The sequence below is a fragment of the Scyliorhinus torazame genome, chromosome 24, assembly GCF_047496885.1.
Source record: "Scyliorhinus torazame isolate Kashiwa2021f chromosome 24, sScyTor2.1, whole genome shotgun sequence".
Taxonomy (NCBI): Eukaryota; Metazoa; Chordata; class Chondrichthyes; order Carcharhiniformes; family Scyliorhinidae; genus Scyliorhinus; species Scyliorhinus torazame.
In genome coordinates this window covers 26,690,929-26,762,287 of record NC_092730.1, presented here as the reverse complement: position 1 = coordinate 26,762,287, position 71,359 = coordinate 26,690,929, and the positions used below count along the sequence as shown (strand labels likewise).

Genomic DNA, 71,359 nt, shown 5'->3' with positions numbered 1-71,359 from the left:
GCAGAGCAACCCCGCTTGATCGGCACCCGCCCACCACCTTAACCATTCTCTCCCTCCACCGCCAGCACAGCGTGGCAGCCATGCGTGCAACCGACAACATGCCAACTGCAGCGCCCCGCCAGAGCCTCCACATCCCAACGCCTGGGAGAGCAAACGCGGTATGCGAATGGGAAGAGCTCCATCTCCAAGGCCCTATCCCTGTACCTTCAGGCCTGGGCCGTTCCTTCGACATCACTGGGTCAGAATACTGCAGCTCCAACGAGTTGTATTGCACAGCACCTTTAACAGGGTGGATCATTGAAAGGCACATCACCAGAGTTGTTATCAATCAATATTTCATACCAAGTCATCTCAGGAGAGAATAAGGAAGATTCTGTCCTGTTGCAGGAAACTGGGGCGAAATTCTCCGTAGTCGGCGTAAATGGCGCAAATCGGTCCGGCATCGCGCCGCCCCAAAGGTGCGGAATCCTCCGCATCTTGGGGGGCCGATCCCTCACCTTGAGGGGCTAGGCCCGCGCCGCACTGATTTCCGCCCCACCAGCTGGCGGGAAAAGCCTTTGGTGCCCCGCCAGCTGGCGCGGAAATGACATTGCCGGGCGGCGCATGCGCGGGAGCGTCAGCGGCCGCTCACGGCATCCCCACGCATGCGCAGTGAAGGGGGTCTCTTCCGCCTCCGCCATGGTGGAGGCCGTGGCGAAGGCGGAAGGAAAAGAGTGCCCCCACGGGCACAGGCCCGCCCGCGGATCGGTGGGCCCCGATCGCGGGCCAGGCCACCATGGGGGGCACCCCCCGGGGCCAGATCGCCCCGCGCCCCCCCCCCCCCCCCCCCAGGACCCCGGAGCCCGCCCGCACCGCCGGTAAGAGAGGTGGTTTAATCCACTCCGGCGGGACGGGCATTCCAGCAGCGGGACTTCGGCCCATCCAGCCCGGAGAATCGCTGGGGGGAGCGCCCGCCAACCGGCGCGGAGCGATTCCCGCCCCCGTTTAAGGAGCGTCTTGACAAATACATGAATAGGATGGGAATAGGGGGATACGCACCCCGGAAGCGCAGACGATTTTAAGGTTAGACGGGCAGCATGATTGGCACAGGCTTGGAGGACTGAAGGGCCTGTTCCTGTGCAGTACCTTTCTTTGTTCTTCAGACCAAATGGTTGGTCAACAGCAGGCATCGCATCAAGAACGGTCTCGAAAGGCGGGGAGAGGCTTAGCGGGGGAATTCCAGAGATCAGGCCCCCCTCAGGCAGCTGGAGGCACGGCTGCCAAAGGCAGAGCGATGCAAATCAGGGGAGGTGTAAGAGGCCAGATTTGCAGGATGCAGAGATCTTGGGAGGATAGGGGTGTCGTGGAAGGGGGGGACGGGATAGGGAGCTGCAGGAGATTAAAGAGTTGGGAAGGGGGTGAAGCCACAGAGGGGTTCGAAAACAAGGATGGGGGTTTTAAGATGGAGCACCGACCTTCCGAAAGAGCAAGAAAGATATCGGCATGAATGTAAACGTTCTGCTGAGGGCCCAGTATGGCAATAAATAAAACGTTTCTCCCAGAAAGCCGCTGCCTGCAAGTGCACGAATGACTCTGTAAGGAAGGCCATTGCCAGCTGTAAACCAAAGACTTTAATCTCCAAGCTTGCTGTGAGGAAAGGGAGCGAAAGTGCCACCATCTGAAGCCAAGGTTTTGACCTTCATGCTTATTATTTTCACCCTTTCCACCCCTCTGTGTTTGTCTGTCCTGTGTGTGTGGGGAGAGGGAGGGACATTTAAAGGGGATAGTAGGTTAGCTTGTTGCTATTCAGTGGTATTTATTGCATATTTCATGATAGTTCTTGGTATAAAAAAAGCAGTAATTGTATTTCAACTTACAAACCTGGTGACTATAATTATTGGGCAGGCAAGGGCCATAGATTTTGGGTATTTTAATAAGAATTATTGGTTAATTTGCTTGTGTTGGGACTCTGGGGCCTATGGGGCTGGAATTGATTGTCCATTTGTCCAGAGTGTCGTAACAACAGCGAGAATGTGCAAACTCCACACAGGCAGCCACCCAAGGCGGGAATCGAACCCGGGTCCCTGGCGCGGTGAGGCAGTGGTGCTGACCACCGTGCCACCCGTTTCCCTTTCTGGATGACCCTCTGTCAGGCTACAGCAGCCTGACAAGGTGGCTTTGCTCCTTGTTGTCAACTTTTCCCTCTTAGCGCCTTTCTGGTATTGTGGGCAGATCTATTTCGACCAGATTGCTTCCAGGCAGCCAACGTGAGCTCTGTGGTTGCACTGACATGCCCGAGAAGAACCACAGGTCCGTGGGCACTGATCCTTCCTCAATGCTCCTCACCGCGGCTGAGTGTGACAGCCAAGTGAGTGTGGGAGGTCGTCGATTAACTGCACTGGACCCCGCAGATAATGAGTGGCTTTGAGCGACAGGGAGAAATACGAAAAGGCGGCATGCATTTCTATAGCACCTTGCACAACCTCAACAAGTCCCAAAGTACCTTTCCAGCCAGTGATATACTATTGATGTGTACTCACGGTAGCACGGTAGCATTGTGGATAGCACAATTGCTTCACAGCTCCAGGGTCCCAGGTTCGATTCCGGCTTGGGTCACTGTCTGTGCAGAGTCTGCACGTCCTCCCCGTGTCTGCGTGGGTTTCCTCCCAGAGTCCAAAGATGTGTAGGTTAGGTGGATTGGCCATGATAAATTGCCCTTAGTGTCCAAAATTGCCCTTAGTGTTGGGTGGGGTTACTGGGTTATGGGGATAGGGTGGAGGTGTTGGCCTTGGGTAGGGTGCTCTTACCAAGAGCCGGTGCAGACTCAATGGGCCGAATGGCCTCCTTCTGCACTGTAAATTCTATGATTTAATATAGGAAATGCACCAGCAAATTAGCGCACAGCAAGGAACCAGAAAATCCATGTGACAATGACCAGGTTATTTGTTTTCAGGGATGTTAATTGAAAGATAGACGTTGGGCTCAGGACACCAAAGGGATCTCCCCTGCTCCTTTACTGAAATAGAATCATGCAATCAGGGGTTATTCGCTCTGGGAGCAATTCTCATCCGGCATCACTTAGACTGGGTGTCACTTACACTGGGTGTCACTAATGCCGTGTATCACTTACACCGGCTGTCTTTAACACTGGGTGTCACTAATGCCGTGTATCACTTACACCAGCTGTCTTTAACACTGGGTGTCACTTACACTGGGTGGCATTTACACTGGTTTAATTTACACTGGGTTTAATTTACTCTGGGTATCATTTACACTGGGTGTCATTTACACTGGGTTTCATTTACACTGGGTATCATTTACTCTGGGTATCATTTACACTGGGTTTCATTTACACTGGGTATCATTTACTCAGGGTATCATTTACACTGGGTATCATTTACTCTGGGTATCATTTACACTGGGTTTCATTTACACTGGGTATCATTTACACTGGGTATCATTTACACTGGGTATCATTTACTCTGGGTATCATTTACACTGGGTTTCATTTACACTGGGTTTCATTTACACTGGGTGTCATTTACACTGGGTTACATTTACTCTGGGTATCATTTACACTGGGTGTCATTTACACTGGGTTACATTTACTCTGGGTATCATTTACACTGGGTGTCATTTACACTGGGTATCATTTACACTGGGTATCATTTACACTGGGTTTCATTTACACTGGGTGTCATTTACACTGGGTATCATTTACACTGGGTGTCAGTTACACTGGGTGTCATTTACACTGGGTTTCATTTACACTGGGTATCATTTACACTGGGTATCATTTACACTGGGTTTCATTTACACTGGGTGTCAGTTACACTGGGTGTCATTTACACTGATTTAATTTGCACTATGATTCATTTACACTGGGTTACATTTACACTGGGTATCATTTACACTGGGTATCATTTACACTGGGTGTCAGTTACACTGGGTATCATTTACACTGGGTGTCAGTTACACTGGGTATCATTTACACTGGGTGTCAGTTACACTGGGTTTCATTTACACTTGGTGTCAGTTACACTGGGTATCATTTACACTGGGTTTCATTTACACTGGGTGTCATTTACACTGGGTATCATTTACACTGGGTGTCAGTTACACTGGGTTTCATTTACACTGGGTGTCAGTTACACTGGGTTTCATTTACACTGGGTTTCATTTACACTGGGTGTCATTTACACTGGGTTACATTTACTCTGGGTATCATTTACACTGGGTTTCATTTACACTGGGTTTCATTTACACTGGGTGTCAGTTACACTGGGTATCATTTACACTGGTTTCATTTACACTGGGTATCATTTACACTGGGTGTCAGTTACACTGGGTATCATTTACACTGGGTGTCAGTTACACTGGGTATCATTTACACTGGTTTCATTTACACTGGGTATCATTTACACTGGGTATCATTTACACTGGTTTCATTTACACTGGGTATCATTTACACTGGGTATCATTTACACTGGTTTCATTTACACTGGGTATCATTTACACTGGGTATCATTTACTCTGGGTTTCATTTACACTGGGTGTCAGTTACACTGGGTATCATTTACACTGGGTGTCATTTACACTGGGTTTCATTTACACTGGGTGTCAGTTACACTGGGTATCATTTACACTGGGTATCATTTACACTGGGTATCATTTACTCTGGGTTTCATTTACACTGGGTGTCATTTACACTGGGTTTCATTTACACTGGGTGTCAGTTACACTGGGTATCATTTACACTGGGTTTCATTTACACTGGGTGTCATTTACACTGGGTTTCATTTACACTGGGTGTCAGTTACACTGGGTATCATTTACACTGGGTTTCATTTACACTGGGTTTCATTTACACTGGGTGTCAGTTACACTGGGTATCATTTACACTGGGTGTCAGTTACACTGGGTATCATTTACACTACGTTTCATTTGCACTATGAATCATTTACACTGGGTTTCATTTACACTGGGTTTCATTTACACTGGGTGTCATTTACTCTGGGTATCATTTACACTGGGTTTCATTTACACTGGGTTTCATTTACACTGGGTGTCAGTTACACTGGGTATCATTTACACTGGTTTCATTTAAACTGGGTATCATTTACACTGGTTGTCAGTTACACTGGGTATCATTTACACTGGGTGTCAGTTACACTGGGTATCATTTACACTGGTTTCATTTACACTGGGTATCATTTACACTGGGTATCATTTACACTGGTTTCATTTACACTGGGTATCATTTACACTGGGTATCATTTACACTGGTTTCATTTACACTGGGTATCATTTACACTGGGTATCATTTACTCTGGGTTTCATTTACACTGGGTGTCAGTTACACTGGGTATCATTTACACTGGGTGTCATTTACACTGGGTTTCATTTACACTGGGTGTCAGTTACACTGGGTATCATTTACACTGGGTATCATTTACACTGGGTATCATTTACTCTGGGTTTCATTTACACTGGGTGTCAGTTACACTGGGTATCATTTACACTGGGTGTCATTTACACTGGGTTTCATTTACACTGGGTGTCAGTTACACTGGGTATCATTTACACTGGGTTTCATTTACACTGGGTGTCATTTACACTGGGTTTCATTTACACTGGGTGTCAGTTACACTGGGTTTCATTTACACTGGGTGTCAGTTACACTGGGTATCATTTACACTGGGTTTCATTTACACTGGGTTTCATTTACACTGGGTTTCATTTACACTGGGTGTCAGTTACACTGGGTATCATTTACACTGGGTGTCAGTTACACTGGGTATCATTTACACTGGGTGTCAGTTACACTGGGTTTCATTTACACTGGGTTTCATTTACACTGGGTGTCAGTTACACTGGGTTTCATTTACACTGGTTTCATTTACACTGGGTATCATTTACACTGGGTATCATTTACTCTGGGTTTCATTTACACTGGGTGTCAGTTACACTGGGTATCATTTACACTGGGTGTCATTTACACTGGGTTTCATTTACACTGGGTGTCAGTTACACTGGCTATCATTTACACTGGGTTTCATTTACACTGGGTGTCATTTACACTGGGTTTCATTTACACTGGGTGTCAGTTACACTGGGTATCATTTACACTGGGTTTCATTTACACTGGGTTTCATTTACACTGGGTGTCAGTTACACTGGGTATCATTTACACTGGGTGTCAGTTACACTGGGTATCATTTACACTACGTTTCATTTGCACTATGAATCATTTACACTGGGTTTCATTTACACTGGGTTTCATTTACACTGGGTGTCATTTACACTGGGTTACATTTACTCTGGGTATCATTTACACTGGGTTTCATTTACACTGGGTTTCATTTACACTGGGTGTCAGTTACACTGGGTATCATTTACACTGGTTTCATTTACACTGGGTATCATTTACACTGGGTGTCAGTTACACTGGGTATCATTTACACTGGGTGTCAGTTACACTGGGTATCATTTACACTGGTTTCATTTACACTGGGTATCATTTACACTGGGTATCATTTACACTGGTTTCATTTACACTGGGTATCATTTACACTGGGTATCATTTACACTGGTTTCATTTACACTGGGTATCATTTACACTGGGTATCATTTACTCTGGGTTTCATTTACACTGGGTGTCAGTTACACTGGGTATCATTTACACTGGGTGTCATTTACACTGGGTTTCATTTACACTGGGTGTCAGTTACACTGGGTATCATTTACACTGGGTATCATTTACACTGGGTATCATTTACTCTGGGTTTCATTTACACTGTGTGTCAGTTACACTGGGTATCATTTACACTGGGTGTCATTTACACTGGGTTTCATTTACACTGGGTGTCAGTTACACTGGGTATCATTTACACTGGGTTTCATTTACACTGGGTGTCATTTACACTGGGTTTCATTTACACTGGGTGTCAGTTACACTGGGTTTCATTTACACTGGGTGTCAGTTACACTGGGTATCATTTACACTGGGTTTCATTTACACTGGGTTTCATTTACACTGGGTGTCAGTTACACTGGGTATCATTTACACTGGGTGTCAGTTACACTGGGTATCATTTACACTACGTTTCATTTGCACTATGAATCATTTGCACTGGGTTTCATTTGCATTGGGCTTCACTTACACTGGGTTTAATTTGTGCTGGGAAGTTGCCCTCTCTCCACACTAACCCGTAGATCCACCCAGTGCGGGCATGGCCCGACACTGCAATTGCCAAGTACTCAGTATCCATCACCTTCGGTATTAGCGCCCTGCTCAGAACAAAAAAGTCGATGCGACAGTACCTTGTGGATATGTGAAAAAAAGGAAAACTCCTTCGTCCTCGGCCGTGCAAACCTCCATGGGTCTACTGTTCCCCATCTGTTCCATAAAACTCTTCAATTCCTTTGCCGCAGCCGGCCTCCTCCCTATCCTGGATTTAGACCGGTCCAATTCCGGATCAATGACTGTGCTGAAGTCCCCTCCCATGATCAGGTTATGTGACTCTAAGTCTGGGATCTTACCTAACACCCGCCTCATAAATTCCACGTCGTCCCAATTCGGAGCATATATGTTCACGAGTACCACTCGCACCCCCTCCAGCTTCCCACTCACCATTATGTACCTACCCCCCTTGTCTGACACGGTTCTCCCTGCCTCGAATGCCACTCGTTTGCTGATCAAGATCGCTACCCCCCTGGTCTTTGAGTCGTCTTGAGTGGAACACTTGGCTAACCCACCCCTTCCTCAATCTTGTCTGGTCTGTAACCTTTAGGTGTGTCTCTTGTAGCATTGCCATGTCCGCCTTCAGTTCCCTCAAATGCGTGAACATGCGAGCATGTGATCAGCCTGGACGGGGGGCTTCCAACCCCACCCCCCTGCCAACTAGCCATCACCCTTTTTAGGCCAGCCTCGAGCTCGTGCCCTCCGCTTCCTCAAGTCCCCACTCGGATTGTCGCCGTTCCCGACCTCCCATTTGTCCCCTAGTAACAGTTCCTCCCCTGTCAGCAAAGCAGCTCTCCCCCCCCACCCCCCAACTCCCTCTCCCCTCTAGCAACAACACTAAAAACCCAATCCCCCAAGTCAAACTCCAGCTTAACACCTGTCCATTCCCCACTGTGCTTCCAAGAGTCAGCTGACCCATGTTGACTCGATAGCTCCCGCCCCTGACACCAAGCAGTCTGTCTCCCTATTGTACTCTCCTCTCTCCCCCACACATGAATAAACATTTCAAAAGCATCACATTCCCCAGTAAACAAACAACAGAAAAAAAAGTGAAGAAACAATCATTTTAGAAAAATAGTCACCCAAAAAGCAGAAATAAATTCAAAGCCCCACCCACCCCCCCGCCCCATCTAACAAGGCCCCTCCAAGACAGATCAACCGTTAACCATCCACACCGTCCATTATTTCACAAAGAGCTACTTAAATTTTTACAATCCAGCACCGCAAATCGCTGCCACAGTACTTCTCCAAGGCTAAGTGTCTTTTAATTCGCCTCCAGCTTCATTTCTTTGATAAAGGTCCATACTTCGTCTGCCGTTTCAAAGTAGAAGTCCCGTTCCTCATGCGTGACCCACAGACGGGCTGGGTACAGCATCCCGAACTTCACCCTCTTCTTAAAAAGAGTTGTTTTTGCCCGATTGAACCCAGCTCGCCTCTTGGCCGAATCCGCTCCCAGGTCCTGATAAATGCGCAGCTCACGGTTCTCCCACTTGCTGCTCCGTTCTTTCTTGGCCCACCGCAAAGCATGTTCCTTGTCCATGAAACGGTGAAAACGTACCACCGTGGCCCTCGGCGGCTCGTTCGCCCTGGGCTTCCTCGCGAGGGCTCTGTGCGCTCTGTCCAATTCCAGGGGCCGAGGGAACGCCCCTGCCCCCATCAGCGTCTCCAACTTGTCCGCCGCAGAGGCCCTCGCATCCGATCCCTCACTGCCTTCAGGCAGGCCAGCAATTCTGAGATTCTGCCTCCTGGACCTCTTCTCCAGGTCCTCCAGCTTCTCCTGCATTCTTTTCTGGCGGTCGTTCATCATCCCCACCTTGCCTTCCAGCACGGTTATATCCTCCTCGTGCTCAGACAACGTTTGTTCAACCTCCTGGATCGCTCTCCCGTGGATTTCCTGATTCTGAACCACTTGATCAATCGAAGCCTTAATCAGGTCCAGCGTGTCCTTCTTCAGCTTGGCGAAGCAATCCTCGAAAAACTTCACCAGCTGATCCGTCGACCACTGTGCCGTCTCCCCACGGCTCTTGCTCTCCGCCATGCTTTCCCGCGTTGCCAGCTCTGCTTGCGTCTTCCTTTAAGGACTTTGTCATCTCACACGGCCACTTCTGGTCCAATTCTCCATACACCGGAGGGGGATTTCTCCTTACTGTCTCACTCTTCATTGCTTTATCCCATAAAATCCGGGGAAAAAACGGGGGGAAAAGGTCCAAAAGTCCGTTACAGGCAGGAGCTATCGAATGTGCGACCTACCCCTCCATGGCCGCCACTGGAAGAAGTCTAAACATGTATTCTTAGAACAAGTATTTAAACTCTTGCTAAAAGCAGTGGCCGCAATGCATGATGGGATTTAAGCTAACTTGACCGAATTCTCACGATAGGCAGAATTAGACAGAAGTAGTGTGGTCAGCAATACCACAGTCAGCTCAGCAAACAGTTCATATCAGTGACCCCAACATCCTGCCTCAGGCAATCCATTGTGTCAAGAGGATCCAGCTTCAACATCCTGCACCCAGACCAACAGTGAGGTAGGCAGGAACTGGCTGGGATAAGAAACAGGGGAACAGGAGAGAACAGCGGAGCACTGGAATACAAGATGGCAGGATGGGGTTAAATCATGAGTTGATCACAGTCACCATGCTGCCTAAAGTAAACTTCATTGGTCAAGATAAAATCGACAGCTCCAAGGATTGGATCGATTCCAACTGGGGTGGGATTTTTGGAAAATTGTATAACAGTTGCACATGAAATAGTGTAAAGCAGAGTGGTTTTGGCATTTATCCAAATCACTCTCCCACGTACGTTGACCAAGCAAATAAAGCCGTCTTGACCAGAGTTGATGTGTCCGCGCAGGTCTTTTGTGTTTGGCTGAGCTATAACTAAGAAGGAAGAACCCCACGTAAAAGCTAGCTCAATACTCAGTCCTTGAAAACACTCCTACACTGTTGACCGTTTAAAAAACAAAATACTCTCAACTCTCAAGTGCCTCCTTGAAGGTACAGGTGCCATGTCTCAGAGGATGATTAGTGCATTGCATGTCCTGCAACCTTTGATGCCTGAACAATGTGCCGGTATTCGGCACCATAGAGGGTCCTGGGATGGAAGCCCTCATGGATTGTTGGTCTCTCGCCTTCGCTAATTCCTTCCAGATGGAACTACGTTTGCTGGTGTGGATCCCGCGGAGGCTGCCCCCGCGTTGCTTGCGGCAGCCGAGGCGCGCAGACGCCGTAGAAAGCAGCAACGCTGACGCAGGCTAGAGGCGGCACCCCAGATGTAGGGGCCCACCGCACACCCTGAAGACCCGGCCGCCCATCAGGCAGAGGATGAAGCCAGAAGGGGAGGCCAGCGACGGCCCAAGGTGGATAGGGGTCGTTGGGTCATTCCAGCAGAGAGACAGTGCAGCAGCCGTGCCACATCCTCGCGGACATGGCACCCTGTGGAGGACACCCACTCTTGGTAGCCGTGAAGGTCATCGCAGCCCTCAGCTGCTACGTCACCCGGTGTCTTGGATTACTCGAAGGGTTCTTTGCGATTCGGGCACAATATAATTAAGAGAACAATGACAGGAGTTTTTGTCTACTCTACTTTATTGATAAGAATAATATGTGATTCACAAGAATCTCTCGCCCATCAGCTCGTCGGGGACCCCGGTGTTGACGGTGGCTTCGAGATTTGGCACCTGTCGCGACTCAAGTCTGAGGTGAAGTCCAACAAGCGAGCAAAAAGGCCTCATATTTGTACAGTGTAGCAAACAAGACGAGGAGAGATAAGCGGCTGGGAAAGTCAGCAAGATGTATGAGAAGGCATGAGTCTGAACACATGGTGCTTTATGTCCCAGTCAACATCGTGGCCCTGGAAGGCTGCCAGGTATCCTCACAGTGGACACAATTAACCCATCCCTTACAAGCAGACGCACGGGGGAACACCCCCGCCTGCAAGTTCCCCCCTCCGAGCTGCTCGCCATCCCGACTCGGAAATATGTCGGCCGTTCCTTCACTGTGGCTGGGGTCAAAATCCTGGGACCTCCCTCCCTAACAGCACTGTGGGTGTACCTACGCCGCACGGGATTGCAGCGGGTTCAAGATGGCGGCTCGCCCACCATCTTCTCAATTAGGGATGCCGATAAATGCTGGGCCGAACCAGTGACGTCCACATTTTTTGAAAATCCTTTAATCATCTCAGATTAGATCACTGCTTAATCTTCTATCCTCCAGGGAATACCAGCCTAGCCAGTGTAACCTGTTCTCATATGTTAAACATTTTAACTCAAGTATTATCCTGGTTAATCTGAGCAGCTGGGGATCTGCTGACTGTCTCCTTTGACTATGTACCAGTTATCGTTTGGGAGATAACGAGGGATTGAGAAGCTGATGGTCACAGTGTGGGACACCAATAGGGAAAAGGGGAATGATTGACGTCTCGGATGGAATTAGGTTTTATCGAGAGAGTAGCTCTTTTCCACCCACTGCTCCTTTGCCCGCCCTGTCTGCCTTGCATGCATCTCCCAGATTAAAGATCCTGCCAGGAATGCCCAAGGGGGCTGTGGCGGGTTGGGCAAGACTTGCGTAGATTGCATCCATTAGCTGTAATTAGATAACTAAAGCTGGCATCGGTCCAGCTGCACGTATTAGCACACACAGAGACGCTCCCTGCGTGTTGTTCCTGTCTAGGAGTTGACACTGAGACACACACTCCACACAGAAACACACGAATACGCACCCCTCACACACGCATACGCACCCCTCACACACGCATACGCACTCACCACACACACAAACGCACTCACCACACACACAAACGCACTCACAAACATACACACAGGAAGAACTGTACCAGATGGGAGTGAATCATTCTCTCACCTGCTGTGTAATGAACCTGAACAAGAGCTGACATTGAGAGACAAGGACACGCACACACACATACACAAGCGGCTGGGTTCGCCGTTCCTGAGGCTAAGTGTTGAGGCTGGGGCTGAATTTGTGGACTTCCGCAACAGCAAAACTGGACCGATTCAGCGTCTGTTAAGGGGCTAGCACCGGCGCCACGGAGAACGCAATCGATTTCAATGAGAAAGGATGCCGGATTGCGGATTGACACTCAGGAAACCGACAGGCTGCAGCCACATAAACACACTCCCCCCCACCCCCCCACACACACACATACCATCCCAGCCAACAATATGGCATTGGTTGCGCTGGAGCGCGCCCATCCCGCCGATGGGTCGGCTATGGCCAGACGGGGGGACATCCATACGACCCGTGGCCCTAAGTTGACAGCGGGCAGTCAGAGGCGTGCGCAGCTGCATATGGCTGCCTTGCCGGCTGCAGCCATGGTGTTCCGTGCCCGTCCATCCCGACCCCACAGCCCACCTCCTGGCCCCCCCCGCTACTCCCCCCGGCCCTGGCAGAAGCCCCCCCCCCCCCCCCCCAGCCAGCGGCACAACTGTCAGCACACTAATGCGATGCTGGGCACTTTCCCTAACCCCCCCCCCATCTCTCCCTCGGCAGCCACGCCGCCGGTTTCGCGATTTTGAAAAGCACACGCGAACCCTGCGTCAGGAATTCTGCCCATTGGAGGCGGAGAATCGCGGAGAGTCACCGGAACCGACTCTCCGCCCAATCGCGTTTCCCGATTCCGGCGTGGGCCGGCGGAGAATCTCGCCCATGTACGGTGCCAGACGGGAGTAAACCAGTCCCTTGTACCTGCTGCATACATATACAGGAGCTGCCACTGATACACACCTGAGCCGACTGAATAATGAAAGGCTGCTTCTTGAGTGTGACAACATTTACTCGCAGCTTTCTTGCTACAGGCGGGGGTTGGATTGCAGTTCCGCCGATGGTTAGGCCTCTGCTGCCCTCTGCTGCTGCTACTCAGCCAAGTCTTCTGGACCATGCAGTGTCGATGGAAGAAACCCATTTGACACAATTGCACCTTTACTGTAGCAAACAAATCAAAATCAACGTAACTCAAACATTAATTGACAGACAAATGTGACACTCGAGACAGAAAAGCACATTTCAGTTTCGACCCATAGCACAAACAACACTGGCAGATATGGGACATCAAGGGCCGGTTCAAAGTTTCGCTCATCTCCCCTGTAGAATTTCACCACTTCTCGACACACTGGGTGGAAAAGTCCAAGGGGCTTCACCAGCTGCTCCACTCCACCAGAGGCACACTTTGATGAAACTCAGTCCTGCCGCGCACATCTCCAGAGACTCCTTTGTCCAGAAGCTTGACTAGACTCCGTTGAGCTGCCGAGTTGGCTCTGATAAAACTGCCCTCCGCAGAAAGAGTGTTTCTTCTGCTGCCAAGAGATGCGGTGTGAATGTCTTCTGTTTTCTCCAACCGTCTCGTTGCCAGCGGAACACCAGCTCCGAACTCAAAGTCCCAAATGTCCTCAAAGTCTGTTTGGCTCCTGCTTCAGCTAACCATGATTTCCGTAGCAGCCTGAGCACGTCTCAGAAGCGATGCCAAGTTTGGCAATTCTGGTGATAAATCTATTTCCGAGGGTTTCACTCTGGGCTTAAAGGGATCTTCACAAAAAAAAGGAAAATGCAGGATTTTCTCCCCTCCAAACGGCAGGTTCTTCACAGCAGGAATCGCTCCGATCCGCCGTAGTGCATCAGTTAGAACCAGAACCGTAAGAGGGCCCAAACTCAGGTCGTCACTGCAGCAGATGTGGACAAGCTAACACTGGCCTGCTAGGAGATAGAGGAGGAACTAGGTGAGAATCCTCGATGAGTATTTGGTCATCGGCCATTGGAAGTGAGGATCATAGAATTTACAGTGTAGGCCATTCAGCCCATCGAGTCTGCACTGGCCCTTAGAAAGAGCACCCTGCTTAAGCTCACCCCACACCCTATCCCCGTAATCCAGTAACCCCACCAAACCTTTTGGACACCAAGGGACTATTTAGCATGGCCAATCCACCTAATCCTAATCCACTAAATCCATCTTTGGGCAGAGGTGCAATTTATCACGGCCAATCCACCTAACCTGCACATCTTTGGACTGTGGGAGGAAATGGGAGCACCCGGAGGAAACCCACGCAGACACGGGGAGAACGTGCAGACTCCGCACAGACAGTCACCCAGCGGGGAATCGAACCTGGGACCCTGGAGCTGTGACGCAGCGGCGCTAACTACTGTGCCATCCTTGCACAAATTTAGCTCTTTGGCATCCCAACGCAGGTCCAAAATCAGCTTTGACAAAGAGGCATCCAGACCCAAAGGCTTAGCTCCCTCCTCTGTCCACAGATGCTGTCAGACCTGCTGAGATTGTCCAGCATTTTCTGTTTCTGTTCAAAAATCACGTTACAGCCAATTAGGTTCTTCACTGTTGTGACGGAGGGAACATGGCTGCCCAATATGGGCAAGGGTCCCACACGTAGCAGTGTGACAGCAAATCGGTTAATACTGATAATATTTGAGGGGCGACTGTTGGCCAGGAAAATGGTGAACACACTCTCTGTTCTTTGAATTAGAGGCTAGCGACATCCAATGAAGAGGTCAGCCTGTATCATGCGCTATATAGTCTCTGGGATGGGCCTGAAAGCCATGACCTACTGACTCAGCGGAGAGTGGGCCAGCGCTGACACCTCAGCAGCCCCGTGGCACAGTGGTTAGCACTGCTGCCTCACAGCGCCAGGGACCCAGGTTCGATTCCACCCTCGGGTGACTGTCTGTCTAGAGTTTGCGCGTTCTCCCCCGTGTCTGCGTGGGTTTCCTCCGGTTTCCTCCCACTGTCCAAAGATGTGCAGGTCAGGGGGATTGGCGGTGCTAAAATTGCCCCTTAGTGTCCAGGGATGTGCAGGTTAGGTCACGGGAATAGGGCAGGGTAGACGGGGGAGTGGACATGGGTGGGGTGCTCTTTCGGAGGATCAGTGCAGACCCAATGGGCCAAGTAGCCTCCTTCTGCACTGTACGGATTCTATGATTCTACAAAAGGCACGCTCCTTCCTATTCCTCTAGGTTAAATACTGTGGATCCTTTAGCAGAAATCTGTGACAATCGGACCTAGACATGTCCTAATCTCCTGGCTCGTCCGCTCCTTGTCGAAAAGCATGACGGTGGTGGGCACCGTCAGATGCCAGCGCCCAGCCACATCGCGGGCCCCGGGCACCCGCAAACGTGACAGGGGGCTGGCTGGCTGGCTGTCTTCCTTCTGTGGCAGAGCAGGTTTAGGTGATATCCGGGTGTCATATTGGAAAGGCGCAAGGCAACGCTGGCCTGCCGTTGACAAAAGGAGATGGGCCTCCTGAAGAGAGCAGGTGGATCTCCAGGGACGCTCTTCAGCCTGGAGGAGGATGGACCTTCTCGGTGACGCTGAAAACTTGAAGATCCACCTGATAAGACAATCCCCGCACCCCCCACCCACTGCTGGGTGGTGTCCCAGGGTCCAGGATCGCTGCCGTACCCCATCCCGAACTCCAGAGGCAGCCCCAGGCCTCCTTCAGGTTAAGTCCTGATTCTGCACTTTGTTACAGACTTGTTCCGAAACAGCGTGTTCTCCCGCTGGCGGCGCGGAGAACCGGGCGAGTGAGGCCAATCCACCTAACCTGCACATCTTTGGACACTAAGGGACAATTTAGCACGGCCAATCCACCTAACCTGCACATCTTTGGACACGAAGGGACAATTTAGCATGGCCAATCCACCTAACCTGCACATCTTTGGACACTAAGGGGCAATTTAGCACGGCCAATCCACCTAACCTGCACATCTTTGGACACGAAGGGACAATTTAGCACGGCCAATCCACCTAACCTGCACATCTTTGGACACGAAGGGGCAATTTAGCACGGCCAATCCACCTAACCTGCACATCTTTGGACACTAAGGGGCAATTTAGCACGGCCAATCCACCTAACCTGCACATCTTTGGACACTAAGGGGCAATTTCGCACGGCCAATCCACCTAACCTGCACATCTTTGGACACTAAGGGGCAATTTAGAACGGCCAATCCACCTAACCTGCACATCTTTGGACACTAAGGGGCAATTTCGCAAGGCCAATCCACCTAACCTGCACATCTTTGGACACTAAGGGGCAATTTAGCACGGCCAATCCACCTAACCTGCACATCTTTGGACACGAAGGGGTAACTTAGCACGGCCAATCCACCTAACCTGTACATCTTTGGACACTAAGGGACAATTTAGCACGGCCAATGCAACTAACCTGCACATCTTTGGACACTAAGGGACAATTTAGCACGGCCAATCCACCTAACCTGCACATCTTTGGACACTAAGGGGCAATTTAGCACGGCCAATCCACCTAACCTGCACATCTTTGGACACTAAGAGGCAATTTAGCACGGCCAATCCACCTAACCATACATCTTTGGACACTAAGGGGCAATTTAGCACGGCCAATCCACCCAACCTGCACATCGTTGGACACTAAGGGGCAATTTAGCACGGCCAATCCACCTAACCTGCACATCTTTGGACACTAAGGGGAAATTTTATCACGGCCAATCCACCCAACCTGCACACCTTTGGACACTAAGGGGCAATTTAGCACGGCCAATCCACCCAACCTGCACATCTTTGGACTCTAAGGGACAATTTAGAACGGCCAATCCACCCAACCTGCACACCTTTGGACCCTAAGGGACAATTTAGCACGGCCAATCCACCTAACCCGCACATCTTTGGACTCTAAGGGACAATTTAGCACGGCCAATCCACCCAACCTGCACATCTTTGGACTCTAAGGGACAATTTAGCACGGCCAATCCACCCAACCTGCACATCTTTGGACACTAAGTGGCAATTTAGCACGGCCAGTCCACCTAACCTGCACTTCTTTGGAGACTAAGGGGCAATTTAGCACGGCCAGTCCACCTAACCTGCACATCTTTGGACACTAAGGGACAATTTAGCACGGCCAATCCACCTAACCTGCACATCTTTGGACACTAAGGGGCAATTTAGCACGGCCAATCCACCTAACCTGCACATCTTTGGACACTAAGGGGCAATTTATCACGGCCAATCCACCCAACCTGCACATCGTTGGACACTAAGGGGCAATTTAGCACGGCCAATCCACCTAACCTGCACCTCTTTGGACACTAAGGGGAAATTTTATCACGGCCAATCCACCCAACCTGCACACCTTTGGACACTAAGGGGCATTTTAGCACGGCCAATCCACCTAACCTGCACATCGTTCGACACTGAGGGGCAATTTAGCACGGCCAATCCACCTAACCTGCACATTTTTGGACACTAAGGGGCAATTTAGCACGGCCAATCCACCTAACCTGCACATCTTTGGAGACTAAGGGGCAATTTAGCACGGCCAATCCACCTAACCTGCACATCTTTGGACACTAAGGGACAATTTAGCACGGCCAATCCACCTAACCTGCACATCTTTGGACACTAAGGGGCAATTTAGCACGGCCAGTCCACCTAACCTGCACATCTTTGGACACTAAGGGACAATTTAGCACGGCCAATCCACCTAACCTGCACATCTTTGGACACTAAGGGGCAATTTAGCACGGCCAGTCCACCTAACCTGCACATCTTTGGACACTAAGGGACAATTTAGCACGGCCAATCCACCTAACCTGCACATCTTTGGACACTAAGGGACAATTTAGCACGGCCAATCCACCTAACCTGCACATCTTTGGACACTAAGGGACAATTTAACACGGCCAATCCACCTAACTTGCACATCTTTGGACACTAAGGGGCAATTTAGCACGGCCAATCCACCTAACCTGCACATCTTTGGACACTAAGAGGCAATTTAGCACGGCCAATCCACCTAACCTGCACATCTTTGGACTGTGGGAGGAAACCGGAGTATCCGGAGGAAACCCACGCAGACACAGGGAGAACGTGCAGTCATGCGACGCCGGAACTGAACATGGGTGGCTGGCGCTGTGAGGCAACAGAGCTAACCACTGTGCCACCCTATTTGGGTGTATTCTTACTTTTTCGAACCGGTTACTTGGCGCTGGGCTGCGTCGGTTGCTGGATCGTCTGAAACTTTAACCAGTTTGCACTCAACTTGCCTTTGGAGGTTCCACTGCCTCCCAATTCGGGATACTGTCCCAGCCGTGGGTAGGAAGCAGGAATCGGGAGTGGACGGGGTGACTCACATCAGTGCGTTTGAGTGGAAACTGGATAAACCCCCAAAAGCGAAAGGAGGAGTGTGTGGTGAGATGTTGGGGGAAGTGTCAGGTGAGCGGAAACACCAGTGGCACAGTAGCATAGTGGTTAGCACTGCAGCACCAGGGACCCGGGTTCAATTCTTGCCTCGGGTCACCGTCTGTGTGGAGTTTGCACGTTCTCCCCATGTCTGGGGCAGCACAAGTGGTTAGCACTGTGGCCTCACAGCGCCCGGGTCCCAGGTTCGATTCCCCGCTGGGTCGCTGTCTGTGCGGAGTCTGCACGTTCTCCCCCGTGTGTGCGTGGGTTTCCTCCGGGTGCTCCGGTTTCCTCCCACAGTCCAAAGATGTGCAGGTTAGGTGGATTGGCCATGCTAAATTACCCTTAGTGACCAAAAAGGTTAGGAGGGGTTATTGGGTTACGGGAAAGACGGGGTGGAAGTGAGGGCTTAGGTGGGTCGGTGCAGACTCGATGGGCCGAATGGCCTCCTTCTGCACTGTATGTTCTATGTCCGCATGGGTTTCCTCCGGGTGCTCCCATTTCCTCCCACAGTCCAAAGACGTGCAGGTTCGGTGGATTGGCCGAGATAAAATTGCCCCTTCGTGTTCAAAAGGTTAGGTTGGGTTACAGTGATAGGGTGGAGGCGTGGGCTTAACTAGAGTCCTCTGTCCATGTGCCGTGCAGACTCGATGGGCCGAATGGCCTCCTTCTGCACTGTAAAGTCTGGAATTCTATGACGTGTGGGGCTGGATGGGCTGTTTTTGCGTCTCGGTGGAAAATCCAAGTGATTGCCCCCCCACACCCCCCCCTTTTCCAGTCAAGGTACGGAATTTTACGGCCTGTTTCCACGCACTCAGCACTCCCGTCGCAGTCTGGGGGTCAAGCAGCACCTCAACACCCGGCTGGCTTGCAGCGGATTTTTACCATGAGCGGAAAATCTCTCGTTATCCGGAACGTTTCGGGAACAGGAGAGGTGCCGGCTCATCAAACCAGTCGGTTGGCCTGAGGCGCCACGGCGGGTTCGATGTTTTCGTCCCAACGAGGTAGGCCCAGGGCGATCGAGCGGGCGTTGCGGTCTTGTGCGAGGGGTGGAGGAGTGGGTTGCGGGGTCTAGCGAGCAGGGCGAAGGGTGATGACCCTGCAGAGCAGCCGGGGAAGGGGCGGGAGCTGCCTCCGATAACAACTACCAGTGAGTTTGACGCCCTAGGTTGCCGAATAACAGCAGTTTCACCATAGTGCGCCGATTCTATCATTTCCGCTTTAGAGTGGTTTCATAGGTCGGTGCAACATCGAGGGCCGAAGGGCCTGTACTGCGCTGTAATGTGCTATGTTCATAGTTTGTCGATGTGCGCTCCATATCGTGTGCATTCAGCTACCCAGGGCTACTGGTGTTTGCTGTTTGCGTGCGGTCATTTAAGGAGACTCAGGTACAGCATGAGAACGCCTTGCGCCTGGAATTAATGGATAAGATGGTATTTTCGCGTTGTTTCAGTCTCTCGGTCAGCGGTGGGCAACCTGTGATCCGGGGCGGGGGGGGGGCCTCTGGGTGCGGCCCCATGACCTGCGGCTGATGTCCGCCGGCGTTTTTCCCCCCCCACCGCTGTGACTGACGCGATCCCCGCGCAAAGCAAGGGGCAAGTGAAGTGAGGTGCGTGCCGTTTGCTCATAACATTGACCATTTTCCGGGGCGGCGACCGGGTGTGTAGATGAGGGGAGTGTGGTCGATGTAGTTTACATGGCAAAGCCTTTGACAAGGGTCCCACATCGGAGCCTGATAAAGGAGGTAAAAGCAAGTTAGATCCAAAATTGGCTTAGTGGTAGGAGGCAGAGGGTGGCAGTAGAGCCAGGAGGCAGGGGCGTAGTGGTATTGTCACTGGACTAGTAATCCAGAAATGCTGGCCGGGCCATCAACACCCACATCCCATGAACTAATAAGGAACAAAAAAGAAGGCTGTTTGTGCGACTGAAGGCCGGTGTCCTGTGGCATACCACAGTGATCAGTGCTGGCTCCCTTATCGTTTGTGATATAAATAAATCATATAGAATGGGATGGGGATGACACGAAGATTGGCCAGGTGTTTAATAGTTTTTGGGGATGTGGGTGTCGCTCGTTAGGCCCAGCATTCATTGCCCATCCTTCGTTGCCCTTCAGAAGGTGGTGGTGAGCTGCCTTCTTGAACCGCTGCAGTCCTTGAGGTGTAGGTGCACCCACTGTGCTGTTAGGAAGAGAGTTCCAGGATGTTGCGACAGTGAAGGAACGGCGATATATTTCCGAGTCGGGGTGGCGAGTGACTCGGAGGGGAACCTCCAGTTGGTGGGGTTCCCAGGTATCTGCTGCTCTTGTCCTTCTCGATGTTAGTGGTCGTGGGTTTGGAAGGTGCTGTCTGAGGAACCTTGGTGAGTTACTGCAGTGCATCCTGTACATGCCACTGTTCATCGGTGGTGGAGGGTTTGAATGTTTATGGAAGGGGGAGCAATTAAGCGGGGCTGCTTTGTTCTGGATGGCGTCGAGCTTCTTGAGTGTTGTTGGGAGCCGCGCTCATCCAGGCGAGTGGAGAGTATTCCCTCACACTCCTGACTTGTGTCCTTGTCGATGGTGGACAGGCTTTGGGGGGAGTCAGGAGGTGAGTTACTCTCCGCAGGATTCCCAGCCTCTGACCTCCCTGGTAGCCACACTGTTTATATGGCTGGGTCCAGTTCAGTTTCTGTTCAATGGTAACCCCCAGGGTGTTGAGTGTGGGGGATTCAGCGATGGTAATGCCATTGAATGTCAAGGGGCGATGGTGAGATCCTCTCTTGTAGGAGATGGTCATTGCCGGGCACTTGTGTGGCACGAAGGTCTTAGTTTGCAGGAAGATATAGGGAGCTGGTCAGATAGATGGATCAGCAGAATTAAACTCTGAAAAGTGTGAGATGATGCACTTTGGAAGGAGTAACAAGACAAGGGAGTACTCAATGACTGCGTCCAAAGTGCAAATATTTATTTTGTTTTTGAAGTTGGTGGTAGCTCTATTAATATGTAACTGATTAAGTATTTTCTATAACCAAAAGAGAAAATTCTGGAAAATCTCAGCAGGTCTGGCAGCATCTGTAGGGAGAGAAAAGAGCTAAGTTTGTTTCGAGTCCAGATGACCCTTTGTCAAAGTATTTTCTACAGCTCATTATGAAATATTCGGCTTGTATTAAATGTATTTAATCTTATTCACGGCGTCTCGGTCAGTGAACGAAGCCCGATTTCAATCTCGCGACCCACCGAGATGAAGGAGGGCCACTCGTGCGGCCCATTCAACAGCCCAGGTTGCTCAGCAATGCTCTGGGTTCACCCAACCCCAGTAGGGAAGATAGCAGCAGGACTTTTGAGGCACGGTGGCTAGCATTGCTGCCTCACAGCGCCAGGGAGCCCGGTTCGATTCCCGGCTTGGGTCACAACCTCCGCGGAGTTTGCACGTTCTCCCGCCGTGTGTGCGTGGGTTTCCTCCGGGTGCTCCGGTTTCCTCTCACAGTCCAAAGATGTGCAGGTCAGCTGGGGTTACAGGGATGGGCGGGGAGACCTGGGCCTAAGTCGGGTGCTCATTCAGAGGGTCGATGCAGACTCGATGGGCAGAACGGCCTCCTCCTGCACTGTAGGGAGTCTATGGTTCTACTTCTGAATCTCTCCTTTAGCTCCAGTCTCGCTCTCCTGTTTCTGTTTGGTTTGGTCACGAGCCTTATTTCACAAAAGGTTTCCCCGTTCATTTAGGCACGTGGGCATGTGTCTGTCAGCATCTCTCAGCCGTATTAGGCGAACGTCATCTACTTGGCAACAGGCTGAGGAGACTCTGCACCAACCCTGTCATCCACGGGTCAAACCCCGAAGGCATCCAATACAACTGGCAATAACAAGATCCCTTTCCCTGGATCCCGACAGGCATTGAGCTGTCCCGTGCAGATGATGCCCTTTACTCTGTGTTACCTAGCAGGAGGGGTGTCTAAAATTGGTTGGGTCGGACATCAATCATCCATTGTTATTCAGTGGCTCCAACAACAAAGGTGGCTTAGTTACATTCTTCCTCTCTTGAATTCTCTCTTCCATCACTGCCATTCCGTTGTCTCTCTCCCTGTGCTAATCCTTTCTGCATTTTCCTGACACTCTGGAGTGCAGCCGAGACGAAATGGGCCTGCTGAGGTCTCGGGGGTGGGAGGGTGGCACATTTTTAGAGGCGGGGATGAGGGTCTTGCCCAACCAAAGTCAATACGGCTGCTGCAGGTCCAGGGAGGTGCAGGTTAGATTACGGGATAGGGGCAGGGGTGAGCGGGAGAGTGGGCCTGGGTAGGGTGCTCTTTCGGAGGGTGGGTGTCGACTCGAAGGGCCAAATGGCCTCCTCCAGCCCTGTAGGGATTTTATGACTGTGTTCTGAGGCTGTCTCTTCAATACAGGGTCAATGAAGGGGGTCACATGGCCTGCTCTGATAACGGCCTGGCGACTAGCTTTGGCGGTCCTTCTTGCCAAAGGTTAAAGCGGGGCCTGGATTGTACCGCGAGGAAGAGGGTGCAAGATGCTCACGCCGGTAGACAACAGTAAGAGCATCAGTGCCGGTGGACCTTTGGGTCTCCAAATATCACAGGGCGCTGTTAAAAGTGTCAGGTTTTGCGAATGGTTACACCTTAAACTGTCCATTTAATTCCAAGATGGAACGGAGTTGGGGGGTGCGTGTAAAGGATAGCTAATTAGTATTTATACCTGGATGCAAGGCCCATGTGATTTACTTGGAAATGGGCTTTGAGAGGGGAAGAGGCATAGAATCATAGAATCCTTACAGTGCTGAAGGAGGCCATTCGGCCCATCGAGTCTGCACCGGCCCTCTGAAAGAGTACCCTCGTAGGATTGGGTTGCAGGTTTGTCAAAGAACCTCACAGATGTGGTCAGTCAGGGAGCGAGAGAACAAGAGCGAGAGAGAGAATGAGCAGAGGGGCTTGCTTCGCCACACAGAACGTGGCGGCTGTTGATTTGAAGATTTAAACAGGGCTGGAAAATTCACCTAGCTTTTCCCAGGAGGACTCTCCAGGATAACCTTGTGAAAGGCAGTTTGGGGATTCGGAGACATCAGCTGAAGAAGGGAAAGGAACAAAGCCATCAGGAGACGAGAGGAGCGATGGTCTGCTCCTTGCACAAGGTCCAATGAAGGGACAGAGTATTGCATAACAATAGAGGGGATGTTTGACTTAGAAATTGATGTTTGACTGATTTTAGAAGTTAAAGGGGATAATGTTTAAGTTGTTTAGAGTATAGGTTGCCAACTGTAAAGGTGTTTTGTCAATGTTGGTTTGTTACAGTAAAAGTCTAAAAACTTGAAATCCAGTCAGTCACAGGAAATTCAAATATCTTTCTAAGATCTACGAGACTCTATTGGATCATAACAACCGGGATCGTAAAATGTGTCGCACTCGTCATTCTCCACCACTTCACAATCTCCTCGTCGATGCCCTCCGCGAGAGCGGATGGGCCCTTGCCGGGGCAAGAAGTGGAGTCAGTAGTCAGCCGATGAAAGAGGACCACAGATACAAACCAGCAAGTGTCAGAAAGCAGGACGTGAGGGAGAGGCCAGAAGGTAGTCACCTACAGGAGGTCGAATAGCTGGAAGAGTCATATGCAGCTGCACCACTTTGTGGAGGGGGGGGGGGGGCTTGTCATGACAACGTGACCGGCAAATGTTGACATAGGGTTCTTTTGCACTGCAGTCGCCGACTTAAAACTGTTGGGCAACATGTTTAACACAGGAAGCAAAGCAATGAAGGAAGTGAACAATATATAAATTTTATTGTCATCTCAGGAAGGAACATGTAGCAATTTGCACATCCTCGGGACGTTCCAGAGCACTTTGCAGCCAATGAGGTGCTTTTGAAGCATGGTTTCCACTGTAACGCAGGACAACCAATTTGCCCACAGGAAGCTCCCAAAAACAGAAAGGCGATAAAGAGTAGCTGTTAGTGATGCTGGCTGAGGGATAAGTATCGGCTCGCTGCCACCCCACCCTACCCCCGCTCTTCTTCTTCCAATAGCGACAACGGGATCTTTTTCACCCACCCAAGGGGGTAGACAGGGCCTTGATTTTAAGTGGCAACCGAGAAATAGCACCTCGGAGAGCGCGGCGCTCCCCGCAGTACTGGCACTGAGCGGAATCACCGAGCTGAAGTCTCCGGGGGCTCAATCCTTCGGAGGAGAGACCAACAGGGTGTAACGGAGGGACAGCGGGTGAGGTTGGGCACATGGGCAAGGGATCTGGGTGAGGTTGGGCAGGTGGGTGAGGGATCTCCCGGGTTCGGATCCCGGCCGTGGGTCACTGTCCGTGTGGAGTTTGCACATTCTCCCCGTGTCTGCGTGGGTTTCATCCCCACAACCCAAAGATGTGCAGGTTAGGTGGATTAGCCAGGCTAAATTGCCCCTTAATTGGAAAAAAAAATAATTGGGTACTCTATAATTAACCCTTTAAAAAAAAAGGTGGGTGAGGGATCTGGGTGAAGTTGGGCAGGTGGGCGAGGCATCCGGGTGAGGTTGAAGTGGGTGGGGGGGCCAGGTGAAGTTGGGCAGGGGGTCCGGGTGAGGTTGGTGAAGTGGGTGAGGGTCTGGGTGAGGTTGGGCAGACGGGGAGTCCAGATGTGGGTGGGCTGGTGGGCGAGGGTGGGCAGGGGGTCCGGGTGAGGTTGGGAACGGGATCCAATCACGGCCTCGGGGTGGGGGGGGGGGGTGACTATTTGCACGGGCACTGCACGTCCTCCCACCCCCCCGTTGTCCAACCCGACGGACTGAACTGCCTCCTCCCTCACCGTCAGGATTCTACGGACACAGACAAGTTGACCGAAAAGACCCGTTTGGCGCCCAAGAAAGAACTGGAAAAAAAATGTGGGGTGGGGGTGAAAGAGGATGGAAAGAGGGTGCGTGTAAAGGATAGTTCATTCGCATTTCTGCCTGGATACGAGGCCCGTGCGATTTACGCGGCAACGGGCTCAAATCCCCAAAATATATATATATTGACAGTAGTACGCAGTTCCGGTCCGTGTCGGACCATTTGCCAGTGAGGGCCCCCTCAGTGGACAGGATGAAGTTGATCGGGCTGACCCCTCGCCTGTGCATTTTTAAAGTACGAAGTCTTACAACATCAGGTTAAAGTCCAACAGGTTTGTTTCGATGTCACTAGCTTTCGGAGCGCTGCTCCTTCCTCAGGTGAATGAAGAGGTCTGTTCCAGAAACACATATATAGACAAATTCAAAGATGCCAGACAATGTTTGGAATGCGAGCATTAGCAGGTGATTAAATCTTTACAGATCCAGAGATGGGGTAACCCCAGGTTAAAGAGGTGTGAATTGTCTCAAGCCAGGACAGTTGGTAGGATTTCGCAGGCCAGATGGTGGGGGATGAATGTAATGCGACATGAATCCCAGGTCCCGGTTGAGGCCGCACTCATGTGTGCGGAACTTGCCTATAAGTTTCTGCTCGGCGATTCTGCGTTGTCGCGCGTCCTGAAGGCCGCCTTGGAGAACGCTTACCCGGAGATCAGAGGCTGAATGCCCTTGACTGCTGAAGTGTTCCCCGACTGGAAGGGAACATTCCTGCCTGGTGATTGTCGCGCGATGTCCGTTCATTCGTTGTCGCAGCGTCTGCATGGTCTCGCCAATGTACCACGCTTCGGGACATCCTTTCCTGCAGCGTATGAGGTAGACAACGTTTGGCCGAGTCGCACGAGTATGTACCGCATACCTGGTGGGTGGTGTTCTCACGTGTAATAGTGGTATCCATGTCGATGATCTGGCACGTCTTGCAGAGATTGCCATGACAGGGTTGTATGGTGTCGTGGTCACTGTTCTGAAGACTGGGTAGTTTGCTGTCCACGACACCACACAACCCTGCCATGGCAATCTCTGCAAGACGTGCCAGATCATTGACATGGATACCACTATTACACGTGAGAACACCACCCACCAGGTACGCGGTACATACTCGTGCGACTCGGCCAACGTTGTCTACCTCATACGCTGCAGGAAAGGATGTCCCGAAGCGTGGTACATCGGCGAGACCATGCAGACGCTGCGACAACGAATGAACGGACATCGCGCAACAATCACAATGTGTTTCTGGAACAGACCTCTTCATTCACCTGAGGAAGGAGCAGCGCTCCGAAAGCTAGTGACATCGAAACAAACCTGTTGGACTTTAACCTGGTGTTGTAAGACTTGGTACTGTGCTCACCCCAGTCCAACGCCGGCATCTCCACATCATTTTTAAAGTTGCATCATCCATTTTGCCACGGGGCCACACAAAATAAAATTGGCCACGTCCCCTTTAAGAAAGGGTCGTCTCTCTCCCCCCCCCCCCCCAAAGTTTTTTTGGGCTGAAAGTGGGTCAGATCGCAGTTTGGTGAGGAAACATGAGGTAAACTGTGTATTTTAATCCCCCTCCCTCACCTGTTCCGTCGACTTGACTTCGTGGCAGCGAACGGCCGGCCTGGAGGGGAGGGGGGGGGGAGGGGGATGGGAGGGGACAGCCACTGCGCACGCGCCGGGATCAACCTACCCTGCTGCCCCCGGCGACGTGCGCCTGACGGACGTGGCTCCGGACCAATGGGAGGGGAGACGTGCGGGCGGCAGGGGGCGGGACGCTGACGTCGCGGCGGTTGGCCCGGGCGGGAGGGGAGCCAGCAGGTTCGGCTGAGAGTGCGGGCGAGGCAGGCCGGCGGGAGTGAGCGGCCGAGTGGAAGCGGGGATCTCGCCGCGTACCCCCAACGAACGACCCCCCCGCCGGCTACAGACACACAGAGACAGGGAGCGGGTCTGAGGGCCCCGGTCAAACACTCCACCCCCTCCATGGCTCAACACGTCAGCTACCGGCAGCGTGAGTGCGGATGTAATAACGTTCATCACCCCTCCCCCCGTACAATTATCAGAGAGGGACCCCCGTGGGGAGGATGGGAGAGGGGTGCGGGTGGGGCTGGGTAAGTGTCCGAGGGGTCCGCATGCCCGGGCGTCTGGCCGAGGGTCTGCGCGCTGTTGGACACGTGGCCAAGGAGTCTGTGCGCAGTTGGACGCGTGGCCGAGGGTCTGCGCGCTGTTGGACACGTGGCCAAGGAGTCTGTGCGCAGTTGGACGCGTGGCCAAGGAGTCTGTGCGCAGTTGGACGCGTGGCCAAGGAGTCTGTGCGCAGTTGGACGCGTGGCCAAGGAGTCTGTGCGCAGTTGGACGCGTGGCCAAGGAGTCTGTGCGCAGTTGGACACGTGGCCAAGGAGTCTGTGCGCAGTTGGACGCGTGGCCAAGGAGTCTGCGCGCTGTTGGATGCGTGGCCAAGGAGTCTGTGCGCAGTTGGACACGTGGCCAAGGAGCCTGCGCGCTGTTGGACGCGTGGCCGAGGGTCTGCATGCTGTTGGACACGTGGCCAAGGAGCCTGCGCGCTGTTGGACACGTGGCCAAGGAGTCTGTGCGCAGTTGGACACGTGGCCAAGGAGTCTGCGCGCTGTTGGACACGTGGCCAAGGAGTCTGTGCGCAGTTGGACGCGTGGCCGAGGGTCTGCGCGCTGTTGGACACGTGGCCAAGGAGTCTGTGCGCAGTTGGACGCGTGGCCAAGGAGTCTGTGCGCAGTTGGACGCGTGGCCAAGGAGTCTGTGCGCAGTTGGACACGTGGCCAAGGAGTCTGTGCGCAGTTGGACGCGTGGCCAAGGAGTCTGCGCGCTGTTGGATGCGTGGCCAAGGAGTCTGTGCGCAGTTGGACACGTGGCCAAGGAGCCTGCGCGCTGTTGGACGCGTGGCCGAGGGTCTGCATGCTGTTGGACACGTGGCCAAGGAGCCTGCGCGCTGTTGGACACGTGGCCAAGGAGTCTGTGCGCAGTTGGACACGTGGCCAAGGAGTCTGCGCGCTGTTGGACACGTGGCCAAGGAGCCTGCGCGCTGTTGGACGCGTGGCCAAGGAGTCTGCGCGCTGTTGGACACGTGGCCAAGGAGCCTGCGCGCTGTTGGACGCGTGGCCAAGGAGTCGGCGCGCTGTTGGACGCGTGGCCAAGGAGTCGGCGCGCTGTTGGACGCGTGGCCAAGGAGTCGGCGCGCTGTTGGACGCGTGGCCAAGGAGTCTGTGCGCAGTTGGACACGTGGCCAAGGAGCCTGCGCGCTGTTGGACGCGTGGCCAAGGAGTCGGCGCGCTGTTGGACGCGTGGCCAAGGAGTCGGCGCGCTGTTGGACGCGTGGCCAAGGAGTCTGCGCGCTGTTGGACACGTGGCCAAGGAGTCTGCGCGCTGTTGGACGCGTGGCCAAGGAGTCGGTGCGCTGTTGGACGCGTGGCCAAGGAGTCGGTGCGCTGTTGGACGCGTGGCCGCGGGTCTGCGCGCTGTTGGACGCGTGGCCGCGGGTCTGCGCGCTGTTGGACGCGTGGCCAAGGAGTCTGCGCGCTGTTGGACGTGTGGCCAAGGAGTCTGCGAGCTGTTGGACGTGTGGCCGCGGGTCTGCGTGCTGTTGGACGTGTGGCCGCGGGTCTGCGCGCTGTTGGACGCGTGGCCAAGGAGTCTGCGCGCTGTTGGACGTGTGGCCAAGGAGTCGGTGCGCTGTTGGACGCGTGGCCAAGGAGTCTGCGCGCTGTTGGACGCGTGGCCAAGGAGTCGGCGCGCTGTTGGACGCGTGGCCAAGGAGTCGGCGCGCTGTTGGACGCGTGGCCAAGGAGTCTGCGCGCTGTTGGACGCGTGGCCGCGGGTCTGCGCGCTGTTGGACGCGTGGCCGAGGGTCTGCGAGTTGTTGGACGCGTGGCCGAGGGTCTGCGCGCTGTTGGACGCGTGGCCAAGGGTCTGCGTGCTGTTGGACGCGTGGCCAAGGAGTCGGCGCGCTGTTGGACGCGTGGCCGAGGGTCTGCGCGCTGTTGGACGCGTGGCCAAGGAGTCGGCGCGTTGTTGGACGCGTGGCCGAGGGTCTGCGTGCTGTTGGACGCGTGGCCAAGGAGTCGGCGCGCTGTTGGACGCGTGGCCAAGGAGTCGGCGCGCTGTTGGACGCGTGGCCAAGGAGTCGGCGCGCTGTTGGACGCGTGGCCGCGGGTCTGCGCGCTGTTGGACGTGTGGCCGCGGGTCTGCGTGCTGTTGGACGCGTGGCCGCGGGTCTGCGCGCTGTTGGACGTGTGGCCGCGGGTCTGCGCGCTGTTGGACGCGTGGCCGCGGGTCTGCGCGCTGTTGGACGTGTGGCCGCGGGTCTGCGCGCTGTTGGACGTGTGGCCGCGGGTCTGCGTGTTGTTGGACGCGTGGCCGCGGGTCTGCGCGCTGTTGGACGCGTGGCCGCGGGTCTGCGCGCTGTTGGACGTGTGGCCGCGGGTCTGCGCGCTGTTGGACGTGTGGCCGCGGGTCTGCGTGCTGTTGGACGTGTGGCCGCGGGTCTGCGCGCTGTTGGACGTGTGGCCGCGGGTCTGCGCGCTGTTGGACGCGTGGCCAAGGAGTCTGCGCGCTGTTGGACGCGTGGCCGCGGGTCTGCGCGCTGTTGGACGCGTGGCCGAGGGTCTGCGCGCTGTTGGACGCGTGGCCGCGGGTCTGCGCGCTGTTGGACGCGTGGCCGCGGGTCTGCGCGCTGTTGGACGCGTGGCCGAGGGTCGGCGCGCTGTTGGACGCGTGGCCGCGGGTCTGCGCGCTGTTGGACGCGTGGCCGAGGGTCTGCGCGCTGTTGGACGTGTGGCCAAGGAGTCGGCGCGCTGTTGGACGCGTGGCCGAGGGTCTGCGCGCTGTTGGACGCGTGGCCGAGGGTCTGCGCGCTGTTGGACGCGTGGCCAAGGAGTCGGCGCGCTGTTGGACGCGTGGCCGAGGGTCTGCGTGCTGTTGGACGCGTGGCCAAGGAGTCTGCGCGCTGTTGGACGCGTGGCCGCGGGTCTGCGCGCTGTTGGACGCGTGGCCGAGGGTCTGCGCGCTGTTGGACGCGTGGCCAAGGAGTCTGCGCGCTGTTGGACGCGTGGCCGAGGGTCTGCGCGCTGTTGGACGCGTGGCCGAGGGTCTGCGCGCTGTTGGACGCGTGGCCAAGGGTCTGCGCGCTGTTGGACGCGTGGCCAAGGGTCTGCGCGCTGTTGGACGCGTGGCCGAGGGTCTGCGCGCTGTTGGACGCGTGGCCAAGGGTCTGCGCGCTGTTGGACGCGTGGCCGTGGGTCTGCGCGCTGTTGGACGCGTGGCCAAGGGTCTGCGCGCTGTTGGACGCGTGGCCGCGGGTCTGCGCGCTGTTGGACGCGTGGCCGAGGGTCTGCGCGATGTTGGACGCGTGGCCGAGGGTCTGTGCGCTGTTGGACGCGTGGCCGCGGGTCTGCGTGCTGTTGGACGCGTGGCCGAGGGTCTAAGTGCTGTTGGACGCGTGGCCGCGGGTCTGCGCGCTGTTGGACGCGTGGCCGCGGGTCTGCGCGCTGTTGGACGCGTGGCCGAGGGTCTGCGCGCTGTTGGACGCGTGGCCGAGGATCTGCGTGCTGTTGGACGCGTGGCCGAGGGTCTGCGCGCTGTTGGACGCGTGGCCGCGGGTCTGCGTGCTGTTGGACGCGTGGCCGAGGGTCTGCGAGTTGTTGGACGCGTGGCCGAGTGTCTGCGCGCTGTTGGACGCGTGGCCGAGGGTCTGCGCGCTGTTGGACGCGTGGCCGAGGGTCTGCGCGCTGTTGGACGCGTGGCCGAGGGTCTGCGCGCTGTTGGACGCGTGGCCGAGGGTCTGCGAGTTGTTGGACGCGTGGCCGAGGGTCTGCGAGTTGTTGGACGCGTGGCCGAGGGTCTGCGCGCTGTTGGACGCGTGGCCGAGGGTCTGCGAGTTGTTGGACGCGTGGCCGAGGGTCTGCGCGCTGTTGGACGCGTGGCCGAGGGTCTGCGTGCTGTTGGACGCGTGGCCAAGGAGTCGGCGCGCTGTTGGACACGTGGCCAAGGAGTCTGCGCGCTGTTGGACGTGTGGCCAAGGAGTCGGCGCGCTGTTGGACGCGTGGCCAAGGATTCGGCGCGCTGTTGGACGCGTGGCCGAGGGTCCGTGTGATGTCAGACGTGTGGCCGAGGGGGGTCAGGGTGCTGTTGGACGCGTGGCCAAGGAGTCGGCGCGCTGTTGGACGCGTGGCCGAGGGTCTGCGTGCTGTTGGACGCGTGGCCAAGGAGTCTGCGCGCTGTTGGACGCGTGGCCGAGGGTCTGCGTGCTGTTGGACGCGTGGCCAAGGATTCGGCGCGCTGTTGGACGCGTGGCCGAGGGTCCGTGTGATGTCAGACGTGTGGCCGAGGGGGGTCAGGGTGCTGTTGGACGCGTGGCCAAGGAGTCGGCGCGCTGTTGGACGCATGGCCAAGGAGTCGGCGCGCTGTTGGACGCGTGGCCGAGGAGTCTGCGTGCTGTTGGACGCGTGGCCGAGGGTCTGCGCGCTGTTGGACGCATGGCCGAGGATCTGCGCGCTGTTGGACGCGTGGCCGAGGAATCTGCGTGCTGTTGGACGCGTGGCCGAGGGTCTGCGCGCTGTTGGGCGCGTGGCCGAGGGTCTGCGTGCTGTTGGGCGCGTGGCCGAGGGTCTGCGTGCTGTTGGATGCGTGGCCGAGGGTCTGCGCGCTGTTGGACGCGTGGCCGAGGGTCTGCGTGCTGTTGGACGCGTGGCCGCGGGTCTGCGTGCTGTTGGACGCGTGGCCGAGGGTCTGCGCGCTGTTGGACGCGTGGCTGAGGGTCTGCGCGCTGTTGGACGCGTGGCCGTGGGTCTGCGCGCTGTTGGACGCGTGGCCGAGGGTCTGCGCGCTGTTGGACGTGTGGCCAAGGAGTCGGTGCGCTGTTGGACACGTGGCCAAGGAGTCTGCGCGCTGTTGGACGCGTGGCCAAGGAGTCGGCGCGCTGTTGGACGCGTGGCCACGGGTCTGCGTGCTGTTGGACGCGTGGCCACGGGTCTGCGTGCTGTTGGACGCGTGGCCGAGAATTTGCGCGCTGTTGGACGCGTGGCCGAGGGTCTGCGCGCTGTTGGACGCGTGGCCGAGGGTCGGCGCGCTGTTGGACGCGTGGCCACGGGTCTGCGTGCTGTTGGACGCGTGGCCACGGGTCTGCGTGCTGTTGGACGCGTGGCCGAGGGTCTGCGCGCTGTTGGACGCGTGGCCGAGGGTCTGCGTGCTGTTGGACGCGTGGCCGCGGGTCTGCGTGCTGTTGGACGCGTGGCCGAGGGTCTGCGCGCTGTTGGACGCGTGGCTGAGGGTCTGCGCGCTGTTGGACGCGTGGCCGCGGGTCTGCGTGCTGTTGGACGCGTGGCCACGGGTCTGCGTGCTGTTGGACGCGTGGCCGAGGGTCTGCGCGCTGTTGGACGCGTGGCCGAGGGTCTGAGCGCTGTTGGACGCGTGGCCGAGGGTCTGCGCGCTGTTGGACGCGTGGCCGAGGGTCTGCGCGCTGTTGGACGTGTGGCCAAGGTATCCGGCTGCTGTCTGACGCATGGCCGAGGGGGTCAGCGGCGTGGCCGAGGAGTCCGCGTGCTGAAGGACACGTGGTCGAGGGGGGTAAGTCTGTGTTTCGGAATGTGGCAAGTGGGTCCATGTATGATTGGGAATGCGGATGAAGACATTTGGGTACGTTGGTGAGGGGATGTGAGAGGGTATGCAGGCGGGGGGTCGGCATGCGATTGGGAATGCGGGCAAGCGGGTGTGTTTGAACATGGATGTGGGGACTGGGTGAGGGCTGTGAGTGATATTGCAGGCGGTGAGTGAGGACGCGGGTAGTGGGGTTTGTGCCAGAGAGGTGATGTAAAGGACGGGAGGTTGTGTACATTTGGAACATTCATTGTATATTGAGCGATGAGAAAGTGTTTGTTATTTGGGTCGCGCGTCAGCTCAAAGATCCAAAATTGCCTTCAGCCAGTGATTATCCTGAAGTCAGCAGAGGTCCATAGCATCAACCACTCGAGTAGCTCCACATGGTTTCATTCCATATGTTGCAGAGTTTCACTGGTGTGATCTTGTCAGTGTAACAGAGGAGCACCTTGCGATGATCTCCAATCTGGAGTGGATCCGATTCCCCTGATCTCTGTTGCCCAGGTTTACACGATCTCCCTCTTCGAGGTGAACCAAAGAGCGATGGCCGACAACTGCGCCTCCTTTCCCGTTGTGGCATCTGTGTTTCGTATGGACTTGCGTTATTATCCCATTCCCAGCGAAGCCCTTGTGTTGAAATACAGTGGAGCTCTGTGGGCGCCGGCACCCACAAGTGTTCAGGATCGGGGACTCTGTACTGCGAGGCATTGAGCTTCGGGACCATCGGACCTGTGGCCGATTGCAGAAGCTGTCGCACACTTCGCAGGATCCAACAGAGGAAGGAGTCACTCGGGGCACATTTGGCAATGTGCTCAAATCACACGCGGCACAGACGGCGGCTGTTGTGGGAAGATGAATGATTAGAATTTATTAACAATAATCTATTGGGGCAGTTAGCGTTTATTCTGAAGGGTTTTGAATCTATCTGCACAGAATACTAAAGCAATTTTCATAAAGATGTCCGCTGAAAGCACCATGTACAGCAGTCTGCAAAAGGGTCAAGCAACAGATTCCAGTTAAACCAGGTTCAGTGACCTTAAACAGTTTGTTCTTAAGACACAATCTACATAAAGGCTAACTCGACCTAAGGACCAGGTGCGTTATTGGGTCTGGCACCAAGTAGGGCGGTTAGGGTGAGATCCGTGTCCGTAGGGTAGATAACATCCTGCCTGGGGGCTCACAAGTAACTTGTTTCATGTAAATTTTGAAACAGGCGTGATCTAATGTAAACCATATCCTTACACACACAATCTGCACCATGTGTATAAACGTCACCTGATTCTGTACGCTGGCAGAGTCGGCTCCGGGGGCCTATCTCTGAAGCTGCCCCCCTCCAACGCGTTGGTCAATAAACAATCATTCTGCATCCGAGACCCCTCCCGGTTATTTTGTGGAAAAGAGAAAAAAAACACAACAGAGGCCCTTCAGCCCATCCAGCATGTGCCGGCTCTTTGTTGACGCTGCCTTTTTAGGGCCATTACGTTTGCTTTCCCGTGACCTTGTAAATTACCCGCCTCCCCGGAAAGTCCCTATTGAATCTGCTTCCACCGCACTTTCAGGCAGTGGCTTCCAGATCACAACATTGTTGGTGTGTGTGTGTAGTGACTAATTCATTGTTTGTACAGCTCGCGTACGTTTGCGATGACCTGAGTTAAGTCGCCTAGACAGCACCCTGGAAGAGAGGGTTATCTGAGAGCAGAAAAAGTCATTTCAGTGAAACATTGTGTTGGTGCTGTTTCTCCGAGGGTTGCCGAAGATCTGCTTTGGGATGATGGTTCATGTTTAAACGGCGTTTTATTTAAAGGGAGTGTGCATTCAGATGATTTGCCCCATTGCTGCTCAGTGTTTAACACAGGGGAACGTTTCTTCCTGTCTCTTTTCATAGCCTTGGGTTGCCATCTCGATGTCCCAGGGCAAGTGTTTTGAAAGAGTTCTCTCTTATCTGACACGGTGTCCTGTTCCAGCAGCTTTATGAATGGGCAGCGCACTAGCCCCTGCTGATGATAGCCATGGGAGGAGTAACTGGCAGGGCCGCGGTACCAAATGTTGCATCGAGGGGCAAAGCGGCAGGCAGCGAGAATGGGGGAGCGTCCTTGTGGTTCGATACGGGTGGCATCCTTTCTCTTCTAAGACCTGGAAATCTCTCCGTTCCGCAAGGCATGTCCTGCTATTATGCAAGAGTCAAAGTAGAATTAAGTGTGGGTTTGAGAATGTGCCGTGGATATCCGCTTAACGAGCAAAGTTGGGATCACGACTCTGGGTTAACCCCCGACTTCCAGAGTGATTTGTTCGTCTCTGGAGTAAGCGTGGAACCCAGATATACACGACCTCCCGTAATTGTACCTGACGCGGTCCCTTTTCGATCGGTCTGTTGTGTGGACTGGAAACTCCTAACCAGACTGCTCTGCTTCTTCCTCTAGCTCCCAAACAGAGAGTGCGGCCCCCCGCCCCCAGCACGATGGACCCCAACCAGCTCTTCGATGACACGAGCGCCGCCGCGCAGCCCCCCCAGCCCGGCAGCTATACCGTCCAAGGAATCGACATGGGGCTCCCTATTAACAGCTTCCTGGGCGAGCCCGTGGCAGATTTTGCCATGGCCTACGGCACGACAATCGCCAGCCAAGGAAAAGACATTGTCCATAAAGAGGTATGTGGGCGCCTGTGTTACGGGGCTCTTGGCTATCACAGTGACGGGTCTGTGATGGCGAATTACATTTCGCTCTCTGGCGCAATTGCCACCATGTTTAGAATGACCAATGGCTTGACTCTGCCACAAGGCCAGAACTGCAATGCAAATTGGGGAGATGCCAACTCCAATGTCTGTGGCTGTACTCTGAAGCACTCTGGGTTTATTGGACAGGTGCAGCTTGCTTATTCACCCATTCGCAGTTTGTTAACGTGCACTGAATGCTGGAACTAACCTACTAGTACCTTGTTAATGTTGTTCACGAGCTTCCTCACACCTTTCTTCATCTCACCCTGTCATACTGCCTGACTCAACGGTGGGCAATCTGCGGCCCACCTGGGTGGGGCCCCCGCGAGACATTTTGTTGACCGCTGCCTGGCCCGCGGGGTCGCCACATTCTGCTGATTTCCGCCCGTGTCGTTTTTCTTCCTCCCGGTTTGACTGAAGCGATTCGCACGTCAAGCGAGGGGTGAGTGAATAGGTAGCACAGTGATTAGCACTGTTGCTTCACAGCGCCAGGGACCCGGGTTCAAGTCCCGGCTTGGGTCGCCGTCTGTGCGTAGTCTGCACGTTCTCCCTCTGTCTGGGTGGGTTTCCTCCGGGCGCTCTGGTTTCCTCCCACAAGTCCTGAAAGACGTGCTGTTAGATGAATTGGCCATCTGAATTCTCCCTCCGTGTACCTGAACAGGCGCCGGAATGTGGCGACGAGGGGATTTTCACAGTAACTTCATTGCAGTGTTAATGTAAGCCTACTTGTGACACTAATAAAGTATTATTATTAAGTGAGGTGTGTGCTGTTTGCTCACAACATTAACTGTAAGAGCCGTGCACTCCCTCTGTCCAAAGTGTAAATATTTATTTTTCTTTTACCATTTCAAGTTGAATACAGTTCGATTAATATTGAAATGATTCAGCATTTTCTATAATTCACTATGAAATATTAGGCGTGTATTAAATGTATTTAATCTTATTCATGGGGTTGAGGTTAGTGAACAAGCCCAGTTGCAAACTTGCTGCTCACGGCGATGAAGGAGGGCCACTGGTGCGGCCCACTCACGAGCCCAGGTTGATCATCACTGCTCTGACTCCCTCCTTTAAGTGGATCTGTACCATTCGCCTCAAACGCTCCCTGTGGGAATGAGTTCCACATTCTCACCTCCCAGTTGTATTTATTCGTGATCATCTTTACATTGATGGCAGCGGAGGGAAGGTGTTTGTGAAGGGGGTTTATGATGGAGAAACATTTTCCACTGGAGGAACAATGAGACTTTTTATCTTCTGCTTTTCACAGCGAGGTGTTGTGAGCTGGAAGGCGCTGCCCGAAAGCAGATTCAGTAGGAACTTTCAAAAGCAGCAGGTCTGCGAGGAAAGAGACGCAGAGTGGGTCTCACTGGATAAATCTCGAGGGCCAGCATGGGCATAACGGACCGAATGGCCTCCCTCTGTGCGATATCATTCTGTGAGGGGGAGGCATTGCCCACTGGGTACGTGGTGCTCCATTAACCTCACGGGCTCAGGCCACACTAACCACATGTTCCTTTCTTCACTTGTGCCAGCTGAACAGGTTTGTGTCCGTCAACAAGCTGAAATATTTCTTCACGGTCGACACCAGATACGTCAGCAAGAAGTTGGCGCTGCTCATGTTCCCGTACACACATCAGGTACTGAAACCCCCCCCGCCGCGTGTGTTGTGCAGGAAATAATTATCGCAGCCCCAGAACCCCGAGCCGAATCCACGCTCGAACCATGGGCTGTGTCCCCACGCGCGGGCTGTAGGATTCCAAAGCAGAATCCGACCGGATGCCTTCAAGCCAATCCAAGCAGGCATGGGGCGCACACCATCGCCTGGCGCTCTCTTGTCCAGCTCTCAGAGAGACTGCTGCGCGGAAATGCCAAGGGGCCATCAGACTGCCTCTGTGAGGCTCAGTTGTAAGCTCCTGGTTCGGGTAACAGTTTAGGGGGATCTTTATGCTGGCCGGTTGGGGGTGGGTTACATCGTGTTAACAGTGATGACAAGGTGTTGAAAAAAGATTCCCCCTTCGCCAGCTGAGGTACCTTTCTTCCTTCACCCTTTGGCTGTGACGGGAAAGTCTGATTTTGCTCCAAGTTGCATCTTTCAGTGACTGGGTCGGTATTCCCTCCACATGGAACCAGAGAAAAGTTACAGCGCAGAAGGAGGCCATTCGGCCCACCTTGTCCGTGCCAGCCTGAGGACACCCAGCTGCTCTTTTTATAAGCCCACCTTCCTGCACCTGGCCCCTAGCCCCGTCACTTCCAGCAACTCGGGTGCAAATCTCGGTACTTTTCAAAAGAGTTTAGGGTCTATGCCTCCACCACCAACTCGGCCGGCGAATTCCAGGCACGCTCTGCGTAAAGAAAGTTCTTCCTCTTCACCCCACTACACCTTATGCCACCTATCTTGAATCTGTGACCCCTGGTTCTTCTCTCCGCGTGGGTCCAAACCTCAGTCCGGAGACATGAGCCTGTATCCTAGGTTGACACTCCCAGTGTAGTATTGAGGAAGCATTTCCCTGCACTGCAACAATAACTGTGCCCCAATAGGACTTTATTGGCTGCCACATGCTTTGGGTTGTCCTGAGGGCAGGAAAGGTGCTATAGAAATGCATATCGGCGCCTTTTTACAGTTGTGGGCTGGCCTTGCAGTGCTCCACAGAAGAGCCGTGATTGTGGGCATCGGGCAGTTTGACCCATCACAGTTAAGGCCTCGCGAATAAGCGAAATGACTCGGCATCTGCCCACTTGAAGGGGAGGCCCTCGTCTGGAAGATGGCGGCCCCGTCGGCGTAGACCACCCTCAGTACTGCACTGCAGGGACAGCAGAGGTTAGAGACCGAGCCTCTGGGGTGAGGTGACATTTGAGGAGAGAAAGGTAGATGCCAAGCAAAGCTGGCAAAGGAGGCTCTCAAAGTCTGCTGGCGGGCGATTTCCTGCATGATAAAGTAGGGGCGGCGCAGTGGTCAGCACGGCTGCTTCACAGCTCCAGGGTCCCGGGTTCGATTCCGACTTTCGGACGACTGTCTGTGAGGAGTTTGCACGTTCTCCCTGTGCCTGCGTGGGTTTCCTCAGGGTGCTCCGGTTTCCTCCCACAGTCCAAAGATGTGCAGGTCAGGTGGATGGGCCGCGATAAATTGTCCCCTTAGTGTCCAAAAGGTTAGGTGGGGTTATGGGCATAGGGTGGAGGCTTGGGCTTAAGTGGGGTGCTCTTTCCAAGAGCCGGCGCAGGCCCGAATGGCCTCCTTCTGCACTGTAAATGTAAATTCTATGAACAGAACGGTCTTTACAGTGGGTGCGTTCTCCGCACTTCAGCGCCACACCACTCTGTCACGGGGCCTGATTAAACTTTGAATTCCGATGTTCAGAACCAGATCAAAAGGGGGACTCGCGTACAGCGCAGGCTGGGCCGATTATATGTAATACTGCAGGCAGCTCTCGCCAATAAGGTTCTGATCCAGCCCCCCAGGCAAAGCGGCAGATTGCAGTTCGAATCTGAATCTCCGGGGCTCACGTGTATTTGTTTTCCTGTCTCGTCTCAGAACTGGGAGCTTGGATACCGCGTCGACTCCCGCCTGACCCCGAGAGAGGACTTCCATGCCAATGCTCCGGACCTGTACATTCCAAGTGAGTGTGGGCTGCGGTGCTTCTCTGCGGCAAGAACCTTTTACGCGCCTTTTTGAAACCTCCGAACCTCCCAGTTGCTCCGCGCTTTTGGGACTGTTGCAATGCCGGACGCACGGCAGCAAATATGCACACCGCAAGTTCCTACTGTTGTGGGCCAGAGTTTAGAGAACCCCAAAGTGTATCATGGAGTTCACCTGACCCACAACTTTTACTAGATTGTGGTATGGGGAGCACACGGCCCACTCGACAGGTGTGGTACAGCAGAAATGGAAAAGTTGTTTTTAAAGCAAAACAATGTTTATTCTATGAACTCAAGTCAACTTTTTTAAAACATACAGTGAACATCTTAGCAACCATCAATTCAAATACAACCCCCAAAGAATACAACACTAAGTAATCCTTCAGCTGTCCTTTTAAGATCCACAAGACTTTAAAAAAAAGAACTTTTAACAGAAGCACATCAGGTTAAAGTCACTACTGAGAGCAGTTATTAGTTTTAAATCACCAAAGGATCAATTTACAGTTTTTAGATTACAGAGAGAGAGAGACTAATACCCCTTCTGGCTGTGACTGCAGCTATCCAGCTCTGAAAACGAAACTATAAAACACCCTGCAGCAAACAGCCTAAAACGAAAGTAAAAAGCTGACAGACAGCCCAACTCCACCCACTCTCTGACATCACTGATAAACCCCCATTTCTTAAAGGTACACGTCTTAAACACTCATTTCTTAAAGGTACGCTCACATGACACTACCTACAGCAGCGTAGTAACGAGGACAGCATTTCGGTTTTTTTTTGAGTTGCGGATCAACGAATAAATATTGGCTGGGATACCGGAAGTGTTTCCGTGCTCCTCTTCCAGATGGTCCATGCAGAATCACAGAAGAAACGGTGCAGAAGAGGCCCATCAAGCCTGAAAGACACCTGACCTGCCTCCCTAATCCCACTTCCTGGCAGTAGGCCCATGGCTTTGAATGTTATGACGTGCTCATCCAGGTACGTTTTAAAGAATGTGAGGCAACCCACCACTTCCACCTTCCCAGGCAGTGCATTCCAGACCGTCACCACACCTGGGTAAAAAAAGGTTTTTCCTCGCAACCCCACCCAAACATCCTGCCCCTCACCTTGAACTTGTGTTCCCTCATGACTCACACTTCAGCTAAGGGGAACACCCTATCCATGCCCCTCATAATCTTGTACACCTCGATCAGGTCGCCCCCTCAGTCTTCTCTGCTCCAGCGAAAACAGCCCAAGCCTATCCAACCTCTCTTCATACATAGAACATTAGGGCAGCACTGTGGCTTCACAGCGCCAGGGTCCCAGGTTCGATTCCCCGTGGTCGCTGTCTGTGTGGAGTCTGCACGTTCTCCCCTGTGTCTGCGTGGGTTTCCTCCGGGTGCTCCGGTTTCTTCCCACAGTCCAAAGACGCGCAGGTTAGGTGGATTGGCCATGCTAAATTGTCCTTAATCACCAAAAAGGTTAGGAGGGGTTATTGGGTTACAGGGATCGGGTGGAAGTGAGGGCTTAAGTGGGTCAGTGCAGACTCGATGGGCCGAATGACCTCCTTCTGCACTATGTTCCAATCAAGTCTGCAGCGACCCATTTAAGCCCTCACATCCACCGTAACCCCATCTAACCTTTTTGGACACTAAGGGCAATTCAGCATGGCCAATCCACCTAACTTGCACGTCTTTGGACTGTGGGAAGAAACTGGAGCACCCGGAGGAAATCCAAGCAGACACGGGGAGAACGTGCAGACTCCGCACAGACAGTGACCCAGCCGGGAATCCAACCTGGCAACCTGGCGCTCTGAAGCCACAGTGCTAACCACTTGTGCTGCCCATACCTAAAATGGTCCATCCGAGGCAGCATCCTGGTGAATCTCCTCTGCGATCCTTTACTTCCGTCCGAGTGGGCAGGGTGCCTCTGACAGTGCAGCACTCCCTCAGTGCTGCACTGAAGTGTCAACCTGCGTCATAAGCTCAGGTCTCTGCCGTGGGGCTCAACAAGACCTTGTGAGTGAGGGCAATGCTGAGCCATGGCTGACACCAGTGAATTGGGTGACGAGGACTTGTTGAATACCCTTTATGGCCTTATGTTCAGACTAGTTCAGGGGATCAGGGATTAAGGGTAGAAGGCAGGAGAATGGGGATGAGGGAAATATCAGCTGCGATTGAATGGCGAAACAGACTCGATGGGCCGAGTGGCCTAATTCTTCTCCTATGTCTTATGGTGGGGAGGCAAGTGGTTTTTAGCTGTCGACGCCGGACTTTGTCGAGCCAGGAAATTTAAGTCCAATGACTTTTGTCCACCTTAGCTGTTTTGCCTTTTGCCCTGTGATTGAACTGCTTAATTTTAAGCTGCCTCAAAGCGGACCAGGGAAAGTTCCGGACATGGCCTTGGTCTCCCCAGACCTAAGCTGTAGGGAAGTTAGGTTGACTCTAGCGATCCAGCTAGAGAGAGGTAAATCAGCCAGGTTGCTCAGTCCGAACAGTTTGCAAGTGACCTCACGCTCTGCTGCAAAACACACATTGGCCGAGGGTAGGATCCAGATCAAGCTGTGTGCTATTAGTTGGATGGCCTGCTGCTACCTGGGGTCCAGTCCCACACGTTCGACATGGCTGTCGCAGTGAGGCACCAGAGGGCGCCTTGCACACACACTCGGCGTAACCCCGTTGGGATCCACTGCTTCAGGTTGCTGTACAGAACCTGGCAAACCTTAACCTTTCCAATGCTGCAGTTTGGAAGGGCAGTGAGTCGGCACTATCTTAGTGCAGCGGTGTACGGCGACACGGGCGGGCGATACAGGTCTGCAGGCTCCCACTCAGTGGAATTTCAGATTCTCAGCCGTGCATCTGAAGGAAGACTTAAGCAAAGGGTGTATGTTTTAGAGGGAGAAACATCCTCAATCCTCAGTTTTAGGAGTGGCGCTGATTGTGCCCTGGGAACTGCTGTCTACCCTTGTGAAATGTGAGGACTCTTTCTTTCGGTTTAGGGGATGCTGGGCATCATACTGCTCTGGAAATGGATTGACCAGGAACCTGGCAGAAGGAAATCACTGTCTGTCTCTCTCTCTCTCTCTCTCTCTCCATTTCAGTCTCTGTCTTTCCCTGTCTCTCTCCCTCTCTGTCTGTCTCTCTCACTCCCTCTCTTGTCACCCTGTCTTGTCTCTCTCTCCCTCTCTCTCCTTCTGTCTGCCTCGTCTCTCTCTCTCTCACTCTCTCTCTCTCCCTCACTCTCTGTAACCCTGTCTCGTCTCTCTCTCTCTCCCCCTCTCTCTGTCTCTTTCTCTCTGTCCCCTTCACTTTGTCTCACTCTGTGTCGCTCTCTTTGTCTCTCTCTATCTTATCTCTCTCTCTTACCCCCCCCACCCCCACCCGAGGAAAAGGGTAGAGGGTACTTTCGTCAATAGTTTTTGAAAGAATTTAAGGTTTGCAGTTCCATAAACCGTCAGGGTTTCGAGCCAGTGCCCGGCTCCTGTTTTTTGGCTCACTGAATTGTCACAAGCCCTTTCGTTCCCATTGCCTTCAGCTAGCGAGGAATTACCAGAGTTTGATCCTTGGGTTGCAAACTCCATCATGTAGAATGGGCAGCACAGAAATAATCCAGTCAGCCCAACTCATTAATGTTTGTGTTCCACGAGAGATTCCTCCTCTCCCTAACTTAGTTAACATTTGTATAAACCCTTACAGCGAGGATTTGTATCAACTACAAACATAACTCCCCCACACAGCTACAGTAATATATGTATAACCCTTGCTGAACTCCCCCTTAACTGTTCCAATTCAATAACAAGATCCCATAAACCAAAAACCCCTTTTTACCAAATCAGCAGGTAACTATAATCATTGTGTTTCTTCCTTGGGATAACTCTTTAAAATTGAAAATAGAGAGACAGGCTAAAATACTTCTCTGTCCGAGTCTGCAGCAGCCAAATGTGAAAACGAAAGTAAAAACTCACAGAGCCACATCCCAGCTCCACCCACACAATGACATCACTGAAGCCATGTGATAAGACAAAAACCTTTCTTGAAGGGACAGTCCCATGACAGGCTGTCTTTAACTTGACCCCTTCATACTAGGCACCGGCCGCAAGTGCCTTCACTCCTGAGCTGTTTGTCTTTAATCGACGACCTTCAAAACAAAGCTGGCACCCCGGCTATGCAGGATCTACAGCCCGTTTCATCAACGAACAAGCTTTCTGCCCCTGGCACCAACCTCGTCCCTTTTGATTTTACATCAAGTTAAATCTGCTCCCTCCTCACATGAAACGGGTCAGAGTGATTTTGCACACCGTCCTGACTCAGAAATATATCAGCCGTTCTGTAGCTGGGGTCAAAATGCTGGAGCTCCCTCCCTAACAGCACTGTGGGTGTACCTACACTGCACAGGACTGCAGTGGGTTCAAGATGGCGGCTCACCGACACCTTTTCGAGGGGCAGTTAGCGATGGGCAACAAATGCTGACCTAACCAGCGACGCTCACATCCCGTGAATGAATAAAAATCTATTTAATTTTAGAAAGTCAGTGAAGTATTAAGAGGTCTTGCGTTAGGTGCTCACATCTTCACCGCCAAACTTACTTCCCGTTGTCACAGAGTTTAGTCACACTTCTGTCGACAAGGACTGACAGACTGGGTCTCTTTTTGCGTGGTGTGCCAATAAAGGTGGGTGTTTAAAATTCTGAAGATAGAGAGATGGGGAGAAAATATTCTCTCTTGTGGGGAAGCATGCAACTAGAGGCCGTTAATGCGGGACGGTCCCCAGTCGGGAATTCAGGAGAAGCCTGGTTCACCCAGAGAGCGGTGAGAATGTGGAACTCAATACCACACATCCTGTGTGCTATTTCCCATTCAATCTTCCTATGTCAGCTGTCACGGTGAAATTGCTTGTTCTGACCACTAGTTGGCTCTGTAGGGCGTGTGTCTGAAGTGCCTCTCCCAGCTGTGTCGCCATCGTTTGTATCCAAAAATAAATCCAATACCTCTCTGGAAAGCATGAAGGTCAGTTTCCATATCTGCCACATATAAAGATCGAAGCTGATAGAACGGGTTGCTGATCACTCGCAAGTATCACTACCCCATTGCTAATAGAATATCAGAGTCTCAGTGACGCATAGCCCACAGGTGATGGTAGCAATTCAACAGAAACGCAACTTGTTTTAATCTGTGACCTTGGATCGCAGTCCTCTGCTGCCCCAGGTGTCGTATTTCAGACATGCCATTAAATTTAGTTCAGGGTGTTTTCTCACCCGCAGTTTCGCAGCTCTCAGACAGCCAGTCCGCCCCCAACCCCATGACCATCTGCACAATGTAGCATCACGGCACAATGCTTAGCACCGGAAAGATCACAGCGCCAGGGACCCGGGTTCGATCCCGGCCTCGGGTGACAGCCTGTGTGGAGTCTGCACTTTCTCCCCTGTGTCTGCGTGGGTTTCCTCCGGTTTCCTCCCACAGTCCAAAGATATGCGCGCTAGGCGGATTGGCCATTGATAAATTGCCCCCCCCTTGGTGTCCAACGGTTAGGTGGGATTACGGGGAGTGGGCCTGGACGGGCTTCTCTTTCAGAGGGTCAGTGCAGACTCGATGGGCCGAATGGCCTCCTTTTGCACTGTAGAGATTCTATGATCGGTCCCTCTGGTTATGGTACATGGTACATTGCGTGTCCACAGTGAACAGTTTGCGGTACAGGGTCCAAAACTTTCATCACTACATCACTGACGGCCGTGCCTTCAGCTGCCCGGGCTTTGAGCTCTGGAATTCCCTCCCTAAAACTGTCTGGCTCCTCGCCCCCAAGGTGGTCCTTAAAATCTACCTCTTTGAACAAACTTTTGGACATCAGCACAATTGGCTCCTGACGTAGCTTTATGTCGTATTTTGTTTCAAGGCGCTCCTGTGAAGTGCCGTAAGAATGTTTTAATAGGCCACATTATAAAGGCGCATTATAAATGCTACGTGTTGCTTTAGAGCCAGGGTTGACTGCTGTCTTTGGTTCTCTTGTTTCAGCCATGGCATTTATTACATACATCCTGTTGGCCGGGGTGGCACTGGGCATCCAGCAGAGGTTAGTATGGCAAAGGGCCAGCTGGAGGGCGGTAGTGTTACAGAAGCAGAATACTGCAGGTGCGGAAAAGCTGAAACAAAGACAGAAAAATGCTGGCAATACGCAGCAGGCCAGGCCGCACCAGTGATGAGAGAAAAATAGCATTCGAGCACTGGCGTTGGGGGTGGAGATCAAAGGGAAATGTGTGTGATTAAAAGGAAGGATGGAGAGACAATGGGGATGGCAAAGTTGCGTGGCTGGGGGGGGGGGGGGGGGGGGGGGGGGGGGGGGGGGGAGGGAGGTGGGAGGTGAAGAGCAGGTGACAGGACAGTAAAGGAAGAAAAGATTGTACGTGACGAGGGCAACAAATTCTGTCCAAACCTTTTTATTTTTATCCATTTTTACGGGATGTGGACTTCGCTGGCGAGACCAGCATTTGTTGTCCATCCCCAGTTGGCCGTTGAGAAGGTGGTGGGGAGCTACCTTCTTGAAGCCGCTCCAGTCAACGAGGTGTAGGTGCAGCCAATGTGCTGTTAGGGAGGGAGATTCAGGATTTTGACCCCAGCCACAGTGAAGGAACGGCCGATATATTTCCGAGTCGTGATGGCGAGTGGCTCGGAGGGGGGGAACCTGCAGGTGGGGGTGTTCCCCATGCGTCTGCTGCCCTCGTCCTTCTAGACGTTAGAGGTGGCGGGTTTGGAAGGTGCTGTCGAAGGAGCGAGTGGCTGCGGTGCGTCTTGTAGACGGTGCACACGGCTGCCGCTGTGCGTCGGGGGGGGGGGAGGGAGGGAGTGTTTGTGGTTAGCGTGTCGATCGAGCGGGGCTGCTTTGTCCTGGATGGTGTCGAGCTTCTCGAGTGTTGTTGGGAGCCGCGCTCATCCAGACGAGTGGAGAGTATTCCCTCACACTCCTGACTTGTGCCTTGTAGATGGTGGACAGGCTTTGGGGGGAGTCAGGAGGTGAGTTGCTCTCCGCAGGATTCCCAGCCTCTGACCCGCTCTGGTAACCACAGTGGCTATATGGAGGGTCATGCCAGAGAATGGGAAGGGGTTTGGATCCATTGGGATTGTGTACAGTGGGAGTGAATGGGAAGGGGTTTGGATCCATTGGGATTGTGTACAGTGGGAGTGAATGGGAAGGTGTTTGGATCCATTGGGATTGTGTACAGTGGGAGTGAATGGGAAGCAGTTTGGATCCATTGGGATTGTTTACAATGGGAGTGAATGGGAAGGGGTTTGAGTCCATTGGGATTGTGCACAATGGGAGTGAATGGGAAGGAGTTTGGATCCATTGGGAGTGTGTACAATGGGAGTGAATGGGAAGGAGTTTGGATCCATTGGGATTGTGTACAATGGGAGTGAATGGGAAGGGGTTTGGGTCCATTGGGATTGTGTACAATGGGAGTGAATGGGAAGGGTTTGGGTCCATTGGGATTGTGTACAATGGGAGGGAATTGTGAATGGGAAGGGGTTTGGGTCCATTGGGATTGTGTACAATGGGAGTGAATGGGACGGGGTTTGGGTCCATTGGGATTGTTTACAATGGGAATAAATTAGATGTTCTATCGCAATGTGGTTGCCTGGTAACATGGTCTGTGTATTTGTGTTTCAGATTTTCTCCTGAGGTACTGGGAATGTGTGCGAGCACTGCTCTAGTGTGGATTATCATTGAGGTTTTGGTCCTCGTCCTCGCACTCTACCTGATATCAGTGCACACTGATCTTACTACGTTTGATCTTATTGCCTACAGTGGATATAAATATGTGGGGTAAGTGCCAGCGAGACGGAGCTGTTCCGCTGTCTGTACCTGCCTGCGTACAGGAGTTATGTGTCAGAGTAATGGAGCCCTGCAAGGTGAGGTATAACAGGGGCGTCATAGCATCTGCCCTTCTGGATATACTACCCTGCCGTGTGGTCCCATGTCGCAGCGCAGGTTGCAGTACTGTAGGATCTGACGTCATGGTGCAGAGTAGGGAGGCTGCTGCAGTTACAGGGTGGTGGTGTGGGCCAGAGGTAAGTGCCAAAACTGAATGGGCAAGGAGCCTCCAAGATGCCACCTAGCTCTCAGCCCCTTTGCTGGCTGCCAGCTTTGAAGCCTAAGTGCCCTCTGGCCGCCGAGAGATTAGTGGTTCTCCTTTCTGAAAATATTTGGGGAGCGAACCTATAAACGCGAAGCCCGTGCTCGTGCTTGTTCACGGCAGCGGTCAGGGGTGCTGAAAAATGATTATCTTGCACTTACGCAAGTGTGCCAGTGTTCAGACAAAGCAGAAACGTCGTGCGGAATTTCACCTGTGTTTGGCAGAGTGCGACGGCAGGCGGGCACAGCACCAAACGGCTGCTTTCTTCTCCGTATTGTTGGGAGCATGAGGGAATAAAAACTTCAGGGTGAGTCACCCACCCTGACATACGTACACACGCACCTGGCACTACAGTGCCCAGGCATGACTCTCTCCCCGGGAACGATGCGCCCACCCGAGCTCCTCCTGGGTGCCTGCTCGCCAGATGCACGCCGTGGGAGCCCTGTCTGGTTTGACGTTGGGCCGGGGCGGGGGTCACCATCCCGGCGCAGAGGTCTGATAACGAGATGTAAATGTATTATAATGAACACGGATTCCCATGATGGCGGGCAGAATCATGTCACGTTTTGGCGTGGTGTTAATGTCACCGGGTTCGTCGCCCAAAGACCCTGGGTGGATCCTCGGGGGGGGGGGGGGGGGGTTCAAATGATGGAGTCTAAATTTAATTAATAAATCAGGAATGGAAAGTGCGTCTGATCAAGGTGACCGTGGAACAGTAATTTTTTGTTGTTCGAAACCCACCTGGTTCACTCATGCCTCTTTATTGAAGGAAATCTGCCGTCCTTACTGGGTCTGGCCTACAAATCCTAGCAAGTCACAAATGGTGACCCTGCCAGTGACACCCACCTACCTAATAAGAAACGGCAGCCAGGGAAATCCCGGCTCCCTCCACAGTCCCTGCACATCTCAGCGGGGGCAGCGGTTGCGATGCTCAAATTGACCAGAAAGCCCCAAGGCCGGGAATCCGGCAGAGCTTCCGGATCCTGACCCATATCCAGCAACGACGCTCCCCCCTGCCCTCCCCGACTGAAAGTTAACAGCAGCCACGGTTTCGAACCCCACCCCCTTTCAAGGAGGAGAGGGGGGGGGGGGTGCTGCGCGGGCAGAGGAACCACATCAGCTCAAAAGACGATGACAAGTGAACGGTTGTGGGGCTCATCCGCGTCCTCCAGCAGCCACCACAGTCGGTCAACAGATGGTGCTGAACACCATGTGTGGTGTGTCTCGTGTGTGGTGGTGCGTGTGAGAGACAGAGATAGAGAGACACTGACTGCAATCTAATCGTGAGAACAAAGCTCGAGTGATTTATTGCCATCATCTGACACTGTGATTAGGCTGCAGCCTTGAACCCCTCTTGGACCTGCAGGATGTGACTACCTTCCAGGGCCGGGGGCTGCCCAAACTTTCCATTCACACCGTGTACTTTGTGAACAATAGAATGGAGAGAGTAAAGGCAACTGGTACAAACACGGCAGACCAAGGGGTGGAGAGTGGCTGTGGGGCCACGGGCAGGTGATGGATAAAGAGCCAAGAGTCCAGTGGCAGTAGAGCAAGGTGGTGGACATTGTCAGGGGGACATGTGGAAGCTGACCTCCCGTGCTTGCAGATGCTGCCGCCGTGGGGCCGATCGAGGTTTTTTTAATAATGTGCTGCAGGAGAACAAGTTCAATGTCACCCTGGCTAGGGTGCAAACTGGCAACGGGGCTGGGAGCTGTCTGGTGCGATCCTGCCCACGGTGGGGAAGCACCTTTACCCAGAGAGTGCTCAGTGTTTTTCATTCCTGGAGGTCTCTTGGACAGTGGGAACTTAACTGGTGGTGCATGTAGATTACAGGGAGGCTTTACGATGCGTCTGAAGAAGACTGCGATCTTGTATTGAACCACCCGAGCCGCGTAGATCCACAGTCACTATCGTAGTATCCTCTCCGAATCACAGCACTGGGTGCCAAAATTAACCAACGCCTGGCGAAAGCTAGCCCGAAGTTTAACTGGCTCAGTCAGACTTTGTAAAAGAGCAGGTTTGCCTCAGAATGCATTGCTTCTTTATGGAGCGAGCCTGGGACCACCTACCTGCATCACGTAAAACAACAGGGGCATTCCATCCCCACTGTCTGAGGCCTATTCGCGACGTCAATGCCCAACGCCGAGGTCACTGCAAAGTGCTGCGTGCCCGGCGTCGGGAGCGCGCTTGTCGCAGCCCCAGCTTCGCTGGGTCACCCGTGTGGTTCGCACGGAGGATTGCCGAACACCAATGTCGGCACTCTGCAGCCAGCTGCACACGGGAACCCGCACCACAGGACGTGCCGGGCTTGGATATGAAGATGGTGTCCGAACGCTGACCTCAGAGCCTGAAATCTAGTCATTTTGACCTTAAAGGAGGACAGAGTACAAGTGCCTTCAGGATAAGTTGAGCGAGGCGCAAAGCTAATCCCTCAATCCATACCGCCAGCATTGACCTCGTATGCAGTATTTCTGTTAATTCTTTCATCGGATGTGGGCATCGCAGGCTGGGCCAGCATTCGTTGCCCATCCCTAATTTCCTTTGAGTAGCTGGCTAGGCCATTTCAACTGTGGGGCTGGAGTCAGATGTAGGCCCGACCGGGTAAGGACGGTAGATTTCCTTCCCTGAAGGACATTAGTGAGCCAGATGGGCTTTTACGACAATGGTTTCCATGGTCATCATTAGATTTTTAATTCCAGATTTTTGTTGAATTCGAATTTCAACGTCTGCCGTGGTGGGGTTTGAACCCAGGTCCCTAGGTCATTACACTGGCTCTCTGGATTGCTAGTCCAGTGACAAAACCACCGCGCCACTGTAATGGGTTATGCAAACCAAGACGCGGTCTAACATCACACATCAGATGACATTAACCTTGACTGGTGGCGCAGTGGTTAGCACTGCTGCCTCACGGCGCCATGGACCCGGGTTCGATCCCGGCCCCGGGTCACAGTCCGTGTGGAGTTTGCACATTCTCCTCGTGTCTGCGTGGGTCTCATCTGCACAACTCACATTTGGAATATTGTGTGCGGTTCTGGTCACCTCATAGGAAGGATGTGGAAGCATTGGAAAGGGTGCAAAGGAGATTTACCAGGATGCTGCCTGGATTGGAGGGTAGGTCTTATGAGGAAAGGTTGAGGGAGCTAGGGCTTTTCTCTTTGGAGTGGAGGAGGATGAGAAGCGACATAATAGAGGTTTATATGGGGATACTGGGTTATGAGAATAGGGTGGAGGTGTTGACCTTGGGTAGGGTGCTCTTTCCAAGAGCCGGTGCAGACTTGATGGGCCGAATGGCCTCCTTCTGCACTGTAAATTCTATGATCTATGAGGGGGATAGATAGAGTGGACGTTCAGAGACTATTTCCTCAGGTGGACGTAGCTGTTACAAGGGGGCATAACTATAAGGTTTGGGGTGGAAGATATAGGAAGGATGTCCGAGGTAGGTTCTTTACTCAAGAGAGTGGTTAGGGTGTGGAATGGACTGCCTGCTGTGATAGTGGAGTCGGACACTTTAGCAACTTTCAAGCGGTTATTGGATAGGCACATGGAGCACACCAGAATGACAGGGAGTGGGATAGCTTGATCTTGGTTTCGGACAAAGCTCGGCACAACATCGAGGGCCAAAGGGCCTGTTCTTTGCTGTACTGTTCTATGTTCTATGTGCAGGTTAGGTGGAAAGGCTACGCTAAATTGCCCCTTTAATTGAAAAAAAAGAATTGGGCACTCAAAATTAATTTTTTTTAAACCGTGACTGTGCAAACTGATTTTTTTTCAGTGAACACTTCTCCGTTGTCCCGACAGGCGAACCCTTTCATGCATTTCCACGCTGTTAGTCAGGGTTTGGTGTGCACATTCTGAAAATGAAATGAAATGAAAATCGCTTATTGTCACAAGTAGGCTTCAAATAAAGGGGCAGCACGGTAGCCTTGTGGATAGCACAATTGCTTCACAACTCCAGGGTCCCAGGTTCGATTCCGGCTTGGGTCACTGTCTGTGCGGAGTCTGCACGTCCTCCCCGTGTGTGCGTGGGTTTTCTCCGGGTGCTCCGGTTTCCTCCCACAGTCCAAAGATGTGCAGGTTAGGTGGATTGGCCGTGATAAATTTCCCTTAGTGTCCAAAATTTCCCTTAGTGTTGGGTGGGGTTACTGGATTATGGGGCTAGGGTGGTGGTGTTGACCTTGGGTAGGGTGCTCTTTCCAAGAGCCGGTGCAGACTCGATGGGCCGAATGGCCTCCTTCTGCACTGTAAATTCTATGAAATCTATGAAAGTTACTGTGAAAAGCCCCTAGTCGCCACATTCCGGCGCCTGTTCGGGGAGGCTGGTGCGGGAAGTGGTTCTGAAGGGGTCAGGCAGTAAATGCTGGCCTTGCCCACATCCCATAAATTAATCTTTAAATAAAACCAACAAATTGGCTGCGCTGTTTGCTGCAACGGTGACTAGAATTAAATAAGAACTCCATTGGCCGTAAAGTGCTTTGGGATGCCCTACGGTTGTTGTTTTTTTCTTTAAAGCCCGATTGAATTGCAAGCCTTTCTTTTACTGGCACTAAGTCACGCTCTGTACTTTTCCCTCATCCGGTAATGCTCATGATGCAGGCTTCTAACCTGCTTGCGAGTTCAGGCGTATCGCAATCTGGTCTTTTGTGCCGGGTGTGAATTTCCTGTCGCGCTACGCCTATCCTGTGACAGAGCGGCTAACAGCGATCTCTTCCCGTTTCTCTCTCAGGATGATAATCACCATTTTGGGCGGCTTGCTGTTTGGGCGGGATGGTTACTACGTGGCACTGGCTTGGACCTCCTGTGCCATTATGTTCTTCCTGGTAAGTGTGACTCGCTCCCATTCTCCTCCGCCAGGACTGAAGAAGAAAATCCGGGCCCGTTCTCCTGTCCTCTCTTTCCCCCCCCCTCACCGCCTGCCCTGAACTCGCATGATAAACAATGGTGCTGGAATTGTTCATTAACCACGGGATTGATCTTCATCGTTTTGCCTTCGGCAGACGATACATTGAATCAATAGCCATGATGTGGAGATGCCGGCGTTGGACTGGGGTGAGCACAGTAAGAAGTCTTACAACACCAGGTTAAAGTCCAACAGGTTTGTTTCAATGTCACTAGCTTTTGGAGCGCTGCTCCTTCCTCGGGTGAATGAAGAGGTATGTTCCAGAAACATATATATAGACAGATTCAAAGATGCTTGGAATACGAGCATTAGCAGGTGATTAAATCTTTACAGATCCAGATATATATGTTTCTGGAACATACCTCTTGATTCACCTGGGGAAGGAGCAGCGCTCCGAAAGCTAGTGACATCGAAACAAACCTGTTGGACTTTAACCTGGTGTTGTAAGACTTCTTTCTTGAATCAATAGAATGCAGGAGGGGGCCAATCGGCCCAGCGTGCCTGTGCTGACCCTTTTGAACAAGCTGTCCACTCTCTTCCCCCCCCCCCCCCCTTGCACTGTTGCCCAACAAATGTATCTCCTTAATTGTTCATTGGTGCGTGGCGGCATGTGGTGCAGTGGTTAGCACTGGGACTAGCGGCGCTACGGACCCGGGTTCGGGATCACGGCCCCGGGTCACTGTCCGGTGTGGAGTTTGCACATTCTCCCCGTGTCTGCGTGGGTTTCACCCCCACAACCCAAAGATGTGCAAGGTAGGTGGATTGGCCGCGCTAAATTGCACCTTAATTGGAAAAGAAGTATTGGGTACTCTAATTTTAAAAACAAAATTGTACATTCGTGTACCGGGCGGGGACCTCCGAGCCACGCAAAATATCATAGATAGCAGGGCGGCACGGTAGCGCAGTGGTTAGCACTATTGCTTCACAGCGCCAGGGACCCAGGTTCGATTCCCGGCTTGGGTCACTGTCTGTGAGGAGTCTGCACGTTCTCCCCCGTGTCTGCGTGGGTTTCCTCCGGGCGCTCCGGTTTCTTCCCACAAGTCCTGAAAGATGTGCTTGTGAGGTGAATCGGACATTCCGAATTCTCCCTACGTGTACCCGAACAGGCGCCGGAGTGTGGCGACGGGGGGCTTTGGAATGTCTAACCACTGTGTGAACCAGGAAGCGCTGCAGGTATATAATATTTACCTAAAACACAAAACAGCGATAAAGTATTATAAAGCGGTGATTTAAAAAAAAAAAAATTGTTTCACATATCCACAATGCCCTATATTCTGCAATGAAAACCGAGATAGCAGCTGGTCTGGCAAGCCTCTGGGGAGAGAGCAGCGAGAGTTACCTTTAGAAATGCGGTGAGGTTTTTTTTCTTTCGAAAACGGGTGTGTTGAGGTGCCAGGCAGAATGAAAGGGGAAGGGCAAGGATAGAGGGCAGGATAAATTAAACATAAAAATGTTCAGGCTAGGTGGATTGGCCACGCTAAATTGCCCCTTCGTGTCCAACGGTTAGGTGGGGTTACAGGGGAGTGGGTCTACGTGGGGTGTTCTTTCGGAGGGTCGGTGCAGACTCGACGGGCCGAGTGGCCCCCTTCGGCATTAAAGGGATTCCATGTCATAGAGAAAAAGATAAACGTTTGTGGTAAAGAAATAAATCATTAGTCCAGAGTAAGTATTAATAGCGGAATAAAGGACAGCTCTGCCTGTGAACGAGAAACATGGAAACACCCTGGTGCGCTCCTCTGTCCGTCCTGACGCTTCATCCCCCTTCCCACAGCACCTTCCCCGTGCCATCACAGGAGGTGGCAGCACCTGGCCCCTCCCCTCACTGTCCCAATTCCTCAAAACAATCGTTGCAGGTGAATCAGCGAGTTAGAAACATCGAAGATAGGAGCAGGCGGAGGCCATTCGGCCCTTTGAGCCCGCTCGGCCATTCCTTATGATCAAGGCTGATCATCCAACTCAATAGCCTAATCCCGCCTTCCTCCCCATATCCTTTGATCCCCTTTGCCCCAAATGCTATATTGAACTTAAAAACATGCAATGTTTTTGCCTCAACTTCTTCCTGTGGTTATGGATTCCACAGGCTGACCACTCTCTGGGTGAAGAAATGCCTCCGCGTCCCTGCCCTAAATGGTCCACCAACCCGTATCTGCTTGCATTCCTGTCAATTTGACCCACTGTATTTGCTGCCCCCCCTCTACGTGGCGGAGACCAGAGGCAGACCGGGTGACCGCTTTGCGGAGTGGCCCTGCTCAGACAATGCGCCGACTGCTCGCCGTTTTAATCCGCCGCCTGGCTCTCCGGCTCGCGTTTCTTTCCTCGGCTGCTGCATTGTCCCACTGAAGCCCGGGGCAAGCTCGAGGAACAGCAGCCCGCCTCCCAGTTAGGTGCTTTACAGCCCTCTGATTCAACATTGAGTTCGACAGCTTCAGACCGCGATCCCTGTCCTCCATTTTGATTCATTTTGTTTCGCCAAGTGTATCTCTTCATGGTTTTTTGGGTTTTTTTTGCTTCCGGGCAGAGCTGTCCCTTCATTCTGCCGCTGTTGACCCTTACTCTGGACCAGTGCTTCGTTTCTTTATTGCAAACACTACCACTCCCTTTGTCTTTTGTCCCGTGACGTCTCTGTTATATAATCCCTCTAACCACATCCCCGATCCTGCTTGTTCTGCCTGCCCGTCCCCCACTTCAGCAGCATGAAACCCATCACGTTTCTGCCCCTCTTCAGTTCCGAAGCGTCATAAAATAATCATTTATTGTCACAAGTAGGCTTCGATGAAGTTACTGTGAAAAGCCCCTAGTCGCCGCATTCCGGAGCATCCGCCGCAGTATGTCGCTGTTACCCTATCTTAGAAACATAGAAAATAGGAGCAGGGGGAGCCATTCGGCCCCTCGAGCCTGCTCCCCCATTCCGTATGATCAGAGCTGACTATCTCAGCGACTCTGCCACGCTCTCCCCATACCCCTGCCGCCTTTAGAGTCTAGAAATCCTTTGCCACCTCGAGTATATTCATTCATTGGAACCGTCTTGTGTTAGAGAATTCCACAGGTTCTTCACCTGGGAAGAGGTTTCTCCTCATCTCAGTCCTAAACGCCCTCCCGCCCTCCCCCGCGTATCCTGAGACTGTGACCTTGTCTTAGACACATCATGTCCGTCCCCAAAGTACTGCGCCAAGACGGTCCACTCGAAGGTGTTCCGGGCAGCTGGAGAGGTTCCTGTGTGGGTATCCAGTTCCCTGTCGGAGGTTATTACTGAATCTTTACTGGCAGCACATTACAGATCATCGCGGCTCGCTTCACTTCTGAAGCAAAATTCCTGACACCTAATAATCTTGAGGAGAGCTTCGGGGGCCACATAAGTAAAAAATTATCTGTGGTAATTTTACCGGGCTACATGCATCACACACCGTGCTTCAAATCGTTCACGTACTGTATTCAAAAATGTTAGTATTTAAATAGATCAAAATCGTCTGCTTCCACTCTCTAGAACAAGGGGTCACAGCTTCAGGGTACGTGGTAGACCATTGAGGACTGAGAATCATAGATTCCCTACAGTGCAGAAGGAGGCTATTCGCCCCATTGAGTCTGCACCGAGGGGGGCCCTGAATCAAGACCCGCGGCTTGGCTGTAGCCCAGGGTTTCAAATAGGAGCCCAGAGGAATAACCTGTGTCTTCCTGAGGTCTGTTGGCTTTCCCGGGTTCGCCCGCTGTGGGACTGCCAATTCATCAGGAAGAGACACGGCGTTTCATCTCCAAGGACCCTCTCGCGCTGTCTCCCTCCCCCTCTCGTTGCCTCCTTCCCCTCTCGTTGCCTCCTTCCCCCTCTCGTTGCCTCCTTCCCCCTCTCGTTGCCTCCTTCCCCCTCTCGTTGCCTCCTTCCCCCTCTCGTTGCCTCCTTCCCCCTCTCGTTGCCTCCTTCCCCCTCTCGTTGCCTCCTTCCCCCTCTCGTTGCCCCTCTCCCCCCTCTCGTTGCCTCCCTCCCCCTCTCGTTGCCTCCCTCCCCCTCTCGTTGCCTCCCTCCCCCTCTCGTTGCCTCCCTCCCCCTCTCGTTGCCTCCCTCCCCCTCTCGTTGCCTCCTTCCCCCTCTCGTTGCCTCCCTCCCCCTCTCGTTGCCTCCCTCCCCCTCTCGTTGCCTCCCTCCCCCTCTCGTTGCCTCCCTCCCCCTCTCGTTGCCTCCCTCCCCCTCTCGTTGCCTCCCTCCCCCTCTCGTTGCCTCCCTCCCCCTCTCGTTGCCTCCCTCCCCCTTTCGTTGCCTCCCTCCCCCTCTCGTTGCCTCCCTCCCCCTCTCGTTGCCTCCCTCCCCCTCTCGTTGCCTCCCTCCCCCTCTCGTTGCCTCCCTCCCCCTCTCGTTGCCTCCCTCCCCCTCTCGTTGCCTCCCTCCCCCTCTCGTTGCCTCCCTCCCCCTCTCGTTGCCTCCCTCCCCCTCTCGTTGCCTCCCTCCCCCTCTCGTTGCCTCCCTCCCCCTCTCGTTGCCTCCCTCCCCCTCTCGTTGCCTCCCTCCCCCTCTCGTTGCCTCCCTCCCCCTCTCCTTGCCTCCCTCCCCCTCTCCTTGCCTCCCTCCCCCTCTCCTTGCCTCCCTCCCCCTCTCCTTGCCTCCCTCCCCCTCTCCTTGCCTCCCTCCCCCTCTCCTTGCCTCCCTCCCCCTCTCCTTGCCTCCCTCCCCCTCTCCTTGCCTCCCCCCCCCCCCCTCCTTGCCTCCCCCCTGTCCTTACCTCCCTCCCCCCTTCGTTAAAAAATAAAAGAGCCACTACAGGACAATTTTAGCACCACCAATTCACCTAACCTACAGATTTTTGGACTGGAGGAAACCCATGCAGATTAGGGGGAGTTTGTGCACACTCCACACAGACACCCGAGGCCAGAATCGAACCCAGGTCCCTGGCGCCGTGAGGCAGCGGTGCTAACCCCTGTGCCGTCCTCAGATGAGGAGAAACCCCTTCTCTCAGAGGGTGGTGGACCTACGGAATTCTCTGCCACAGGAGGCTGTGGAGGTTAAGTCGCTGAACATATTTAAGAAGTAGATAGGTGTACTGAACTGTGCAAATAACCTTTACGAATGTTGACCAATCAGTCGCTCCCCACATGATGCGAACTGTTTGAGAATTTATCAGCTGCAAGAATGAGACACAGTTGAGAGATTTTATAACTTTTTAAATGTAAGCTTTTGCCTTGCTTTTCCGTTCTGTCTTTTTTTCTTTCCTCTTAATCCAAATCTCCCCCCTCTCCTGCTTTCTCTGTCTGATTCGACTTAAAATTCACTGGTTATGGGGGTGGATTCTTGGCCTCGTCGTTCATTAAGACCCTAGATTACCCTCCCCGTGCTGTCATCGGTCCGTACTTCAGGTCAAGAATATTCTGGCGCCGAAGGAAGAGGCCTCACCAATGTGGCCTGGCGCGAGATGTCCCACTCCTACCAATGCTGCGCCATTAAGATGTAAATTGGGCAGAAGGCGAGGCCAGCTCTTCCCCGCCGCTGCTGTGCTTTACCAGCCGATTGTTGTTCTCCACCAACTGGATGCTGCCATCGCGCCAAAAAGACGGGCACATCAGCAATGTGGTACATTAATTTCAGCGGCAGTGCGATGCTGGGGTATGTGGACTGTACATCCCAATAACTGGCAGGTCGTAGCGAACTGCACAGCCCTTGGTTTGCCTCGGCCGCGTGCTGGCCTCGCTTTGGCTTGCCAAACGCGGAGCACGGTATCTGAAGTGTTAGATGTGATTCCATCATTGGACCGTACTTGCGGAAGATGATAGAATCCCCGTAGTGCAGAAGGAGGTCATTTGGCCCATCAAGTCTGCACCGGCCCTCTCAAAGAGCACTCTACCTAGGCCCAATTGCCCCACCCCATTCCCGTAACCCCCAACTAGGGGCAGTTTAACATGGCCAATCCACCTAACCTACACATCTTTGAACTGTGGGAGGAAACCGGAGGAAGCCCACGCAGACACTGGGAGAACGTGCAGACTCCGTCCGCACAGACCGTCACCAGAGGCCGGATTCGAAACCAGGTCTTTGACGCTGTGAGGCAGCGGTGCTAACCACTGAGCCACCATGCCACCTAATTTGAGAGTAGCTGAGCTCACAATTCAGCTTACTTATATTCGTACACGGGCACCTGTCCACTGTAGGCAAACATGTCCAGGCATTGCATCTTTTTGAATTAAACAAAAACCTGGGATACAAAGGTTCTCTGTTGCGTTCTCCGTGACAACGCCTCAAACCAATCAGCATCCCTTTTCTCGCGCATTATAAATGTTGCTCCTTTGAAATTTGGTATTCTTGCATCTGTCCTGATGAGTCCAAGATGAAAAGCTTTGACGGCAAGTTTCTTTTCCAGCTGTTCTATGTGCTTGCACTCGCCCTCTCCGCCCACCAGCATGCCATATCCGATTGACTCTTCCGTGCTCGCGTAACCGTTCTCCCAGAAGGCTTCCGGTGTTACCTTGTTTGCTCTGACTCTCTACCCCCTTTCCCCCCTTCAATCCTCACAGGTCCGCTCCTTGAGAATGAAAGTCCTATCCTCCGCCTCCGATGGCGTTACCAGCCACAGCTCCAGGAACCAGCTACGGATGTACGTCACCCTGGCGATCGCCGCATTTCAACCCCTCATCATTTACTGGCTGACTGTTCACCTGATTCGGTGAGGGGCGGGGTGGGGGGGGAGCATCCGGAGACGTATTGGTGGGTGGGGGCGGCCACCACCAAAAGACTGCCGAGCTTTGGGGTCCTGTCATTCTACCCCGCTGTGTCAGGCTGCTCCCCACCCCTTCGGAAGTGCTGCCACTAGCCGTTCTTCCTTTCTTCAAGGAGTGCCAAAAATGTTCCAGTTGTTTAGTTCGAAACCCAGTCCTGCAGCCTCAGCCAGAGCTGAATAATGGTTCATAATTTACTACAGCCCCATCGGTCGCGGTGAGTTGAGTGCAAGCTCACTGCGGTGACGACCCGGTGCCTTTCTCGTGATTTACGCAGATCGGGGAGCTGCCTTGGCATTTTATCAAGAGGGTGTATGGGGCAGCATGAGAGGGCTGCCGCACTGTCAGGTCATGCGTCATCGCTCGCCCTCATTTCGGGCCAGAGCTGAGAATACCAAAGACCCGAGAGTCGGGGAGGAGTCCCTTCAGTCGGTATCCCGCTCTCCCCTCAGAAGGTCTCGGGTTCGAGCCCCAGCGCAGGATACCCAATCCCGGCGGATGTTTCAGCGCTGCACCATAAGGCTGCATCTGCCCTGGATATTCATTGCCCCCCTCCCCTGCCACTGCCCCCCAATTAAGATCTAAGTGCAGCTTCCGCAGAAGAAATAATAAACACTACATCGATACTACACCGTCGCAGTACACACCTTATTTATAAATCGCGGAGTTCTCGATTTGACATCCCTGCTCAATTCCGAGTCACGGCAACAAACACCCCCCCCCCCCCTCAGTCATCAGCTTCTGCATCAGCCGGTTCCCTCCCATCTCCCTCACCCACTTCCGGCGCCCTCCCACACCCTGCATTCTCCGTGGAGGAGGAGGGTTGCAGCAAGATGGAAGTGCCTTAAAAATGGGTCCTCGCTTCAACCCTCACTACCAGCCCCAACCACGTGCGCCGTATCCGGCTTTCAAACAGAACCACCATCGCGTGGAGCAGGAAGCCGGCGCGCGTAACTTTTGTTTTTATCCGTTCGCAGGATGTGGCCGTCGCTGGCTTCGGGCCCAGCCTTTGTTGCCCGTATCTAATTGCCCCTCGAGAAGGTGGCGGGCTTTGAGCCACCAGCGCCTTTCATCCCTATTTAATTGTAGTGGAAAGGGGCGGCAGGGTGGCGCAGTGGCTCCGGGTCACTGTCCGTGTGGAGTTTGCACTTTCTCCCCGTGTCTGCGTGGGCCTCACCCCCACAACCCCCAAAAAGATGTGCAGGTTAGGTGGATTGGCCAACGCTAAATTGCCCCTTAATTGGAAAGAAAATAACTGAGTACTCTAAATGAAAGAAAAATAATAATAATTGGAGTGAAATTTTAGTTCGGTTCTGAAAAACGGAGCCAGCGACACCTCTATTATCGATTACTGCTTGAAAGTGGACCCCCCCACCACCGCTCCCTGTAACTGCAGGGCTGTTAGTAGGCACATTAAGAAATGTACTCTCGGTGGGGGTGGGGTGAGGGGGGAGGGGAATGAATCAGACCTGGATTTTCACCTGCTCCTTGGCACCCAGAACGCATTATTCGAGCCTTTGGAACAGCCAGCTCCCAGCCGTCGGCCTCTGGCAAGGAACAGAGAGTCCCTGCTCACCCCCAACAGAGTGTCCTCGAGCAGCGTTCCTGAACATTTCCCCCCTGCACACAGATGTAGGAACAGTATTGAGAATGAGCGGACACCAGTCCCTGGGTGGGGGGGCAGAACCCTCTAAGTGCGGCAGGTGATAGACGTGGAACGCCAGGCGGTGTTGAACCGCCTGTGATTTCTGTTGGCCGTTTGGAAGGCAGAGCACCTCTCCCACAGATTGATTTGCCGTGGTTCCCGACGCGACCCGTTCTAAGCCCTCGCCGCGCTGTGTTGCCTCTGTAAATAATAAATAGAATGAATAACACGTTGGGACGGCTGTCGTTTTGTATTCTACATTACCTCCAGCGAGTTGAATTTTGCGGCCCAGCTCCATCTGGGATCGCTCTGTGGCCAGCCATGGCCGGTCACCGTTGTCCCTGCGTCTCGTACAAGATGGAACTCCACGGACCCCCGTTTAGATAGCCTCGCCGCTCTGATCCTCGCCTTTCGCCCGGCCGAACATGAGGAATGGACCAAAATGTGAAATTGAATTCAATGAAACACTGCTGGGCAGGCGTCAGATAAAATGGCCATAAAAGCTGATTTTTAGGGGAAAACGTTCTTCACGGGATGTGGCTGGGCCCAGTGTCTGATGTCCATCCCTAATTAGCCCTCAGGAATGGGGTTGGTGAGCCGGCATCTTAAACCCACTGCAGTCCCGTGTGGTGTAGGTGCGCCCGCAGTGCTGTTAGGGAGGGAGTTCCAGGCGTTTGACCCCAGCGACAGTGAAGGAACGGGCGATATATTTCATAGAATCCCGACAATGCAGAAGGAGGCCATTCAGCCAATTGAGTCTGTACCCACCCTCAGAAAGAGCACTCTACCCAGGTCCCCACCAATCCCCGCAACCAAACCTGATCATTGCTGGACACTAGGGGGCAATTTATTATGGCCAATCCACCTAACCTGCACATCTTTGGACTGTGGTGGACAGGCTTTGGAGAGCCAGGAGGTGGTTTATTTGCCACGACATTCTCAGTCTCTGACTTGTCCTTGTAGCCACCATATTTCGGGCGGCATGGTAGCACAGTGGGTAGCACTATTGCTTCACAGCTCCAGGGTCCCAGGTTCGATTCCTGGCTTGGGTCACTGTCTGTGTGGAGTCTGCACATTCTCCCCGTGTCTGCGTGGGTTTCCTCCGGATGCTCCGGTTTCCTCCCACAGTCCAAAGACGTGCTTGTTAGGTAATTTGGACATTCTGAATTCTCCCTCTGTGTACCCAAACAGGCGCCGGGATGCGGTGACTAGTGGCTTTTCACAGTAACTTCATTGCAGTGTTAACGTGAGCCTACTTGTGACAATAAAAATATTATTATATGGTAGGTCCAATTCAGTTTCTGGTCAATGGTAACCCCCAGGATGTTGATAGTTGGGGATTCAACGATGGTAATGCCACTGATGGTCATGGGGCGATGGTTTGATTCGCTCTTGTTGGAGGTGGCGCTTGTGTGGCACAGATGTTACTTGCCACTTATTAGTCCAAGCCTGAATATAACCCATGTCTTGCTGCATGTGGACCATGTGGTCGGTACCTGAGGAGTTGGGAATGGCGCTGAACATTGTACAATCATCAGCGAACATCCCCCCCCCCCTCAACCTCTGACTTTATGATGGATCATTGATGAAGCAGCTGAAGGTGATCGGGCTTGGGACACGACCCTGAGGAACTCCTGCAGTGATGTCCTGGGACTGAGATGACTGATCTCCCAACAACCATCTTCCGTTGCGCCAGGTCTGACTCCAACCAGCGGAGAGACTTGCTGCAATTTTTCTGTCTCTGTACCTTGGCCACATCGAGTGCATTGGTTCAAGAAGGTGGCTTTCAGCACCTTCTCAACAAGCAATGAATGCTGTTCCCCATTTCTAAAAGTGATTTTGACTCGGGAATGGGAAATACAATATCAAAATTCGATATGACAGCACGTGTGGCCAGGCATATTTAATACTGGGGAAGAAGGTGGCGCAATCGCTGGCTTTGAAAGCAGGCCAGCAGCACGGTTCAATTCCCGTAACAGTCTCCCCGAACAGGCGCTGGAATATGGCGACTAGGGGCTTTTCACAGTAACTTCATTGAAGCCTGCTTGTGACAAGCGATTTTCATTTCAGTACAAGAATTGACAGGCTTGCACAGTTGGTGAACAAATATTGACTAATTCCATACAATGCCCACACAATGATTGCGATCACGGCATCTGCGACAATTGCAAAATTAAAAATACATCAGCATGTATGGGTTGACGTGACGTTTGTAGCGAAGGAGAAGTGGTAAGTGTAAAAATAAATGTCGCCCCAGCCCCCGCTCCCCTTTGAAAGAGAGAGTGAGAGCTGACTGGCGGTGATTTAACCTGAGGGTCACCACGGCTCAGGCGAGGTTGAGAAGGCGGGGCCTTAATGGGTAATCTCAGCCGGTACGGGCCTTGAACCCGCGCTGTTGGCCTCGCTCCGCATCACGAACCAGCCATCCAGCCAACTTACCTAATAAGCACTTGCTGAAGGTCGACTCCATTCAATGTAGATATGTGTGAGCTGCTGCGGTTGGCAGAGTGCAGAGATCGCACGCTGCTTGGGAAGGTAAAACCCTGAATGGGCTGGAGGCCCAGGATGCAGATGGGGGCATAACACTTAGGAGTAGGCCATTCGGCCCTTCGAGCCTCCCCGGCCATTCAACAAGGTCGTCGCCGATCTGGTTGTGCTCTCAACTCCACTTTCCGGTCTGCCCACCCCCTTTACCCATGACTCCATGGCCCAGCAAAGACCTGTCTAACGTGGCCTTGCATATACTCAATGATCCGCAGCCTCCATGCTCTCTTGGGGGTGGGGGTGGGGGGATCGGGATCCCACTGGACGACCCCACTGCACGATCCTCAGAGAAAAACATTTCTCCTGAATGCCGTCTTCAAATGGGAAACCTCTTACTCTTACAATGAGTCACCAAGCCCTCGCGTCTGCAACAAGGGGAAACATCCCGATTTTCACCCTACCGGGAACGTGTAGGTTTCAGTTCGATCAGCTCTCATTATTCTAAACTCCAGTGGGTATCGGTCCAGCCGGCTCAACGTTCCTCCATAAGGTCTAGTGTCAGAAGTGATGCAAGGGCAGCACGGCGGCGCAGTGGGTTAGCCCTGCTGCCTCACGGCGCCGAGGTCCCAGGTTCAATCCCGGCTCTGGGTCACTGTCCGTGTGGGGTTTGCACGTTCTCCCCGTGTGTGCGTGGGTTTCGCCCCCACAACCCAAAGATGTGCAGGCTAGGTGGATTGGCCACGCTAAATTGCCCCTTAATTGGAAAAATGAATTGGGTACTCTAAAATTTTTTTTTAAGTAGTGATGCCGGGTATTTCAGAGGGCCTTTGAGAGTCAACCACATTGCTGTGGTCTTGGGGTCACGTGGAGGCCAGACCAGGTAAGGACATTCACAACAATTGATGATGGTTTCATAGTCACCATTAGATTTCAAATTCCAGTTGTTGTTTTTTTAATTGGACTCGTATTTCACCATTCCGCCGTGGTGGGATTCGAAACCAGGTCCCCGCAGCAGCTTTGACTTAAGAGTCGTCCAGACTCGAAACGTCAGCTCTGTTCTCTCTCCACCGATGCTGTCAGACCTGCTGAGATTGTCCAGAATTTTCTGTTTATATTGAGCCTGCTCCGCCATTCAGTTGGATCATTGGCTAATCACCTATCCCAAATCCACTTTCCCACGCTGACCCCATTATTAGGACCAGGATGGGAGGAGTGTGCAGGTTATCTAGCCCATGCGTCGTACCATTTAATTTAAAAGTTTAATTTACTCATCAAAATGGCCAACTTGTACCCAGAATCAAAGAGACTTTAACCAGAATTTAATCAATAAACTCAAGGATTAATTTATTGTAAAACAAATTGTTATGGGCCAGGGTTTAGAGAACACCAAAGTAGATCATGGAGGGAATAGATAGGATAGATGCAGGCAGGTTGTTTCCACTAGCGGGTGAAAGCAGAACCAGGGGGCATAGCCTCAAAATAAGGGGAAGTAGATTTAGAACTGAGCTTAGGAGGAACTTCTTCACCCAAAGGGTTGTGAATCTATGGAATTCCTTGCCCAGTGAAGCAGTAGAGGCTCCTTCATTAAATGTTTTTATGATAAAGATAGATAGTCTTTTGAAGAATAAAGGGATTAAGGGTTATGGTGTTCGGGCCGGAAAGTGGAGCTGAGTCCACAAAAGATCAGCCATGATCTCATTGAATAGCGGAGCAGGCTCGAGGGGCCAGATGGCCGACTCCTTCTCCTAGTTCTTATGTTCACCTGACCCACAACTTTTAATAGATTTTGGTTATGGGGAGCACAAGGGCCCACTTTGCAGGTGTGATGCAACAGAGATCTAAAGTATTTTTAAATAAAAACAATGTTTATTCTATGAATCCAGTTAACATTTTATAAACCCACAGTAAACATCTTACCAACTACCAACACTGATAACCCCCCAAAAAGATACAGTACTCTATAGGTAACCCTTAGTAACTTTCCGAACAACATCCATCAGCCAAAACACTTTTTAACAAAGACAGTAGGTTTGAATTCTCTACAGAGAACAGTTATCACTTTTAAATTATCAAGTGCTCTAAACACCTTGTTTAACATACAGAGAGAGACCAGTATACATCTGCTTGGTTTGAATGCAGCTCTCCAACTTAAAGCAAAATTAAAACACAGCCAAAAAGAGCTTCCAGCTCAAAACGCAAGTAAAAAGCAGAATCACATTCTAGCTGCATCTACGAAACTCATCTCCAAACTCCGTGGCCGTGGCCTCGGCTCCTCCCTCTACGACTGGATCCTGAACTTTCTAACCCACAGGCCACAATCAGTAAGGATAGGCAACAACACCTCCTCCACGATCATCCTCAACACCGGTGCCCCACAAGGCTGTGTCCTCAGCCCCCTACTATACTCCTTATACACCTATGACTGGCCAAATTCCCCTCCAACTCGATTTTCAAATTTGCTGAAGACACCACAGTAGTGGGTCGGATTTCAAACAATGATGAGACAGAGTAGAGGAATGAGACAGAGAAACTGGTGGGACGACAATAATCTCTCCCTCAATGTCAACAAAACGAAGGAGATTGTCATCGACTTCAGGAAGCGTAGTGGGAACATGCCCCTGTCTACATCAATGGGAACGAAGTAGAAAGGGTCGAGAGCTTCAGGTTTTTAAGTGTATAAATCACCAACAACCTGTCCTGGTCTCCCCATGCAGACACTATAGTTAAGAAAGCTCACCAACGACTACTTTCTCAGAAGACTAAGGAAATTTGGCATGTCAGCTACGACTCCCACCAACTTCTACAGATGCACCACAGAAAGCATTCTTTCTGGTTGTATCACAGCCTGGTATGGTTCCTGCTCTGCCCAAGAACGCAAGAAACTGCAAAAGGACGTGAATTTAGCTCAATCCAACATGCAAACCAGCCTCCCATCCATTGACTCTGTCTATAATTCCCGCTGCCTCGAAAAGGCAGCCAGCATAATTAAGGACCCCACGCACCCCGGACGTACTCTCTTCCACCTCCATCCGTCAGGAAAAAGATACCAAAGTTTGAGGTCATGTACCAACCGACTCAAGAACAGTTTCTTCCCTACTGCCATCAGACTTTTGAATGGACCTACCTCGTATTAAGTTGATCTTTTCTCTACACCTTGTTATAACTGTAACATTATATTCTGCAGTCTCTCCTTCCTTCCCTATGTACGGTATGCATTGTTTGTACAGCATGCAAGAAATAATACTTTTCACTGTATTCCAATACGTGACAATAATAAATCAAATCACAATGACATCACTGCAGCCATTTGATAAAACACATTTTTCTTATAAAATATTTTAATAAATATTTAACAATTTGCAAGAACTGGTGTGAACACAAGTGTAATCTGGAACATTACTATCTCTGCCTTTTAAAATTCCTGAGCGCGTGCATGCACACTTACCCACACAAACAATGAACACACAAGTCGCCTGCAGTGTTTCGGAAAAAGCTTTACGCAACGAGGATAAAGTTTGCATGGTTAGAAGCTGTCGATCTGGAACTCCCTCATGTGAAGCTGCGCCTCTGGTCCCCGTAGATGTCTGGAGGTTCTCGCCAGAGGACCTTTGGCATGGAGGAATATGTAAAGCTGGATCGATTATTTTTGTCTCAGTTTGCAGGTTTCCAAATGCAGACAAGTTACACTCCGATGAGGATTCCTTCAAAACTCAAAAGCTCGTCTCCGTCGTAGGATTTCTACTAAGTCATGATTTTTTTCGATTTCGCGTTCTATTGCAGCTCAAAATAGACAGCTCTTCCCCCTCAAGTACCATGCAGGTTCTTTGTTAAGGGTGGAACGGTGGTGTAATAGCACTGCTGCCTCACGGTGCTGAGGATCCTTGTTCGATCCTGGTCCCGTGTGGAGATCGCACGTTCTCCCCGTGTCTGCGTAGGTTTTGCCCCGCCCCCCCAACCCAAAAGATGTGCAGGGTAGGTGGTTGGCCACGTTAAATGCCTCTTAATTAGAAACATTTTTTAAAACAAGAAAAAACACTTATCTCATCCAAAAATATAACTTTTTGCTAAATTAAAAGTTCAAATAATGCGTCGTTGTTCCAAATTTTAAAAGAAAAATCCAGCTCGTGAATCTCTCGTTTCCTCAACACCATAGCCCTCGATGCCATCAGTCGCCAGAAATCTCAACGATTTCTGTTTTGAACATGCTCAGCAATTGAACCTCCACAACTCTCCGAGGTAGAAAATTCCAAAGACTCACCACCCTTCCCAGCGAAGAAATTCCTCTTCGTCCCACTCTAAGCGGCCTACCCCTTGTTCTCAAATTATGCCCCTCAGCTCCATACCCACCAGCCAGGGGAAACATCCTTTCAACCCCAACCCTGTAAGGATTTTGTAAACCTTAATGAGATCGCCTTCAAAACTCAGGCCCAGTTTCCTCGATCCCTCTTCACAGGACAATCCCACCATCTCAGCCTCCATTGCATTCCCTCTCTGGCACGTATATATTTCCTAAGAGCGAAAGTTACACAGTACTCCAGGTGAGGTCTAGCCAAAGCTCCATACAATTGCAGCAAAGACATCTGTACTCTACTCAAATCCCCTTGCGTTGAAGGACAACATTGCACTTGCTCTCGTTTAAAAAAATATATTTTTATTTAAAAGTTTTTCATTCATAGCCAACACAGTATCAACACAGAGAGTGGATGTTACATCATGCACTATTAGAAAAAGACAGCCAACCACATAAATCCCACCCAGGAAATAAACACCCTTTCCCCAACAATAAGAATTAACCCCAGCCCCCAACAGCTGATGGTGACTAATTCTTTCAAGTCGTAAATGAATAGCTGCCCACCTCGAGGGGTAGAACCCCTCGATTGATTCTCCCCCGACAGAGTACCTGATCATCTCCAGATGTAAACGCCGGCGCAGCCCCCGCCGCTTTCTCCACGGAAGAGCTGCGCGATGCCTCCAAATCGGTCGCCGAATTACCTTCTGCGGGGTTGGTTACTGCCTTTTTTCCCGCATTGGAACGGCACGGGTAGCCTGTGTACTTTATGAAAGATGTCTTTCTGCAGGTTTCGTGGCGGGAGCTGCCTGGTGAGCGACCTCTCCTCACACGCCGGCACCGGAAGCCACCACCTGCTCTCCTTATTGGTCATTGGGCCTGCAGGCTCGCCTTTAGTGACTCACGAATGAGGACACCCCTGGTTTCCTCTACAAAGATTGCCCTGACAGAGGTCTTTGAAATTATGAGGGGGTTTGCGAGGGTAGACATTGAGACTGAAACTAGAGACCATCGATTGAAGACTGTCACTGATGGATGGAATGGGAAATTCCGGAGGAACTTCATTACTCAGAGAGTGTGCGACCCGCTATCGCAGAGAGTGGTTGAGGTAAATGCTGGGTAGCCACATGAAGGAGAAAGGGATAGAGGGGCGCATCATTAGGGAAAACCGAGAAGTGGAGGAAAGTGTGTAATGGCTTCCATGAACTGATTTCTATGCTGTAAAATTCTGTACATCAGCAGTGTGGGTGTTCCTCCATCACATGGCATGTAATGGTTCAAGAAGATCCACCATAACCTTCCCACGGGTTACTAGAGATGGATGATTAGTGCCAGACGTGCCCACCTCCCAAGAGCGAGTCATTTAAAGAACAGCCCGGGATGAGCTGGTGACCAAGTCGCAGGTGGTGAAGTGCCCCGTGCAGCTCTGCTGGGCAGCAACTCGGGCAGTGGGAGAAAAGACCCCATAAATCAAAGTGGACTGCGTTGACTGAACCAATAACACCCTCATTTCAGAGTTACAAAGTCCCCACTCGAGCCCAAAACCCAGGGCAACACGCCCAGTGCAACACTGAGGGAACGCTGCGCCGTCGGAGGTGCCATGTTTCAGATGAGGTCCGCTTTGCCCTGTTACAATGCGGCCTTGGTATTGTGGAATTCCCAATTGTGCCTTGGCACTCTGGAATTCCTGCTGCTTCTGGTGTGCTCCTCCTGTGTATGCTTCCTGAAGAATAAACCTTCATGACATGTGGACAAGGGGCAATCTCTGAAGAATGATGATAGCCCCACAAGGTAGGTAGTCGGTGAATGCTGGGTTTTACTTTTTAAGGCCAGCATTCGTTGCGCTTCCCTTGTGGCCCTTGAACGGAGCGGGCAGACCATTTCAGAGGGCAGTGGGTTTAGAGTCTGCACCGCACCTGGGAGATTTATCCCGGGGGAGGTCCAGTGTCCCAGGAAACAGCAGACCCAGTCAGCCCGAAGCCCCATTGTGGGCGAAGCCATGAACGCAACTTAAAGGGAAAGACGATGGGCATCTGAGAAGAGGCAAAATGATTAAAGGATAACCGATGTGGCTTCATAGAGAGGGAGGTCTTGCCAATGTTACTTCGGCAAGAGGACGTAGAAAAGAGGAGCAGGAGCAAGCCATTCGGCCCATCCAGCCTGCTCCGCCATTCACCGTGATCATGGCTGATCTCAACGCCATACACCCGCTCTTCACACATTTCAAGTCTCGAAATATTAGAACGTAGAACAGTGCAGCACAGAACAGGCCCTTCGGCCCTCGATGCTGTGCCGAGCTTTGTCCGAAACCAAGATCAAGCTATCCCACTCCCTGTCATTCTGGTGTGCTCCATGTGCCTATCCAATAACCGCTTGAAAGTTCCTAAAGTGTCCGACTCCACTATCACAGCAGGCAGTCCATTCCACACCCTAACCACTCCCTGAGTAAAGAACCTACCTCGGACATCCCTCCTATATCTCCCACCCCGAACCTTATAGTTATAGTAACAGCTACATCCACCCGAGGGAAAAGTCTCTGAACGTCCACTCTATCTATCCCCCTCATCATCTTATAAACCTCTATTAAGTCGCCTCCCATCCTCCTTTGCTCCAATGAGAAAAGCCCTAGCTCCCTCAACCTTTCCTCATAAGACCTATCCTGCAAACCAGGCAGCATCCTGGTAAATCTCCTTTGCACCCTTTCCAATGCTTCCACATCCTTCCTATAATGAGGTGACCAGAACTGCACACAATACTCCAAATGTGGTCTCACCAGGGTCCTGTACAGTTGCAGCATAACCCCACGGCTCTTAAACTCAAGCCCCCTGTTAATAAACGCTAACGCACTATAGGCCTTCTTCACAGTTCTATCCACTTGAGTGGCAACCTTCAGAGATCTGTGGACATGAACCCCAAGATCTCTCTGTTCCTCCACATTCCTCAGAACCCTGCCGTTGACCCTGTAATCCGCATTCAAATTTGTCCGACCAAAATGAATCACCTCGCACTTATCAGGGTTAAACTCCATCTGCCATTTTTCGGCCCAGCTCTGCATCCTATCAATGTCTCTTTGCAGCCTACAACAGCCCTCCACCTCATCCACTACTCCACCAATCTAGGTGTCATCAGCAAATTTACTGACCCACCCTTCAGCCCCCTCCTCCAAGTCATTTGTTACCTACTACTTTCTTAAAAATAGTCAGTGATTTGGCCTCCACCGCCTTCTGTGGTAGAGAATTCCATGGGTTTCCCATCCTCATCGCAGTCCTAAATTGCCTTCCCCATATCCTGAGATTCCCCTCCACCCCCCCCCCCACATCACCCCCCCCCCCCCCGCCCCCCCCCCCCCCCCCCCCCCCCGCCCCAGCCAGAGAGAAACAACATCCCTGCATTCAGTCTGTCCAGCCCCGTCAGAATGTCATGCGTCTCAATTCAATCCCCTCCCATTCTTCTGAATTCCAGTGAATACATACCCGGTCGACCCAATCGCTCCTCGTGCGACGATCCCGCTATCCCAGGAATCCGTCCGGCGAAACTTCGCTGCACTCCCTCCATGGCAAGTGCACCCTTTCTTAGATAATGATTTGCTTCAGGAGCGAATCTGCCATCCGTTGGACGTGAGTTGCTGGAATTGCACATCACAGACGGAGACCATTCAGCCCAACATGCTGTGCCAGCTCGTTGACAGAGTTACCTAATTGGTCCCACGCCCCCCACAGCCCTGCAAAAGTTCCATGCAAGCATTTATTCAATTCTCCCTGTTGAAAGTTCCGAGTGAACCTGCCTCCACTGCCTTTTCAGGCAGCACCTTCCATTTCACGTTCTCCCCGTGACTGCGTGGGTTTCCTCCGGGTGCTCTGGTTTCCTCCCGCAGTCCAAAGATGTGCAGGTTAGGTGGATTGGCCATGATAAATTGCCCTTAGTGACCAAAAAGGCTAGGAGGGGTAGACTCGATAGGCCGAATGTAGCGGGCCATTGCTCCTCTTTCCAGGTCACTTTGCCCTCTTGTTTGCCATAAAATTCTATCAGGCAATTTCGTCCGTCCATTTCAATATAAATCCCATGT

At 52.6% G+C, this 71,359-nt stretch overlaps 1 protein-coding gene across 1 annotated transcript; it reads left to right on the top strand.

The window, feature by feature from the left end:
• The first annotated feature begins 27,020 nt into the window (after positions 1-27,020).
• On the top strand, positions 27,021-60,750 carry yif1a (Yip1 interacting factor homolog A (S. cerevisiae)). The gene is made up of 8 exons (XM_072489483.1): positions 27,021-27,228; positions 35,264-35,490; positions 37,086-37,190; positions 39,083-39,167; positions 45,173-45,230; positions 46,821-46,976; positions 52,010-52,103; positions 58,676-60,750. The coding sequence occupies exons 1-8, from the start codon at positions 27,201-27,203 to the stop codon at positions 58,826-58,828; spliced, it is 906 nt and encodes a 301-aa protein (XP_072345584.1). The 5' UTR covers positions 27,021-27,200; the 3' UTR covers positions 58,829-60,750.
• Positions 60,751-71,359: the final 10,609 nt, after the last annotated feature.

Bases quoted from the DNA above. Each gene is read 5' to 3' on its own strand.
- yif1a (XM_072489483.1), top strand. From the start codon at position 27,201: ATGGCTCAACACGTCAGCTACCGGCAGC. The intron at 35,491-37,085 runs GTATGTGGGCGC...CACTTGTGCCAG, and splicing joins AAGACATTGTCCATAAAGAG to CTGAACAGGTTTGTGTCCGT. The intron at 39,168-45,172 runs GTGAGTGTGGGC...CTCTTGTTTCAG, and splicing joins TCCGGACCTGTACATTCCAA to CCATGGCATTTATTACATAC.